This window comes from Podarcis erhardii (genome assembly GCF_964252035.2).
Source record: "Podarcis erhardii genome assembly, chromosome: 3".
In the NCBI taxonomy this organism is placed as follows: Eukaryota; Metazoa; Chordata; class Lepidosauria; order Squamata; family Lacertidae; genus Podarcis; species Podarcis erhardii.
The window spans coordinates 116,756,553-116,828,641 of record NC_138507.1 but is presented as its reverse complement, the minus strand read 5'-3'; the positions used below and the strand labels follow the sequence as shown (position 1 = coordinate 116,828,641).

The following is a 72,089-nucleotide window of genomic DNA, read 5'->3' as shown; positions in this document are numbered from 1 at the left end:
CGAAAGCTCATACCAAGAACTAACTTAGTTGGTCTTTAAGGTGCTACTGGAAGGAATTTTTTTATTTTGTTTTGTATTATTATTGTTATTTTTTAAAAAGTACATCCCTTCAATTTTTACCATAAAAATCAATAATCATAATCATAGATACATATGTATATAACCTGCATTGAATCAGCAAGGGGTCTTGATTTGCTATTGTTTAACGATAGTAAAGAGAAAACTATTTCCACCAAATTAGGCTGCTGAAATAAATCAATCTAACCAGAAGTGCATTCTTTTTGTCCTTCCACCAGCAGTTGAAAATTTTCTTATTCCAACAGGCTTTGGGGGGTTCATTGTTTTCATGAAAGGACTACTACTATGATGTTTTTACTGTAATTATCTCTATGTTTATATATTCTATATTCAGTGATACCTTGGTTTTCGAACACAATCTGTTCTGGAAGAGCATTTAAGTTCTGAAACGTTAAAAAAACCAAAGCATTTACTTATGGAAAACTCGGTACAGAAGCCACGTGGCACTTTCGACTTCCGAAAAGTGTTCGGTGACTGAAGCATTTACTTCCAGGTTTACGGTGTTCGAAAACCAAAACGTTTGTCAATAGAGACGTTTGAAAACCGAGGTACCACTGTATTGTAATTCTATTACAGTTTAATTGCTTCTTAATAATCCCTTCTCAATGTTTTTAGCTGTTTCTATTTCATTTGTAAGCCACCATGAATCCCTGCCATGGAAAATGGTGGGAGAGAGCTAATGATAATAATAATAATAATAATAATAATAGGAGGAGGAGGAGGAGGAGGAGGACTATGAGTTCAGTTCAGTTCTGGTGCTCAAAACACCTTCTGAGCTCAAGATTCTTTAATTCTAAGCGTATGATTTTTCCACCCAGCTCTCATTGGTAGATTATGGTGTTCTAGTAAAAAAAAAAAAAGTACTGCCAAAACTTAAAATCTGCCCACCCTGTCATAATAATAATAAAAAAAATAATTTATTTATACCATATTATTTATGGTGTGCATTCAGGTTCTGTGGGGGACACAGCTGTGGGACTCGTGTCTGTCCCATGAGAAGCACAACAGAGAATACATCCAAAACTATTTTGTGGCTGTTCACATTACATTTATTTATTTTTTTGCTTTTCCCACAGACACAGGAAGGTAACCCCAAGTGGTTCTAGCAACAGGTAAATTGTCTTCCACGGCAACCACTACACCATTACTGAACTCTCTGGGGAATCCCTGAAAAACTTCAGAGTACCACAGTTCAGAAACTATTGCTCTAGGCTTTCCAAAGTTTTCTAAGTTGGATATTAGCTAATGGGCAATGAGAGAGTTGACTCAAATGCATGGATGCTGTCTTCCATACAGTGGCGTAGCGTGGGTTGTCAGCACCCGGGGCAAGGCAAGTAATTTGCACCCCCTAACCCGTGGATTTGCGCCCCCTAACCCTACCCCTAACCCTAACCCCCAGATGTTGCGCCTGGTGTGGCCGGCCCCCCCTGCACCCCCCACGCTACGCCACTGCTTCCATAAATTCACTTGGAGGCAGTCTGCTTTTCACTGGCAAACAGGGGTGCCAAGTTGAATACTGATGGGCACTGAAGGGATCATGACCCTGGCTCCTACGTTTGCAAACATGTGCCTTGTTCTCTTTCAGTCAGAGATCTTTGCTCTCACCTGCAGCAGGCAATCTTTCTAGCACAATTCCCGATGCGCTTGTAGTCACCAGGACATCTGCGCCTCACACATTTTCCATGGGCTTCACGACACTGCTTGGCATTACCGATTTTAGAAAATCCTGCAGACACAAAGAGACACAAAATCAAGTTGGAGCAGAACTGAGCTCTTTGCAGTTTGAGGCTTCGGCATAAACAGACCAGCATTTCCTATTATTTTAGCATTGCCAAGTACGACATAGTCAATTTTATTTATTTAGCTTGTATGGTAAAACTAGGGATGTTAGAGAAGTCTGGTGAAAACAGAAACGGAAGCAGAAATTGCCAATGTTCATTCATTTACCTCATTCTAGAATGGAAACCATTCCAACTTAGGGTTGCCGTATTTCAAAAAGTGAAAATCTGGACACAAAAGTTGTTTCTGAGCTATTTTTAAGGAAATTTGCCAAAATAATAATAATAATAATAATAATTTATTATTTGTACCCCGCCCATCTGGCTGGGTTTCCCCAGCCACTCTGGGCGGCTTCCATAAAAACCAGAAATACACTAAAATATCACGGATTAAAAACTTCCCTGAACAGGGCTGCCTTAAGATGTCTTCTGAATGTCAGGTAGTTATTTATCGCTTTGACATCTGATGGGAGGGCGTTCCGCAAGGCGGGTGCCACTACCGAGAAGGCCCTCTGCCTGGTTCCCTGTAGCTTTGCTTCTCGTAATGAGGGAACCGCCAGAAGGCCCTCGGCGCTGGACCTCAGCGTCCGGGCAGAACGATGGGGGTGGAGATGCTCCTTCAGGTATACTGGGCCGAGGCCGTTTAGGGCTTTAAAGGTCAACACCAGCACTTTGAATTGTGCTCGGAAACGTACTGGGAGCCAATGTAGGTCTTTCAAGACCGGTGTTATGTGGTCTCGGTGGCTGCCCCCAGTCACCAGTCTAGCTGCCGCATTCTGGATTAGTTGTAGTTTCCGAGTCACCTTCAAAGGTAGCCCCACGTAGAGCGCATTGCAGTAGTCCAAGCGGGAGATAACTAGAGCATGCACCACTCTGGCGAGACAGTCCGCGGGCAGGTAGGGTCTCAGCCTGCGTACCAGGTGGAGTTGGTAGACAGCTGCCCTGGATACAGAATTGACCTGCGCCTCCATGGACAGCTGTGAGTCCAAAATGACTCCCAGGCTGCGCACCTGGTCCTTCAGGGGCACAGTTACCCCATTCAGGACCAGGGAGTCCTCCACACCAGCCCGCCCCCTGTCCCCCAAAAACAGTACTTCTGTCTTGTCAGGATTCAACCTCAATCCATTAGCCGCCATCCATCCTCCAACCGCCTCCAGGCACTCACACAGGACCTTCACCGCCTTCACTGGTTCTGATTTGAAAGAGAGGTAGAGCTGGGTATCATCTGCATATTGATGGACACCCAGTCCAAACCCCCTGATGATCTCTCCCAGCGGCTTCATATAGATGTTAAAAAGCAAAACAATAAACACTTCTGACATGGGTTGACAGACGCCCGGGTTTCCCCAGATATTTTTACTGATTTTTGGAAAGTCCACACAGGCACCATTTCTGACGGACAAATCCCGGATATGTCTGGGAAATCCCAGACATATGGCAGCCCTATTCCAACCAATATGATAGATAGATAGAATATTTATTTGCATCGGCTACTAGCCATAGCAATAAAGTAAAATGTACTGAAGATAGAGGTAAAAACCTAACCATAAAAATACATTTTCGGGGTTTACATCAATATTCAAATAATAGATCTTATTCTCATTGCCCCAGCTTGCACTTTTTGCTGTCACCTGATCATCTTGATCTGCTAAAAGAAAGGACACAGTAGCAATGGTTGAGTGACCCGGCTTGGACAATAATAGAGGGCTAATAACCTCACTCCTCAAATCCTTATAAAGAGTGCAAGCCAGAAGCACATGAACCACTGACTCAATACAGTGGTACCTCGGGTTAAGTACTTAATTTGTTCCGGAGGTCCGTTCTTAACCTGAAACTGTTCTTAACCTGAAGCACCACTTTAGCTAATGGGGACCTCTTGCTGCTGCCGCACGATTTCTCTTCTCATCCTGAAGCAAAGTTCTTAACCTGAGGTACTATTTCTGGGTTAGCGGAGTCTGTAACCTGAAGCATCTGTAACCTGAAGAGTATGTAACTCGGGGTACCACTGTACTTCCATCTCCACAGGGACCTAACCGTTTTCCAGTGGAATTTTTGGAAATCGACCCTCAAGTGCAGCCGAAGGCAGTATATTCAATCCTGCGAAAGTGAAAGCACACCTGTATTTTGGAATTGTTAAATTTTGCAAATAGGGTGCCAAAGTGTCAAAATGACTAGGTGGGAAATAATCATACCATGGACGAAATTTCCTTATTGTGGCCAGGTTATTCTGTCGCTCGATATGATATAGGCGCTGTCTGATTAAATTATTTGCTTTACTGAAGCCCTGTGTTAGTAGCTGCTGTGGTGATAAACCAGAAAAGTAAAGCTTTTGATTGACAATTTTAGTCCAAGCACTCTCATGCTTGTTATTTACTGTTGTTGTTGCTTTCAGTCTGTCCACATTAGATAACGGATCACATCCCACCCATCCCATTTGCACTGAGATTCTTTGCATTGAGAAAAAAAATGGGATAGAATAACACAATGGCAACATAACTTACCTAATTTATGCAATTATGGAAATTTGCTCCAACAGGCAGCAAGATGGTGTTGCTGGACTACAACTCCCATCAGCTGCAGACAGTTGTCCAATGGTCATGGCATATGGGAGGTGGAGTGCAGCAACATCTGGAGGACCACAGACTCCCTGCTAAATGACAGAGAAATGTAACAAGTGAAGCTTCCCCCACCATTTAATTTTCACACCAGGAAAAGCTTCAGCTTCTAAATTTCTGCAAGCTAGACTCACTGCATATGTTTGCAAGGACTTGTCCAAGACTGAGCCATGGCTTAGTGGTCAAGGATTTGCCTTGCAAACAGAAGGTGCTGGGTTCAATCTCCAGGTAGGGCTAGGAGAGACTCCTTCCAGATATCCTGGAGAGCCACTACCACTCAGTGTAGACAATAATGAGCTAGATGGACCAATCGTCAGTAGAAGACAGCTTCCTATGTTCCTAAGACAGGAGCTCCTTCCCATTCCACAATCAGAAGCTTCTGGGCTAACAACTGAATCTTACTTCAACACTGGTAGCAAGATAGTGTTCCCAACTGCACCTCAGGCATCAGGATATACTAGGCAGCAGCAGAGGAGAATGACTATGGGCCTCAGGAGGAACACCTGGGAGCTGTTGTTGATGCCTCCAGAATTTGTGAATATCCTCATACAGTCTCATCTTCATCCTGTCCTCTACCAAAAGTTCTTACCTGCTTCTTGTCCACATGGGAGTAAGTCCCATCAAATCACACTTGATTTTCACAGAGTTTATACAGAGACAAGGGTTTTTTTAAAAAAAATATGACATTACCTGGAACCACCAGCATCATCATGCAGAGAAGCCCAAAAACAAGGTGAAGGAGCCTCATGGCTGAAGGTTCAACTGCAATCTACCACCACTGGCAATCTGAGATGGAGAGGGGATGTGATGCGGATATTTAAAGGCTTCTAGAGATGGTGACATACCAGGTTGTTGCAAAAAGGGGAAATCCAGACTTGGTTTTGCAAGCTCTTCATGTCAACAACCTGAGGCCATTTCACAGACCCAGCATTTCACCATGTTAGGGGCAACTCCAATGAACTACTAGTTCACATTAGAGGACTACATTAGAGGTGGAGATCTCCCTTAGCATTCCCATCTTGATATTTTACAATGCATCTTGATATTTTACAACCCATCTTGATCATTTTTTAAAGAGATGTAGGGAATGTCATCAGACTAAATGTTCTATAGAAGTTTAACCAGTCCCAAAGATTTCCAACAAAGTCTCAGCACTACAAAGATGTAGAGATGGCCACCAACTTGGATGGCTTCAGAAGAGGATAAACAAATAATAGTAATAATAATAATAATAATAATAATAATAATAATAATAATAATAATATCATCTTATTATTTCTACCCTGCCCATGTGGCTGGGCCTCCCCAGCCACTCTGGGCAGCTTCCAACAAAATATTAAAATACAGTAATGCATCAAACATTAAAAGTTTCCCTAAACAGGGCTGCCTTCAGATGTCTTCTAAAAGTCTGGTAGTTGTTGTTCTCTTTGACATCTGGTGGGAGGGCGTTCCACAGGGCGGGTGCCACTACCGAGAAGGCCCTCTGCCTGATTCCCTGTAACCTGGCTTCTTGCAGTGAGGGAACCGCCAGAAGGCCCTCGGAGCTGGACCTCAGTGTCCGGGCAGAATGATGGGGGTGGAGACGCTCCTTCAGGTATACTGGACCAAGACCATTTAGAGCTTTAAAGGTCAGCACCAACATTTTGAATTGTGCTTGGAAACATACTGGAAGCCAATGTAGGTCTTTCAAATGATGGGGGATAATGTCTACTGACCCTAAGGACCATGTACTCCCTCCATTTTCAGATACAGTTTGCCTCTGAATACCTATTGTTGGGAATTGCAAGTGGCAAGAGTGCCATTGCTCTCAGGTCCTCCTTACAGGCTTCCCATGGGCATTCAGTTGGTCATTGTGAGAACAAGATCCTGGTCTAGATGGGGCTTTGGCAGGGCTCTTCTTGTGTTCTTATTTTGTTCATAAAATTCCTAACCACCATCGCCGCCACCCCCACCCGCCTTCGCCATAAGGTGCTTGGGTTCTTAATGGAATCAGTAAAAACAGAACGGCAAAGGTCACAGCAAAGGGACCTAACAGGAAACCAGCTGAAAGATGGGGTTATCTCAAAACTTTTTTGCCCTTTTTATGCACTCAATGACCTCCAGGAATGCCCTCAACCTCTGTTTCTATGGCCCAGAGCTACTGCTGGGGATTTGCAATGCAACTTCCAAAGAACTGGTATGCACCAACTGGCTAGAGCAAAACTGTGTTGGAACAGGATGCTGGACTAGATGGGCTAATGGCTCTTCTTATGCTCCTACAGTCTTTGCAAAAGAGTCTGGCAGGCACCTACTGTTGTCATCAAACATGTCTTGGCCCAGATTATTTATTGGACTCCAAAAGCCCAACAAATTACCTTCTAGACAGCCTATTCATTCATTGTTTTTAGGAATAATGAATCAGATCAGTCATATCGCACTGTCCTAGTGCTAAGCTAACCCATATAATGTTACAGATAGGTAGCCGTGTTGGTCTGCCATAGTCAAAACAAAACAAATTCCTTCCAGTAGCACCTTAAAGACCAACTAAGTCAGTTCTTGGTATGAGCTTTCGTGTGCATGCACACTTCTTCAGATACACAGATACACCATATAATGTTGTTGTTGTTGTTTAGTTGTTTAGTCATGTCCGACTCTTCGTGACCCCCTGGACCAGAGCACGCCAGGCACTTCTGTCTTCCACTGCCTCCCGCAGTTTGGTCAAACTCATGCTGGTAGCTTCGAGAACACTGTCCAACCATCTCGTCCTCTGTCGTCCCCTTCTCCTTGTGCCCTCCATCTTTCCCAACGTCAGGTTCTTTTCCAGGGAGTCTTCTCTTCTCATGAGGTGGCCAAAGTATTGGAGCCTCAGCTTCAGGATCTGTCCTTCAAGTGAGCACTCAGGGCTGATTTCCTTAAGAATGGAGAGGTTTGATCTTCTTAACCCATATAATAGTATCTCTAAATTAATTAGAGGAACAATATAAGGTAGGACTTTTAAAATAGCAAAGCCCACCCCTCTGTCATGTTTGCACTAGACCTGCCAAAGCTATGTTTGCCATACAACACATTTAGTCAGAAGGAATTCCCATTGTATTAAATGTGGCCTCAAACCTTTGACCTTCTGTTCTCTAGTTAGGGGATTACCCCATACACCCCCACACATTCACCTGTAATCTAGAAGGTTTTGGTTCCTTCTCAAAAGTTTCATTACCTCATCATCATGCAGGGCACCATTTAAAAAAGATTGTATTGTGTGACTTGATATTCCTGTTCTTCTTCTTTTTTTTACAGGATACTGAGCCCTGATAAATCCCCAAGGGGTAGGAAGAAAAATAACTAGCCATAGATAGCTCCAGGGCATGGTGTATGTGGTATTTGCATGTCACCGAGAGCCTCTGCTATGATGGCAGAAGCAGTGGCGTAGCGTGGGTTATCAGCACCCGGGGCAAGGCAAGTAATTTGCGCCCCCTAACCCGTGGATTTGCGCCCCCTAACTCGTGGATTTCCCTAACCCCCAGATGTTGCGCCCGGTGCGGCCGGCCCCCCCTGCACCCCCCACGCTACGCCACTGGGCAGAAGATAAGCATACGATGGAGGTCTTGTTCCCTGATGAAGAGAGCAAGAAAGCCAGTAGCCCTTTGGACAGAGCTGTGAGCAGTTCAAGTTAGAATTGCTGTAGAGTTCATCCCCACCATTCTGGCACAATCCATTAAGAATTTGACCTCCTTTTCATCCATGTATTTAAAATAGATTTAGGCCCCATCTGCACCCCATCAAAACAATTTATGCAACAATAAAACAGCAATAAAAAACTACACTTAAACAACAACAATAATAATTTTATTAATTATACCCCACCCATCTGTCTGGGTTTCCCCAGCAACTCTGAGTGGCCTTATTGTTGTTGTTTAGTCGTTTATGTCTGACTCTTTGTGACCCCATGGACCAGAGCACGCCAGGCACTCCTGTCTTCCACTGCCTCCCACAGTTTGGTCAAACTCATGCTGGTAGCTTCGAGAACACTGTCCAACCATCTCGTCCTCTGCTGTCCCCTTCTCCTTGTGCCCGCCATCTTTCCTAACATCAGGGTCTTTTCTCTTCTCATGAGGTGGCCAAAGTCTTGGAGTCTCAGCTTCGGGATCTGTCCTTCCAGTGAGCACTCAGGGCTGATTTCCTTCAGAATGGATTAGTTTGATCTTCTTGCAGTCCATGGGACTCTCAAGAGTCGCCTCCAGCATCATAATTCAAAAGCATCAATTCTTCGGCGATCAGCCTGGCTTGAGAGCAGTACATGTGAAAAGGATCTAGGAGTCTTGGTTGACCACAAACTTGACATGAGCCAACAGTGTGACGCGGCAGCTAAAAAGCCAATGCAATTCTGGGCTGCATCAATAGGAGTATAGCATCTAGATCAAGGGAAGTAATAGTGCCACTGTATTCTGCTCTGGTCAGACCTGACCTGGAGTGCTGTGTCCAGTTCTTGGCACCACAGTTCAAGGAGGACACTGACAAACTGGAACGTGTCCAGAGGAGGGCAACCAAAATGGTCAAAGGCCTGGAAACGATGCCTTATGAGAAACGGCTAAGGGAGCTGGGCATGTTTAGTGGCACAAAGCAGGTCCAATCCATCACGCACATTATATATTTTTGCATAAAATGGGCAATGAAATAAAAGTATTTGCCCCCCTTATTGAAGGAAGGGGTCTATGGCACCAACTCTCTCAGGGTGACCTAAGGTAAAGGTAAAGGTACCCCTGACCCTTAGGTCCAGTTGCAGACGACTTTGGGGTTGCAAGCTCATCTTGCTCCATAGGCCAGCGTTTGTCCGCAGAAAGCTTCTGGGTCATGTGATCAGCATGACTAAGTTGCTTCTGGCAAACCAGAGCAGCACACGGAAATGCCGTTTACCTTCCCAGCAGAGTGGTACCTATTTATCTACTTGCACTGGCATGCTTTCGAACTGCTGGGACTGAGCAACGGAGCTGGGACTGAGCAACGGAAGCTCACCCCGTCGTGGGGATTTGAACTGCCGACCTTCCGATCAGAAAGCCCTAGGCGCTGCGGTTCAGACCACAGCGCCACCCGCGTCTGTTGACTAATTGTAGGAATGATGTTGTGGAGAATGTGTAAAGATTTTTGAGTGACGCCATGAAATTGCGTCACCATATGTCCTAAGAGCCACTTTTGTATCTCACGATGTCTGGACAGTTTTATCCTAAACTGCCTCCTTCTATGTTTTCTTATCTGTGCTGGGCTCCAATCTATGTATATGATGGTACTCTTACGATGCCAAAAAAGGAGATTGATTGAATCACTAAGTGAGTGAGAGATGGGCGACAAGGAAGAAAAAAACAGATATTTATTTTGATATTATAGGAATATGGTGACTGTTAATATTCTGTATATTATGGGTGCTTTAAAAGTGTATATTTAGCTATTTGGTGTGATAACTGTATATTGTGTTTTGAAATTTAATAAAGTTCAATACGTTAGTAATAATGTGAGTCTCTCTGAAGCTGAGGATCCAATACTTTGACCACCTCATGAGAAGAGAAGACTCCCTGGAAAAGACCCTGATGTTGGGAAAGATGGAGGGCACAAGGAGAAGGGGACGACAGAGGATGCGATGGTTGGACAGTGTTCTCGAAGCTACGAACATGAGTTTGACCAAACTGCAGGAGGCAGTGGAAGACAGGAGTGCCTGGCGTGCTCTGGTCAATGGGGTCACGAAGAGTCAGACATGACTAAACAACTAAACAACAACAACAATAATGAGAAAAAGGAGGTGGTGAAGAGGAGGTGGAGAATAATAATTAATCATCTCCAGGATGGAGCTTTGTCAAAAGGACAAAATAACACAAACAACCCAGAACCCCTCAACTAAGCACACTTTATAGGGAAGGGCCATAACTCAGTGGCAGAACATCTTCTTTGCTTGCAGAAGGTCTCTGGCACCTTCACTTGGGATTGTGAGAGAAAACGGCCAGAAAGCCTGGAGAGTCTGACCTAAATGGAAAACTGCTGACTAGGCAGACAAGGCTAAGTTGGATGTAACAATGATCTGACTCTGTATCTGTTCCCATGAAACATTTATTCATAGCCAGCATAATTTTGAAGGCATGAAACTGGGCTTTTTATTTCCATTATTTTAATGGTACGCAGCAAGGTGCCTTTTCATAGCAGAGCATCTTTTGCCTGTGGTCCGAAGGACAGTATTCTTCATCGCAGAAACCTCCTATATTTTCACATTTAGCTTCACCTTCCTTTTTGTTATATTGTCCTGCACAAAAGAAGAACAATTGTGAAGGTAATAAATATACCGTATTTTTCGCTCTCTAACATGCACTTTTCCCCCTCCAAAAATTAAGGGGAAATGTGTGTGCGTCTTATGGAGTGAATTCAGGCTTCGGGCAGCTATCCCTGAAGCCAGGAGAGCAAGAGGGGTTGGTGCACACCGATCCCTCTTGCTCTCCTGGCTTCGCTTCACTGGAGAAGCGCTGCACAGCTTTCCCTCTCTGCACAGTGCCCCTTCAGCAAAGCGGAAGGAGAAATGGAAGGGGCTCTGCTTCTCCTGTCACTTCGCTGAAGGGGCACTGCGCAGAGAGGGAGATAATTTTTTTTCTTGTTCTCCCCCTCTAAAACTAGGTGTGTCTTATGGTCGGGTGCGTCCTATAGAGTGAAATATACGGTACATGATTTTATGACCTCAGCTATATCTCTCTCCCCCCCCCCCTCCAAAGGAAACACTATTAGCAATGGATTTCAAAAGGGGTGGGAAAAACAATTCTTATTTGTTGAAATTGTCCAACATTATATAATGCCAGCCGCCCAGAGTGGCTGGGGAAACCCTGCCAAATGGATGGGGTATAAATAATAAAAATATTGTTAAAATTATTATTATTATTGGTGAACAATGGTAGAAAGCAGAGAGATTTCTGACTGCCTTCCTGGAGTTCAGTGATGAGGGAGGTATTCCTTTAATGCAGGAGTGGGGAAAGTTCAGACCCAAGAGCCATGTACAGCCCACCTGGCCTCTCTGTCTGGTCTTTGGGACTCTATACACATCCTTGTCAATCCTGCTGAAATATACCCAGGGTCGAGAGTGGATTTCATGCTCTTTATTCAGCTCACAGTGGTGAGGAGGAATAGAAGTTCCCCCAGAATGTCTGCTTTATATACATTATTTACACAATGGGCCCCACGTGATTGGCTAATTCTGGGATTCTCCTGTAAGCCAATCAGGTTGTGGATTCACTTCCACCTGGAGCTGGATTGGGTAGTTTCTGTGGACCAATCAGACTGCTGCATTCTGAATCCTATGGTTCTAGGACCAACTTGGTACATAACACCTGCCTTGGGCACTTTTGTGTGGCTGGAATGTGTTCATAAACTTGTATGATGGAGGACATGGCGGAGGGGTGTCTGGTGCACAGAGACCACAGCCCTCAAAACATCCTCATCACTCATCAATGGTTCCTCTTCATCCTGGAGAAGAGTGACTAGTGGGGTGCCACAGGGTTCTGTCTTGGGCCCAGTCTTATTCAACATCTTTATCAACGACTTGGATGATGGACTTAAGGGCATCCTGATCAAATTTGCAGATGACACCAAACTGGGAGGGGTGGCTAACACCCCAGAGGACAGGATCACACTTCAAAACGACCTTGACAGATTAGAGAACTGGGCCAAAACAAACAAGATGAATTTTAACAGGGAGAAATGTAAAGTATTGCACTTGGGCAAAAAAATGAGAGGCACAAATACAAGATGGGTGACACCTGGCTTGAGAGCAGTACATGTGAAAAGGATCTAGGAGTCTTGGTTGACATGAGCCAACAATGTGGCGCAGCAGCTAAAGAAGCCAATGCAATTCTGGGCTGCATCAATAGGAGTATAGCATCTAGATCAAGGGAAGTAATAGTGCCACTGTATTCTGCTCTGGTCAGACCTCACCTGGAGTACTGTGTCCAGTTCTGGGCACCACAGTTCAAGAAGGACACTGACAAACTGGAACGTGTCCAGAGGAGGGCAACCAAAATAGTCAAAGGCCTGGAAACGATGCCTTATGAGGAACGGCTAAGGGAGCTGGGCATGTTTAGCCTGGAGAAGAGGAGGTTAAGGGGTGATATGATAGCCATGTTCAAATATATAAAAGGATGTCACATAGAGGAGGGAGAAAGGTTGTTTTCTGCTGCTCCAGAGAAGCGGACACGGAGCAATGGATCCAAACTACAAGAAAGAAGATTCCACCTAAACATTAGGAAGAACTTCCTGACAGTAAGAGCTGTTCGACAGTGGAATTTGCTGCCAAGGAGTGTGGTGGAGTCTCCTTCTTTGGAGGTCTTTAAGCAGAGGCTTGACAACCATATGTCAGGAGTGCTCTGATGGTGTTTCCTGCTTGGCAGGGGGTTGGACTCGATGGCCCTTGTGGTCTCTTCCAACTCTATGATTCTATGATTCTATCCTCAGACTACTCTTGCAGCAGAGGACAGGGCTTAAAACCACTTATGGTCCCTGCTCTTAGACCTCAGAACCCTTGTTCAACATAGGATTTAGGATAGCCTCCTTCTTCTTCTCCCTCCCTGCTACAAACACATTAACTATTCCCAGCCGCTTCCATAGAGATGTCTTTCTGCTTCTCTGTTTCCTCTGTCCTCCATCCACCTTTCTCCTCCTTTGTCTGAGGCTTGAAAAGCAGAAACAACCATTCCCGAGGCTACACCTCTGTTCTTCCAAACAGATGGTTTGGGATGGGAAGGAAACATAGCCAGCATCCCCTCCATCAAACTCAATATCCTGTCCATTAATAATTTGTCAGGCTGCAGGGGGGGCAAAGCCACAGACACAAGCTCCAATTTATTTTTATAAAGTTGCTCAAACCTCCAGATGTCAGTAGACTTTCACTTGTAACTCACTAGGTAACTGGATACAGTTAAGACTACAAGCCATTAGAATGTAACCGTCCATCCAGTCAAAGTTAACTGTTGCAATTCTCCTTTGCTATAAGCAGAGTCTGAGTCCAATTCACAAAAAAGTTCCCTTTGCAGAGCCTGTCGGCAAAGATCGGAAGCTGACTTCCTGTTTTGCTTCCGTTCTGCCAAATTGTAATTTTAGAGTCTAATTCTAAGTTTAAAATGTTTTATTGGCTTTTACCTCTAATTAGGAAGATCTGCTGCTTCTGGTGACGGATTGTAGCTTCGGCATTGTTGCCGAGAGTGATCTCAAGCCTCTTCCCCTTCTATCCCATGCACACAGCAGCAGCCAGGAGGCGATCGGGGTGGGGCAAGATTTCTCACTCTGCTGGACCCCTCAGGTCCCCACTCTCCTGTGGGGTTTTTTTGGGGGGTGCTGAGCTCTAGCACTGCCCTCCAAGCCTCTCTGCCAGCTCTGTGTCGCAGATGACACTCAGCACACTGCCATTGTCCTGCGCAGCAGACCGGAAGTCCCAATGTCTTTGTCTTTGTTTTTTAATTTCAATGCATGTCTTACCTGCAGAAAACAGAAGCATCTCAGAAAACAGAAGGGCAACCACGAAAAGCCAGCTCAAACGCATTGCTGAAGCTTTACTCAGATCTCAAGTTGAGCAGCAAGAGCAGACTACTGAGGCAGAATACTCTGGTGATCGTTCTGTGCCTCCTGGACCGCTTAATAGCCACCTATTTGTAGGGTTTTGTGATATACTGACACGTAAGCTCTGTGCATTGGTAATCCGGATCTGATGCACGTGATGACAAGAACTATTCATCAAGGATACAAAAGAGGAACATAAAGTGAAATTCATGACATTAACCGTGAAATATTTTCAGAGTTCAAGGATTCAATGGCATCTATTGTTTTAACAGTTGCTGCTTCCTGCTTTCAGTATTGTGGTCCATGGTTGTTGCTCCTCAAGGAAACATGGAGTACCAAAGCAAGGAAATACTGAACAGTGTGCATTAACTTAAGGAAGTTTTCTGGAGTCGGTGCATTGTAAATTTGATTTTATAACCCTTTGGATGACAGCTGAGTGGAACACTAAGAGCACTATTGCTATTCTGCTGGCGGCCACCAAGAGTGGCTGGGGAACTAGGGCCAGATGAGCAAGATATACATGATAAAATTATTATTATTATTATTATTATTATTATTATTATTATTATTATCTGAGAAAACTGTTGTGATTGTTGTTGTTGTTTAGTTGTTTAGTCATGTCCGACTCTTCGTGACTCCATGGACCAGAGCACACCAGGCACTCCTGTCTTCCACTGCCTACTGCAGTTTGGTCAAACGCATGCTGGTAGCTTCCAGAACACTATCCAACCATCTCGTCTTCTATCGTCCCCTTCTCCTTGTGCCCTCCATATTTCCCAACATCAGGGTCTTTTCCAGGGAATCTTCTCTTCTCATGAGGTGGCCAAAGTATTGGAATCTCAGCTTCAGGATCTGTCCTTCCAGTGAGCACTCAGGGCTGATTTCACAGGACCAAATGCCTTGAATGCAAAAGTGCTCAGTTTGCATAGGAGACTGTAGGAAAGATGTTGTTTTGGTGCTTTGAAAGCATCCACAATATGGTTGAATACAACTGGGGGAGATTTCATAACAAGAAGAAACTACATTGCATTTAGTTAAATCATTATTTCCTTGCTTTGGTTCACTGTGTCTCCTTGAGGGATAGTAGGCATGGACTGCAGTGCTTGAAGCAGGAAACAACATATAGGCAGAAACTTTTAAAACAATAGATGCTATTGAACTCCAGAACCCTGAATAAATATAATGGAGAATGCCATGGACTTTACTGTCTGCTCCTTGAACATTATGGCTTCCCAATGAATAAAATACAGAATATATGGCGATTAACTCTTTTTTTTGTCTCCTTGATTAAGTTTATGTCATCACGAGCAGTAAATTTGAATCATCCATTCATAGGACTTAGACGTCAGTACGTTAGATAACCCCGCCAATAGATCAGCATTCAGCCTTCCATAAGACACAGAACATTAATCAAAATATTATGCCTCAGTAGTGAACTTCTGCACCCAGGGCATGTGGGCCTGTATATGACAGCAGCCTCCCTAATTATTCCACTCAGTTGCCAAGCAAAGGGTTTGAAATTGAATTTACAGCCCACAGAATGCTGAATATTAATGCACTGATCAGCACTTCCTTGATTTGGTACTGTATACTGTGTCTCCTTGAGCAGTAGTAGACATGGACCACATCACCGATATAATTTTGTTAATATATTTATTAAATTTATGTACCACCATTTTATCTGAAGATAACAGGGTGGTTCACAACATTAAAATACAAATGAAAACACAAAATACATAATAAAACAAAAGCAAAACAAACCAATGACAAATAACAAACAGAAACTAGAAACGTTATTGAATCCAGAACTCTGCATGAATAACGAAATGAATTTTACTCTTGTTTCTTGAAAATTCCCAACAGAAATGCTGAGAGGTGGTTTCTGTCATGGCTAAAGTCTTTGCGGGCAGATACTGGAAAAAGCTGGAAGATTCTAGAAGGTTCATTTCTTTTGGAAATATTGTTTTGACTATCTCAAGGTCATGCTAATAAATTTGTGCACTCAGCAAGCTGGTCTCTCTCTCTCTCTCTCTCTCTCTCTCTCTCTCTCTCTCTCTCTCTCTCTTACTTTCGTTTGTACCTTGCATGTCTGAAGTTCTTTTTCTCTGAAGATTTTTTTGTAACAAAGTCTTTGCATTTAGTAAAAGTTTCTCTTTTACTGATGAACCTCTGACTCTGTGTATTTTACTTACTACACAATGCAGTTCATCAGTTTTAGTTCCTCCCTCGTTACACACCGCCATGGCCTCCTCTTACAGTGTTGGGAACAAGACATGCACGACTTCAGTATTGTGATCCTCTACAAGAACAAAGGTGACCGCTGGACTGTAACAACTACTGTGGGATCTCCCTCCTGAGTACTCTGAGGAAAACCTTCATCCGTGTAGTCCTCAACAGATTACAGTCACTTGCTAAAAGGTTGTTGGACGCGGGTGGCGCTGTGGTTTGAACCATTGAGCCTTGGGCTTGCCAATCAGAAGGTCAGAGGTTCAAATAACCCATAATGGAGTGAGCTCCCGTTGCTCTGTCCCAGCTCCTGCCAACCTAGCAGTTCGAAAGCACGCCAGTGCAAGTAGATAAATAGGTACCGCTCTGGCGGGAAGGTAAACGGTGTTTCCATGTGCTCTGGCTTCCATCACAGTGTCCGTTGTACCAGTAGCAGTTTAGTCCTGCTGGCCACATGACCCGGAAAGCTGTCTGTTGACTGTTAACAGAGAAATCTGAGGGCTCCCTTGGACAAAAAACAAGGACACCAACCAAGGATGCCAGAGCAAAACAGCAGCCTTGATCTTTATTGAAGACTGTTGCGACAGGACTCCCACCTACCACAAGGTGAAACAAGATGGAAGCCCCGAACCAAAGAGAACCCAAACTTTTATTAGCTGCTAATCCCCATGTTACACCCCCCCCCAACTACATCACTGATACATCATGGTTACATCATGAAAGGGGAGTCTGGAGGAAGTAATCTGAGCATCCTGGACCCTGCCCCCTGATTCCCCTTGCCCTCCACCAAACACCCATCAAGTGTAACAAAAGAGATATTTACATTTCCCTGTTTCCCAGCCAAGTTAATCACACCCTTCTGTGAGAGCCAGTGTGGTGTAGTGGTTAAGAGCAGTAGACTCGTAATCTGGTGAACCGGGTTCGATTCCCCGCTCCTCCACATGCAGCTGCTGGGTGACCTTGGGCCAGTCACACTTCTCTGAAGTCTCTCAGCCCCACTCACCTCAGAGTGTTTGTTGTGGGGGAGGAAGGGAAAGGAGAATGTTAGCCGCTTTGAAACTCCTTCGGGCAGTGATAAAGTGGGATATCAAATCCAAACTCTTCTTCTTTTGTCTTCATCTGGGTTTGTTATTTCTGGAATGGCTATCTGTCTGGCACTCAGGTATCAGGATGCCAGGAATTATCACTCAGGCAGAGGGGCTGTTGAGTAGCTGAGCTCACTTGTCTATATGAATTTCTTCCCAGTTTTCCCAGTGAGCCAGTACATAGATACATTTGTCAGTGAATTCTTACATTTGGTATTGTGCAGCAGAGGCCCTTTGAATAGATAGGAAGAAACTATGATGAAATGTTTTGTGGGGACATATCACAAAAGCCACAAAAGTGATTGTGCTGATTTCGGTAGTGGGCTGCATGTGCACGATATCTGCTGGAGGAGCAACCCCCCGCCAACCTATACATAAATTCCTGCAACAGAACAAACACAGGTTCCCTTGGCCTGAAAACAAGATGAGTGCTGCCACAATCCCATAATAATCTTTGACTGGGCTTAACCTTTAGCTTTATTTTACAGTCACTTGCTGAAAGGGTCTATCCCAAGTCACAATGCAGCTTTGGAGCTCAGAGGTCAACAGCCGACATAATTTTCTCACTGCATTTGCTGTGGGAGAAATCTTGAGAACAAGGACGCCCTGGGTACACTGTCTTCATAGACCTGACAGAGGTCTTTCACCTTGTCAGCTGACTCACTACACAGCTCAACAAGATAGGATGCCCACCTAATTACAGTCATACCTCTTGTTACGTTAGCTTCAGGTTACATCTTTTCAGGTTGCGTCCCGCGGCGACCCGTAAGTACTGGAAAGGGTTACTTCCAGGTTTCGCCGCTCGTGCATGCACAGACGCGCAAAATGATGTCACGCGCATGCACAGAAGTGGTGAATCACAACCCGCCCATGCACAGACATGCAGACGTGGTTTGTGTTCCTTTCAGGTTGCGAACGGGGCTCCAGAACAGACGTGCAGAATGACGTCCCGCCCGTGCACAGACATGCAGACATGGGTTGCGTTCCTTTCAGGTTGCGAACAGGGCTCTGGGACAGATCCCGTTCGCAACCAGAGGTACCACTGTATATGAATACGGGAAATGTTAATGTTATGGGTACTTAAAAAGTGTATATAGTTAGTTATTTGGTGTGATTCTTGGGTAATTTTTTAAAAATTTAGTATTGTTAAATACTAATTATTAAAAAAGAGAGTGAGGAAGTAGAGCAAAGGGATGTAGAGAAGAATGACAATGGAGACAAGGCTGAGCTGGAGGGGCCAATGGTCTAACTCAGTATATATTCCCATGACACATTCATTCACAGCCAGCACAATTAGGAAGACATTAAAGTGGACTTTTTATTTCCATTCCATCCTGACTTGCTCTTAAGAGGGTATGCAGCAAGGTACATTGTTGTAGCATAACTTTAATTCCGTGTGACCTGAAGGACAGAATTCTCCAGCGCAATGACCTCCTTCCTTGATACATGCTTCTTTACCTTTAATTATATAATCCTTTCCTATACAAAAGAAGAAGAATTGCATTGCATGAGAGGTGAAGGAAATAAATATAAATCGCTGTATGACTTCAGCCATAACTCCCTCCGAAATGGAAATACTATTAGCCAGTGCTTTTATATATATATATATATATATATATCGAAACGTCGCCTAGACACCCCAACTTTTACACGGGAAGACACCCGAGGACACCAAAACCTGCATTCCTGTACCCGTGAAAATCTACGAAAGCATATATATATATATATATATAAATGTTTGGGGGCACTCTCATTTTGACTCAAGAAAATCACCATTTTATAGCTCAAATCAGGGGAAATAAATACAGTAAATGGACAAAAGTACAAAGATTCACAAAATGTTTAGGGGTACCCCTGCATCCCCCCCCCCCCAGAAAAAAAACACTGCTCTTAGCAATGGATTTCATAAGAGGGGCATAGCTATCAACTTTTCCCTTTTCTTGTGAGGAATGCTATTCGGAATAAGGGAATTTCCCTTAAAAAACAGGAAATGTTGACAGCTATGAAGAGGTGATGGGGAAAATATTAACAAGGGATTCCAACGCATAGTTAGCAGAGTAACAACTTAAACACATTGCAGGATTCCCAAAAAACAGACCAGAGACAATTCTATTTCATCCAGCAGAGCTTTACTGCTACTGAAAGCAAATGAGCATAATGGTCACAAACCTAATAAATTCAGGATTGGCACCATCCATAAGAAATCCAGTTGCAGGAGACTTAAACTTACAATAACTTATAATAAGTCTAAACTATGTATAGAACACCACACCTGAAGGAAAAGAGATCGAAAGAGTGAAACCCAGGCTCCTTTTGGCCTTACTTTTATAGCCAGTTCAAACCAGCTGTACTCAGCTTCTCTGAAGGAATAACCCAAACAACATGAACCTTCTGCTTGTTTCTTTCACACAGAGAAGCTTCCAGAGGTTTCCAGAACCCTCTTGAATTAAGTAGAATAGGAAAGATCTCTACATATCAGATCAATACTTCCTGCACTAAGAAATGCAAACTGACAGTATAGTCCACTGAGCCTCTCTGTCAGGCCCTTGGGATTCTTCCCTATACGCCTCATTGGCTGTTCTTGCTCATAAACTTATGGGCCTGGATGGAGGACATGGGATTGCGTGAGTAGAAAGCAACCTATGGGGCACAGTGATTACAACGCTCAGAGCATTCTCAGATTCCCCTTGCAGCAGAGGACAGGGCTTAGAGCTGCTCATTGTCCCAACCTTTAGACCTAAGGACCCCTGTTCATCATAGGGCAGAATTTAGGACAGTGTCCATTCTTACCCTCTTCCCTAGAGATATCTTTCTGCTCCTCTCTTTCCTTTGCCCTCCATTCACCTCCCTCCTCTTTCTCTGTGGCTTGTAAACAAAGCCAGCATCTCCTTCATCTCCATCACACTCAATACCCTTTCCTTTCATAATTTGTCAGGCCGCAGGGGGGCAAAGTCATAGAACATAACATGGGCATGATGGCACTGGATGACTTCCAGCCCCATTTCATTCTTCTGTCATTTCTGTCTGGATGTTTTTAACTTCAATGCATGTCTTACCTGCAGAAGACAGAAGTATCTCAGAAAACAGAAGGGCAACCATGAACAGCCAGCGCAAACTCATTGTTGAAACTTGACTTGGATCTCAAGTTGAGCAGCAAGAGCAGACTACTGAGGCAGAATACTCTGATGATAGTTCTGTGCCTCCTGGAAGGTTGAATTTCCACCTATTTGTAGGTTTTTGTGATATACTGACAGGTAAGCTCTTTGCATGAGTGATCTGGTTGCGATGCACGTGATGACAGGAACTATTCACCAAGGAAAGGAAAGAGGAAAATAAAGTTAAGTTCTTGATATCAACCATGAAATTTATTCAGAGTTCAAGGTTTTAGTGGCATGGATTACTTTAAACGTTGCAGTCAATATAAAATTTGCAGCTTTCGGTATTGTGGTTCATGGCAGATGCAAATTTATTTATTTTTTAATATAATTTTTATTAAATTTTCTGTATTACAATTCCAGATCAACATTTCACATACTTCAAATATCAATGATTTTCCTTCTTCTCTTTCCATGGTTCATTTTGCATATCTTACATCCCTGCATATTTTACAAAAACTTTACCAATCGGTTTACCATTATTACATCCATCAAAGATTATTTACACTGTTGAATTTATCTTAATACTGCCAGCGATTTCAGCTGTACACAGTTATTTTCCATATACTCAATAAATGTTTTCCAATCTTCTTAAACATATACTCTCCTTGTTCTCTTATTCTATATGTTAAGTCTGCAAGTTGTGCATATTCTGTCAACTTAAGTTGCCAATCTTCTTTGGTTGGGACCTTGTTCATTTTGGGGTTAACAAAACACGAGGCACAGTTGTTACATACATAAATAACCTTTGGCAGATGCAAATTTAGAGGAGCACAACTGGTTTGTCCACACTGGGCGCCAAGCTGAGAAGGCACCACAAGGGGGGCTGCAACAATGACTTAGAGGTGAGAGGCAAGTGGGAGCTGAATTTTGTTATCGCACACGACGAAAGCCCAAAGCCTGCCACTGCCATGGCAGTTTCTCCTCAAGGAGCCACGGAATAACAAAGCAAGGAAATGCTGAACAGTGTGCATTAACATAATGAAGTCTTCAGGATTCGGTGCTTTGTAAATTGGGTTTTATGACCCTTTGGTTTACAACTGAATGGAATGCTTTGACTAAAACAGGGAAGGCTGTTGTGAAACAGGCCCCCATGCCAAGGATGCTCAGGCTGGGAGAAAAATCTGTCTGTCTTCCAGGGGTTTGGGTGTACTACCAATCAGTTTAAGCCATATTCATTATACATTTGAGAGCAACCAACTTCTGAATGCTCCTAGCATACCAGAAGCTCATCTTCCCTGCAGATAGCTATTCACCTGTCCCGGGCTCCTAGTATAGGAGGACTCAAACCATTCTCATTGTCGAGCTCTCCCTGGGGATAATGTACAAATTTCCTTCTCTGCCCCTGCCCCCTCGATATGATGGTGAAAGTGGTGGTGATGATGATACTTGCACCCTCCCAACTGACTGGGCTGCCTCAGTCACTCTGGGTGGCTTCCAAGAGAATATATTTTTTTTTCTTTAAATAATTTTTATTAATTTTCGACAAACAAAAGTACAAACAAAAACATATAAACTGACTTCCCCAAACCTCCCCTTCGCTGCATCCTTATTTTATCAATTTTTTTAGCATTCTTTCATCCAATTCTTAAATATCTTTCTTATTAAAGTTTATCAAATTCAAATTTTACAACTGTAATTCCTTGTGTCTAATCCCTTGACATCTTAGCATTCCATAATATTACAAACGTCCTTAAGATAAATTTTAAATTTTTCCCAGTCCTCTTCCACCGACTTTCTCCTCTGGTCTCGAATTCTGCCGGTCATCTCCGCCAACCCCATAAATTCAGTCACCTTGGTCTGCCATTCTTCCAGAGTAGGTAGTTCTTGCGTCTTCCAATACTTTGCCAGGAGGATTCTTGCTGCTGTAGTTGCATACATAAAAAAGGTTCTATCTTTCTTTGGAATTGTTTGGCCAACCATGCCCAAGAGAAAGGCCTCCGGTTTCTTTACAAAAGTCCATTTAAGGATTTTCTTAATTTCATTATAGATCATTTCCCAGTAAGCCTTAATCTTAGGGCAGGTCCACCAAAGATGATAAAAAGTTCCTTCACATTCATTACATTTCCAACACTTGTTATTGGGCAAATGATATATCTTTGCAAGCTTGACTGGGGTCATGTACCACCTATAGATCATTTTCATTATATTCTCTTTTAGGGCCGTACATGCCGTAAACTTAATGCCTGTGGTCCATAACTGCTCCCAATCAGCAAACATAATATCATGTCCAATATCCTGTGCCCACTTAATCATTGCTGATTTAACCGTTTCATCCTGTGTATTCCATTTTAGCAGCAGATTATACATTCTAGACAAGTTCTTAGTATTGGGCTCTAGCAATTCTGTTGGCTTCCAAGAGAATATAAAACACACGCAATACATCAGAGATTAAAAGCTTCCTGATACAGGGCTGCCTCATAAGAAATCGCCTGCCTTCCACTGGGTTGTAATCCAATAAAAGTTCCCTGACTGTTCCTGTTGCATCTCCAACACTGAGGGAATGCTTCATTTCACTGAGGCAAAGATCTACATTGGCTCCCAGTATGTTTCCAAGCACAATTCAAAGTGTTGGTGCTGACCTTTAAAGCCCTAAATGGCTTTGGTCCAGTATACCTGAAGGAGCGTCTCCACTCCCATAGTTCTACCCAGACACTGAGGTCCAGCGCCAAGGGCCTTCTGGTGGTTCTCTCACTGCGAGAAGCCAAGTTACAGGGAACCAGGCAGGGGGCCTTCTCAGTAGTGGCAGCAACCCTGTGGAACACCCTCCCACCAGATGTCAAAGAGAACAACAACTACCAGAGTTTTAGAAGACATCTGAAGGCAGCCCTGTTTAGGGAAGCTTTTAATGTTTAACAGACCACTGTATTTTAATACTTTGTTGGAAGCCACCCAGAATGGCTGGGAAAACCCAGCCAGATGGGCGGGGTATAAATAAATAATTATTATTACTATTATTATTATTATTATTATTATTATTATTATTATTATTATTCTAAGAAAGAGGTCTGTGTTGCTACTGCCAAGGCCACTGTCTCACCCTCTTTATAGAAGTGGTTTTCCTGTGTTTTTTTAGGATCCCTGGTGTTGTTATAATATCTTTCATAACCCGGTTGCCTGGGGGAAGCAGGGAATGTATGTAATTGTATGGAGTGAGGGGGAAGTGTTCTTGGCAGCCTCGGGAACTGTTGCTAAGGGAATTGGAACCTTGGGCAGGTGACCCTTGTAGGGCAGTTAGGCCAGCGAGGAAGGGGAGGATTGTTGAGCTAGTGAGATAGAGAAAAGAGCCATTGGGGGCTTTTGAATGACACAGCACTCAGAGCCTTGGAGTGGCTGTGGTGGAGGCCAAACAAAACATCAAGGTGGAACAGAAATGGCTGCAGCTGTAGACTTTGGGCTTTCAAACTGCAGGCGGCACACTTTGTGAGGCCAAAATTTGGTGCTTCCTCACCTTTCACCTTCTGTTCTGCTCAATTCACTATGCCATAGTTGCAAAGCCTGGGGCACCCCTGGACTCAGCACCCAGTGTCACACAGCCCTAACTCTGCTTCTGACAGCTCTGGGGGCAACCAGGAGCCCACAACACCCAGGAGTAGCATGGGGGCATCACCTCATGGGGGCACCCAGGCAACTCTGCAGCATCAGGTGGGTCTTGACATGAAAAAGAGACTCATAATTAACTTCTTATTTTTTTTAGGGATTTGCAGTGGCACCAGATTTCTACTTCATATTTAAATTTTGAATATGAAGGAGATTTCATACCAAGAAGAAACTACATTATATTAAGTCTGATCTTTATTCCATCTAGCTCAATATTATATCATTTTCATTTATTATCCACCCTTCATCCAGGGTGGGTTTCCAATGATTAGAAATGCAGTTCTAAATGAGATCACAAAAACAGGGTTGGTCTGAAAAGATACATCTCCGTCATCTAAGGCCAGAGTAAACAGGTTTGTGGAATGTTGGCTGCAGCTGCATAGAGTGCCCTTTAACTCATCTCCTGCAATCAGTATCTTTAGTGGAAGAACGCATGCTATCATCACCTGAGGCATGACTGGGCCAAGCAGTGCCACCACTCTCCTCTTGCCACCCACAAATCAATCTTGACCCTGGGGTGGAGCTGCAGATGGTGGCATTGGGCCATCGGTGAAAAAGCTGTCTCAGCAGCTCCCTTGCACCAGAGCCAGGCTGGTTGCACCCCCTAAAAACACACACACACAAAACGCCCAGTGCCATGGCCTCCCAGCCCCACTACGATATGCCACTGACTGTCTTCACTTCAGTGTGATAGTAGGGATAACACTCTTTGTAGTACACCTGAGCATTAAAATATAACAAATCCTTGTACAGAAGAAGACAATTATGAGCTTCAATGACATCATTCCTTTTAACTTCTGATTCCATGTCTTGTTATAGCCACATTTGCAGACTGAAACAGTTCTAAGAGTGTGGGGGGTATTGTGTTGCGGACTATAAAATTAGTCTCTGCTAGGCTCTGGAATGTCAGGTTTCACCGAGAGCTAATATTGTTAGAATTCCTGCTCCATGATTGCAATCATGGGATTTTTGTCTGTTAAAGGTAAAGGTACCCCTGCCCGTACGGGCCAGTCGTGACCGACTCTAGGGTTGCGTGCTCATCTCGCTCAAGAGGCTGGGAGCCGGCGCTGTCCGAAGACACTTCCGGGTCACATGGCCAGTGTGACGAAGCTGCATCTGGTGAGCCAGCACCAGCACAGCACACGGAAACACCATTTACCTTCCTGCTATAAAGCGGTCCCTATTTATCTACTTGCACTTAGGGGTGCTTTCGAACTGCTAGGTTGGCAGGAGCTGGGACCAAACGACGGGAGCTCACCCCGTCATGGGGATTCAAACCGCCGACCTTACGATCAGCAAGTCCTAGGCACTGAGGTTTTACCCACAGCGCCACCCGCATCCCTTTTTGTCTATTACATGACGGTATATATTTTGACTCCACAGAGTGGGAAGTGACAGAGGCAGGGTGTTTGTGTTACTGTGTTCTGTGAAGTGGGACTATTGCTCTTTTTGTTCTTTTTCTCTTTGCTGTCTGATGCTAGAGAGAGAGGGAGCCATGTTGCAGTGCTCCATGTGTGTTTATATGTAAATAAAGTAGATTAGCCAAAATGCTGAGTTGCTGAGGTCTGTTACACACACTGCAAACACTCTGCGGATCCCTATGTGTGCCAATGTCTGTTGGCATTGGTCTCTGTGATGTTCGGGCTGAAGAAAGCTTCTGAAGCTCCTGAATGATCAACCAGGAGGGAGAGAACATGCTAGTCGGGCATGTGTCTCTGCCAGGGTCCTACTCAAGTGTAGGACAAGCTCCTGACAAATAAATGGCTGATCTATATTTGTATGTGCATATGTGTATGTTTGATTGGAAGCTCACAAGCAGGAACCAAGTGTACCAGCTTGTGCCCTCCCTACTTATGATTCCACAGCAACAGGGTACTCGCCAGCCTACTGGCTCCAATCTTGAACTAATGATCACTGCTATTCTCAGCACCACCCAGCTCATGAGTTTGTGTCACTCTATTTTAAAGCCATCCAAACTGGCAGACATCATTATATATTGTGGTAGCAGGTGTTATTCTTTCACAATGTGCTGTTTGAGAAAATACTTTTTCCCCCCCATGCCCTGAATCTCCCAATAATCTGCTTAACTGGATGAATCTTATGAGAGAAGAAGGGACAACACATCTGGCTTTTCTATGCCACACACCATTTCATGCACATCTATCATGATTTCCCTGTTCCTTTCAGACCCATCATCCCAACATTTCTGAAGATAAGGCTCGCCTGTGGTCTGCAGAGACACGAGACTGAGATCAGAACATTCAGCTTTTAAAGTGGGCTCTAAAAAATGAGATTGAGGGACTGCGGCACATTGGGTTCCTCCCTATCACCTGCAAATGAAGAAACCCAAATAAGGAGTTGGTGCAGAGAAGCAAAACAGTTCAGATTATTCCATTTAAGGAACATTTCAGTCCATGTCCACCAGAAGGAACAAGATTTCCCTTTGATCTGCCGAGAAGCGACTGGATATATGCAGAAGCACCATCAAGAGAACACTTCGTACAAAAATGCCCCCTTTAAGAACCTTTGCCAGCTTCGTGAACTGTTGCAAACATCCCATGGAGAACTGCAGTGCCAACCTGCTTTTAAAGGCTTGCTGAGTTCTCATCTCTCAGTTTTGCTTATCCTCCCCAGCGACAGAGTCTTCCCACCTGTCTTCTTCCAAACATGAAGATCTTTTGCATCAGTTTATTTCTGGTCTCGGTGGTTCTCCTGGATGCATCTGGTGAGGAGCTATTCAAGGTGGACTTGGGGAAGAGCATTTGTCAAGGTTAAGGTTTCACCAAACACTCAGTGGCTGCAGGGTGTGTTGGTGGAAGAGACGGGCATAAATATTCTCCACTGACTTAAACTGAGCTAACAATTGTTTTCTCTCTCCCTTAGCAACTGCTCTACAACTCTCAGGATTATTTGGGGGAGAAATCTGATGGGAACTTAAAAAACAATAATGCTATTCACGTCTTCAGGTTGAGAGAAAATGGGCTCCCAACATTCCATATCTTACTTTTTAGGGGTGTTCACAGACCACAAAATGCAACTTGTATCTGTAGCTTTGGGGATATTTTCTGCACCTCTCCAAAAATCTGTCTTTAATAGAGGGTTTCCTTTCTGTAGGCTATATTGTTCCAGCACTAAAGCGATGTATGGATGCTGACGGCTATTGCGCTAATGAGTTATGTCATCCAGGTGATACATTTATTCAGCGATGCTACAGAAGGAGGCCTTGTTGTCGAAGGTGAGAATATGGGGGCGGAGGGACAAAATGGGATATAAATAAAAAGTCTAGTATGTTGCCTTGACACTTTCCCCCTGAAAACCCACTCTTTCAGCAATTGGTGGAAAACCTAAATTGCTGTTGGTTTTGATTCAGTGTTAAATATCAGGTTTTCCCTGGGGGAAGCTGTGGGAACAAAAGGAAAGCACTCAGATATGGATGAGAAAAGCACAAACCAGAGCAAGGACATCTGAGCTGGAGCAAGGACATCTGAAGTTATTTTCAGTGCCTTGGTGATTCAGATGTAAAGGGGGGAAATCCTGCAGATACGTGTCTGATCAAAACTATGCTTCTAAGTCAGACTTACAGGTAGGTAGCCATGTTGGTCTGCCGTAGTCGAAACAAACAAACAAATTTCCTTCCAGTAGCACCTTAGAGACCAACTAAGTTTGCTATTGGTATGAGTTTTCATGTGCAAGTATCTGAAGAAGTGTGCATGCACACAAAAGCTCATACCAATAACAAAGTTAGTTGGTCTCTAAGGTGCTACTGGAAGGATTTTTTTATTTTTATATAAGTCAGAGGTTTTCAACCTTTTTGAGTCCATGGCTCCCTTGACCAACTACATTCTTTCTGCCGCACCCCTGTGGGGCTGAGGAGCCCAGTTGTGTCACCTGTTGCCTGCAGAGCCGGTAGTCTCTCACCCTTTTTCGAACACCCTCCCTTGTGGAGGCTTCCCTCAGCCTCCTCTCCTCTCCCCTCTCCTTGGGAGTCCTCTGGGCAGCAGCTGCTACTGCCCCTGGTCTCTGAGCTCTCCCCACCCCACACCAAAGAGAGGTGCCTCCTCACACTACCCCACAGGGGCCTGGGACTTGTCTGTCCATTCCCAACAACAAGGACTGGCAGACTGGCTGGCTGTGCTCCCTTGCCCACTGGTTGCTTACTCTGAGGCAACCTCAACTCCTGGCAAGCGCTCCAGAGGCACCATTCGCCTGGAGAACTTGCAGCCAGGGCTGCTGCAACAAACAGCTGTGTAAGCCTTTGGGAGGCAGAGGTGCTAGAGGGCATCGGAGGAGGGAGGAGAGTAAAGAGGGACAGAGGCCAGTGCTGCCCACGGCACCCCTAGGGTACCATGGCACACTGGTTGAAAACCACTGCTATAAGGAAACACCAGGATGAGGAGAAATGGGACAGGACAGCTCCTTCAAAACTGACAAGTGCAGCGTGCAATGAGAGGGCATGGTTTTACAAGTGCTATCCAATCAGCATGTTTTGAGTGAGGGAAATAAAATACAGTGGTACCTCTGGTTAAGGACTTAATTCGTTCTGGAGGTCTGTTCTTAACCTGAAACTGTTCGTAGCCTGAAGCACCACTTTACCTAATGGGGCCTCCAGCTGCTGCTGCGCCGCTGCACAATTTCTGTTCTCATCCTGAAGCAAAGTTCTTAACCCGAGGTAATATTTCTGGGTTAGTGGAGTCTGTAAACTGAAGTATATCTAACCTGAAGCGTATGTAACCTGAGGTACCACTGTAGTGATATAATACATACCCTCCAACTTTTCTCTGATGGAAATAGGGATGTCCTATTCTTTATTATTATTATTATTATTATTATTATTATTACTACTACTACTACCACCCCACCCATCTGACTGAATTATCCCAGCCACTCTGGGCAGCTCCCAACATGTATAAAAACATAATAAAACATTAAATGTTTTAAAAAAAATTCCCTGTGCAGTCAGCTTTCAGATGCCTTTTAAAGATTGTATAGTTACTTATCTCCTTGGCTTGAGGGCAGCGGCAGAGCAAGCCGATCGGGCGCCTGGGGTGGCGCACATGCCCTGCGCCTGGGGGCAGGGCCAGCCGGGGCAGGATGCTCCATGGGGCCTCTGAGGAGTCCACCTGCCTCTGCCCACTCAGCTGCCTTACAGCTGAGGGGGAGGCAGTGGGCGGACCATTTTGGCAGCATGGAGCCTGCGCACGCCCAAGCCAGATGCATGTCTCGGGCACACTGCAGGCCCCACGATGAGTGTCGCCCCACATTTTGTCACCCCCCTCAGTTGTTACACCCGGGATGGACCGCCCTCACCACATCCCCCTTCCTCCATCCCTGCTTGAGGATCGCATATCTCCATTCTCTCCAACATTTATCCAGTGAAAAGAGGGACATCATAAGGAAATGCAGGACATTCCAGGATCAAATCAGAAACTGTAAATCCAGGACTGTCCCTGGAAAATAGAGACACTTGGAGGGTCTGGTAATATAATTGCTTTGCTTTCCAGCACTTCTTGCTCTTTGCATATGAGAATCTCCATTGTAATGGTAGTACTCTGTGACCGTTCACATTTATTTCCATGACTTTTGTGCAGTTGAGGTTCTCAGCACTGTGTGCTGGCCTCTCTAAAGAGTTAATAAGTCTGTGTTCTTAATACTCACCTGTTTATAAGGGTACCCCTCCTTTCCCTGAAACACTTGCTGTGTGTTATGCTTATCTTCTTCCATCTCAGCAGGTCCCCACGCTGTCATTGCAAAACATGTCCCTGGGAACAATTTGTGCCGTGGGGATTTTACTGAAGTTGGCTTAACGTAAAAATAAGCAGAATGGGCACGAGAGGAAACTTTTTAGAAGGAAGTAAAATGTCCTTGATACCAGGGGAAAGGGGAGACATATCCAGCCCAGGGAACCGAAAGTGGGAGTCTAAGCATAGTTTGGGGTGGCCTAGTGAGAAGATCCAGAATGCTGCTAGACGCAAGAGAAGAGTACAGTAAATCTGGTCCAATTTCTTAATGAGATAATGACTTGGATGTCTAAAAGTTAATCCATATTTTTTTAAGGTCAGTAACTAATCAGGTCTAATCTCTAGGGTTTGGCACATCTCTGATGGCACCAAGAAGTAAGTCCCATTAAATGTAAATACCTGGGAAAGTAGGCAAATCATAGCACTGCTGGCCTCCTGCTTTGGAGGCAGAAGGTGAAAAGAAGGTAAAAAGGAGACAAAGCCATCTATTTTCCATGAGGTCCATCACCACCCTTCTCCCCAATTCTGAAGCAAGCCTTTTCTTGTTGTCTCCATCTGGTCTCACTATTTCTCCCTGTCTTTTTCTTCTTCTAGAAAAGATGACATCGAAGTCAAAATCATTCCAGGTATAATGAATCTGTGTATACATGTAGTGGGAATGGCAATGATCCTAAACTGAACTTAGGGTAGAATCTGATTGAGAGCAGTTTGCTATAAGGCAAATCCAGATGCATAGCCGGAATACATAAGTGTACATTCAACACAGTTTCAAATTGTTTACAAGCAGAAAGTTCCAAACAAGCAGAAAGAGAGAGAGAGAGAGAGAGAGAGAGAGAGAGGGAGGGAGGGAGGAGTGGAGGATGGGGATAGACACTAGGCAGCATGATACAAACTCCCAAATGAAAATAAAATGCACTGTTAACACAATCACTTCCACAGTATCACCCTCACCATCCATTCACACAATCACAACTATTAAGCACCTCATGCAATATTTTGACCAACCAACCACTCATGCTTAAATGAAGGACATTCAAGAACATGACAACCAGCAGGAAGTTATGACTTCAAAGTATTTGACAATGGCAGCAACAAAAACGGCTCTCTGCTGAAATGAGGTTTCTGGGCTTAGGACAGGGGTTGGCAACCTAAGGCTCTTGGGCCAGAAGCAGCCCACGGAGGCCATTTAACTGGCCCCTGAGCCGCCCCCGAACCGAGCTGCCAACTCGGCAAGTCCCCCCACACCACACTGTGCCAATTTAGTGCAATGCAGTGCAGGGACTCTCTTCTGCGGCTCTGGAAATTGCTTCTGCACATGCCCAGACTCTGAAAATCATGCCTGCGCAGTCACGGTTTTTGGAGTCTGGGTATGTGCAGAAGCAATTTCCGGTGCCGCGGACATGCGCAGATGCAATTTCTGGCATTGTGCTGCGCCAGTCCGGCCCACGGAGGATCTCCACGGGAGTGATCCAGCCCATGCCCAGTAAGCCTTGCCGACCCCTGGCTTAGGATCTTTAAACTCTCAAGAGTGTGTCCTTGGCATCTGACTCTGGTTTGTGGATCGTGGGGTTCTAATAAAAATGAAAGCAGTTCCCGTAAGCCTGATTTCTTCCCAAACCTGCTTTAATGGCTTTAGGGGGTGGGAACGTGCTTCCGTTTTGTTCTTTTGCCTTTTCTGAGGAGTGGGAAATGGGAAGAGCTTGCCACTAATGCTCAGGCAGAGGGTCCCATCCACAGCAAGTGATGGAATGGGGGGTGGGTGCTGCATCTACAACCATGCCCCACAGAGAGTGCATATTACTACATTGTAGTTGCCTGACAATGAACATCCCTGACACAAGCCTTGTCTGTAATCCTCCAGAGATCTGGTAGGTAGGGAATCAAGAGTGCTCTAAAGATCATTATATTCAAAGCTAATGTCTCAGCTGTACCAGCAGGGGACATCATAGGGGTCTGTTAAATGGATAGAGCATTTTTATATTCTGAACCAGGGAGAGCTTGAAGGTAATGTTTGTTTCAGGATTGGAAAGGTTAGTTTATGGCAGCCTTCCTCGCCAACCTGGTGTCTTCCAAATATTTGGGACTAACAATTCCCATCAGACCCAGCCAGCCAGCAAAGACTGGTTTATTGATCCATGCAAGAAGTTATTTTCCCAGGCTGATGCATCTGCAAACAAATAAGTGAAGGGAGATAAAGCAGTCCAGATCTCCGAGTCCCTCTGCCTGTACAGCTTAGAAATGTTACTGAGTATTGTGCTTTTCAGTGCTCAGGGTGCTTTAATGGTTGTTAACAGACTCAGCTTTCACAACAGCTGTTGCAGGTAGACTAGGTCATATTTAGATCTCTCCATCTGTCAGTATGAAGCTAAGATATTGCCAGCACAAGCTTTGTTCAAAATAGCCTGCAGCCGACCACAGGTCTGAAACCAGTGAAAAGCACCTCCTACACAGGAACCTAAGGAATTCCAAATGTAGGAAATTAGAGTTAGATTAGCTGGTACTGGATTTACAGATGCAAGACCTGTGCTCAGTTTCCACGCCTGTGTACTGAAATATTTCTGAAAGGTTCTGAAATATTTAATAGTGAAGACGAATGTGACATTGTTGGAGGGGTCTGCCATTTCAACACCTACAACCCTGGGAAGTGCTGGAGTCTTCGTTATATACCACTCGGATACTGCATCCCAAGAGGTGTTTGCTGTAAAAGGTGAGTACAAAGGCTCACTCCCCACAAAATAAAAATTAATTGAGTTGAAGGTGGAATGATTCACATACTCTTGCCTGGAGTTAAGGATGGGGTGAATTTAATTCAGTTCGCATTTAAAAGTGAGCTTACCTAAATCGTGATTTCCATATGCGAAAACTATGAACACATTTCTGCTCAGCAAAATGTGGGGATCCTGCTGATACCTATCTCCTGTGGGGGGGGGGTTGCTGCTGTTTTGTCAACTTAGTGATCTGAGAAAGAATTTGCTACTTGTATTACCGATACCTACACAATGACTGAGAGTTTTGAAATTAGGACGGGGTGGGTGAATTGTACATGTGGATGTTAACTCGGAATGTCAAAACCTCTAACTTTTAGGCCAGACAGCTCCTTGCCAGAAAACCTTCACCTTATATATTAAGGCCAGCCGGACTGCCTCAAGGACTTTTCACCATCTGAAGGAAGTATTTGCAAAGTAATAAATGCAATGTAGTTGTGCTAGTGAAAATCACTCTCTCTTTTTATTTGAAAGAGGTGGGTAGAAAATATCGTACTTTTATTCGGAAAACCAGTTCGAACGAAAATGTCTAATGCACAGGTGAGGAATATTTGGCCCACCAGTTGTTGATGCCATCCAGTTTTGTCTAGGGGGGTTACAACTTCCTACCCCTCTGGGGTCTCATTGAGAGTTGCCCTGATTTAGGCCTTATTTTTGCAAGTAGCGGGGGGCCTAAACCTTTCCCCAAAGTTGCCCCGAGAAAACAGCTACCATCACAATAACAGCAGTGGTCAAGTTATCACAGTCTAGAAACAACAATTGCCATTTGCTAACTGGACCAAAGACACTCCTAACAACTAAGATCACCTACATGTCTGTCATATATATATATAACAACTAAGATCACCTACGTGTCTGTCATATATATATATATATATATTTGCTTTCGTAGATTTTCACAGAACGCCAACACCAATCAACCACACCAGACCCAAACCCAGACCCTCTCCACAGATGAATTACAGACACCATCCAGTAGCCAATCCATGGTGGCACCTCCGGATGCTGCACCCCCCTGCAATCCCTACACAGATCTGGCTGACACAAGCCACAAAACCACAGCTCGCCCCTATACACGAAGCCAAGCCAGAGCACAACTAAGTACAGTACAGCCATCTTCTCATGAAAACTCTTCACAAAGTTCAAGAGGTCAAGACACAAAGACTTTAGCAACTAATCCACACCTAATGACCCACCTAAGTGGTACTCAGGATATCACTCAAGAAATCACTCAAGATATCTCTCAAGTAATTAAGGAACAAAAGAAGAAAAGGCACACTAGCCTGGGAACTTCCTCTCTGCCCAGAACATTGGAGGCTATACACCACACCCCCTCTACAGTATTTATAGGAACTCAAACACTGAGATCCTGCTCTGTTCCAGTAACAAGAAGCCGAAAGCACCAGCCTGAAGATGACGAGTGAGACCTCGTCGAAACGTCGCCTAGACACCCCAACTTTTACACGGGAAGACACCCGAGGACACCAAAACCTGCATATATATATATATATATATATTTATTTATTAAAGTTTTGAAAGTTACAGAAAGAAAAAAGAAAAAGAATTAAACATAACAAAACCATACCATACAACCCAAAAACAAAAATATTACATATACATAACAAAAATAAAACAAAAACAGTTAAAAAAAAGAAAGAAAAAAGAAACACAACCAATACTTTCAATATTATTAACTTTCTTTTGCTTGTTTCAGCGACCTCCTCACACCTCCCTTTTTTGTATTCCACTTCGATTATTTGTTTCAGCAAATCCTTTCCATCTTCCTCAAACTTCTGTCCTATCATTTAACTTAACAAATTCTAACATTATTTTTTCCTTTAATCCAATTACAATCTATTATACTTAATTCTTTATAACATTTCTGCTAAAACCATGTAACTTCATTCCAACATCTTTCTAACATTCCTTAATTTTACAATATTTCTGTAGATAATCTTTAAATTTCTTCCAATCTTCTTCCACCGACTCTTCTCCCTGGTCTCGGATTCTGCCAGTCATTTCCGCCAGTTCCATGTAGTCCATCACCTTCATCTGCCATTCTTCCCGGGTGGGTAGATCTTGTGTCTTCCACGTGTCTGTCATATAACCAAGAGAATCCACAACAGATGAACAAATGACGTTATACAGATGTTACTGGAACTGTTCTGTAAACATTGCAAAATATTTCGAAGCATGAATCACCCAACAATTCAAGTACCAATTCCTTATAACGAAGTGACTTTTTGACATACACCCCTCTTTTTAAAAAAGGCAGATAAACTAGTCTTAAGTGTGCACACTCTCACCCCTCAGGGTTCCATATGTTTGCATTATGGCCTGAGCAATGGAAGTCACCGACATTGTTTTGAACCGTAGCACGTTCACATCTTGAAACTGGATTTACAATGTATTCTGAATTATAGGCTGTCCTAAGCCAAACGGAACCTTGCTTGTGTGAAGCCCTTTAACTGGGTAAATTGTGTTTATTTGTCCAGGTGTCTGATCTGAAGGTGATCTGGGAAGGGGAATAAGAGTAATGACTGCATGGGTCATCTCCATGCCTACCTGTGGCATACAGCAAAAATGGCTGCATGGAAAGGGTTACTCATATTCTTAATCAGGGCAGAGTATAGTGAAAGGACTAGTCAAAGGCGATTCAGAGCAAAGGCCCATTGTTATCCATGGAACTTCTTGTCTTGTGTAATACCTATATTACTTCAGCAAGCAAAATAGTACAGTCTCAGAGGTGTCATTTCTGGGCCTCATTTCCTTCCACCAGATGTAGTATGAGCTGTTTTGTCATACTCCACAACAGCCACTCCACAATCCTGAGCATGGTCACCTCACCTTATTATCAGCTGTCCTCCAAAAACTAGCAGCAACAGTTTTTCAGTAGTCCAACATTGATCCTCATCTACCCTGATTCTGGCTTAACTGCCCTCCAAGGGTAACTCTCCCTACATTCTGACCCCCTTGGCAATGGTTGCCAAGGCTGCCCAAGACTCCTTCCCTATACTCGCTACAATATTATTCATTCCCTGTTTTCCCCAGGCAAAACAACATGAATAGATAACCTCATCTGCCACACACTATCCCTTCTCAGATGGAGAATGGTTAGAGGAGGAGCCTTTTCTGGATTACAACCCACTAGCAAGCCAGACAACTCGTTTTGTGAAAAATTACTGAGGGGCAGGGAGATAGAGATGTGCACATTATTCCCAGAGGGGTGAGAAGAATGGGTTTTCCTGGGGAAAGCAGGGGGCAAGGGCAAAACTGCTCAGACACATGCTTTCTAGGCACAGGAGAAATGCAAGTCTGGGTGAGCCCTAATATTACTACAACTCTATACTGCCTTAGTCAAGCCCTGGCTGTGTCCAGTTTGGGGCACCACAGTTTAAGAAGGATATTGACACAATGGGACATGTAGAGAGGGCATCAACCAAGATGGTCAAGGGCCCGGAAACCAAGCCTTATGGGGGAGTTGGCTATGTTTAGAGTGAAGGGCAGAAGACTGAGAGGTGATACGTAAGGTAAAGGTAAAGGTAAAGGGACTCCTGACCATTAGGTCCAGTCGTGACTGACTCTGGGGCTGTGGCGCTCATCTCGCTTTATTGGCCGAGGGAGCCGGCGTACAGCTTCCGGGTCATGTGGCCAGCATGACTAAGCCACTTCTGGCGAACCAGAGCAGCACACGGAAATGCCGTTTACCTTCTGCCGGAGCGGTACCTATTTATCTACTTGCACTTTGAGGTGCTTTCAAACTGCTAGGTTGGCAGGAGCAGGGACCGAGCAATGGGAGCTCACCCCGTCGTGGGGATTCGAACCACCGACCTTCTGATCGGCAAGTCCTAGGCTCTGTGATTTAACCCACAGCGCCACCTGCGTCCCTAGAGGTGATACGTAGCCGTCTTCAAATATCTGAACTGCTGTCATATGGGAAAGGGAGTAGGCTTGTTTTCCTCTGTTCCAGAGGGTAGAACCAATGAATTCAAATTCACAAGGAATGAGATTCCAGCTAAACATTAGGAAGAACTTTCTGACAGAGCTGTTCAACAGTGGAACAGACTTCCTCATTTCTCAGGAATTCCTCCATTGCAGGAGGATGGGTATAATAACCCTTGCCATCCCTTCCAAGTCTACGGTTCTACGATTCTTTGACTGTATTTTTCCACTCAGTTGTTAACCAGCTTTCCAATCTGCTGAACCTTCAGTCATTCAGCAGCTCAATGGACTGTTCAGTATTTCCTTGCTTTGGTACGCCTTGTCTTCATGAGGGATAGCAGTTGTGTATCTCAGCACCTAAAGCAGGAAATAAAATATAGATAGAGAGTTCTAAAAACAATTATTTTGTTCCTGAACTAAGAATAAATATCAGGGGTAATGTCAGGAAGTTTATGTTCCTTGAAGATTATGTCTTCCTGAGTAATAACATGCAACATATAAGATAATAATCTCTCTTTTTTTTACTACTTCTGTCATCACATGCATTGCATAAAGATCATTACGTTTCTGTATATCAAGAACCCTATAAATAGGCAAGCATTCAGCCTTCAAGAAGACATTCTCCCTCAGTTGACTTCTCTTGCCGTTCAAGTTGAGATCCATCTGAGTCAAGCTTCAACAATGCATTTGCACTGGCTTTTCATGGTTACCCTTCTGTTTTCTGAGATGCTTCTGTTTTCTGCAGGTAAGATTTACATTGAAATTAAAAACATTCGGACATAAATAACAGAAGAATAAAATGGGGTTGGAAGTCATCTGTTATCAGCATGGCCAGCTTGTGTTCTATGAGAGTGTAGTGGTTGCGTGTTGAGTCCCACAATTGCCACCCCCAAAAAAATTCACACTTCACACATCAATTTTTGTTTGGGTTTTTGGCATAATTTTGGCCACAACTTTATTCAAATACAAAAAATGTGAGTGGTTGCTTAGGCATTGGTTATGACTATCTGTCCATGCCCTCAGGGACAGAGCTGGCATTCCGGACACCAACGGAAGCCAGTGTGGGGAAACAAGTATTGGGTGAGAAAATGAAGCTGGGCAACAGTCCCTCACTTCTCACCCTCATGTTCCTGTGGGGCTTGCACGGCCCAAGTCCAACGCCATGAACAAGGACGAAAAGAATGGCAAGCCCCTGGATTCCTTTAACGGAATTCCCTCCGCATCATTTGGAGGGGTAGGCACTTACCCCTCCAAGCACCACTTTAACCAATGCCTAACTGCCAACCTTACAAGTTGTGACGATTTGCTACGCAGTAGGCAAAAACCAAATGGCACCAGCCAATCAACCAGATGGCAAAATTCCTACCAGGCCCCCGCTCAAAGGCAGACGACCCCATGACAGGCATAGCAAGGTCAAGCAAACTAGAAAACCACCCTATTAAAGGGAGGGATGGCGGGTGATCCGATGCAAAACGGCCAAGAGGAAGGCCAAAGTCCGGCCCCTGTATTTAAAGACTCTGACCCCTCCCCCAAATTGGCAACAATCAAAATCCCCAGCAACCCAATCTTAACCCCTTAAGAGGCTTGGGATTTTCCAAATCTGCCTAGTCATGGCAAGGTGGCTTGTTCCCCCAACCGCAACACGTGCTCTCTGTTAGGGAGAACATGCTTTAACAGCAGTGGACTCGTAATCTGGTGAACAGAGTTTGCTTCCCCGCTCCTCCACATGCAGCTGCTGGGTGACCTTGGGCTAGTCACACTTCTCTGAAGTCTCTCAGCCTCACTCACCTCACAGAGTGTTTGTTGTGGGCGAGGAAGGGAAAGGAGATTGTTAGCCACTTTGAGACTCCTTAGGGTAGTGATAAAGCGGGATATCAAATCCAAATTCTTCTTCTCTTCTCCTTCTATGGCTTTGACCCCCTGTTTAAAAGTTATTGAGTTGGAACCAAACCCATGTGTACTGCCCAGCTGTACTACAGGAGGGTAGAGGTGGAAGAAAAATAGGGAAGCATCCTTCTGCAATAGTTATTTGATCTCTGATTATGAATATGGTTAATATGTTTTTATTTGTAGACAGAAATGCACAAGTACTCAGGATCTGAAAATATAGATTTTTAGTAATACAAGCCAAAACAGAGATTAAGGACATAAAGGAACAGCTGTCACCTATGGGCTAAAAGAGTGTATTTCCTTCAAATTGGGAAAGTACGCACATGGTGAGGGAATTCCACAGTGGGGGTTTCAGCAACATCAACTAACCATTACTACAAATTTGCAAGCTATCTAGTTAAGCAAAAGCAACTCAGCAGATATGTTAAGCAGAAATAACTAGTATCATATCTTGATACACCACAGTTTTCCTCTATGGTGGAATCTAGACACATATTTAAAAACACACTGTGAAAATGCTTTTTTAAAAAAAAAAAAAAAAAGTTTTGAAAAACATATTTAATTTGCCATAGTTCACCATTGCCATCTACCGTCACATTTGTATAATGCACTTTACAACATACTTAAAACGTTTTATTTGCAGCTGTATAGTTGAGTCCTATATCTATCTATTTATCTGTCATCTAGTACCTGACCCTTGTTGTTTGCCATCTGCCATGCATATAATCTATCATCTGTCACCTAGCAATCATCTATCGTCATCTATCTTTGGGATGAGCAAAACCTTGCCCTACCACAATGTTCTCCAAGCTATTTGTGGATGGCAAAATGAGAGGGTTCTTTTTATCAAATATTCAGTGTGGTGGGCAGAGTAAAATTGTCCTATAGTTTCCCCATCAGCCTCTTCCAACATGGCCAATCTGGGATAATAGGAGATATTATCCAACAACATCTGGAGGATGCCAGGTTGTGGACATCTGCATGAAAGACTAACATGAGTTATGTGGGAAGCGTCAGCCAACGAGAGGTGGGGTTCACATGATGGTGAACGTAATAAGCATAGACAGGTAAAAAACTGTTGAGGAAGCAGCTGAATGTATACATATTTAAGATGGTGACATGTAAGTATCATGGAACACATCTGTTTCTCATACATTGTTGGGCAATCTCAACAAATGAGAATGGTTATTAATCCCACCTCTTACTGCACATCTAGCTAGGCCTCCCGAGCCACTCTGGGTGGCTCCCAACAGAATATTAAAAACACAATAAAACATCAAACATTAAAAACTTCCTTAAACAGGGCTGCCTTCAGATGTCTTCTAAGAGTCAGATAGTTGTTTATTTCCTTGACATCTGGTGGGGGGAGTTCCACAGGGTGGCTGCCACTACCGAGAAGGCCCTCTGCCTGGTTCCCTGTAAGCTCACTTCTCGCTGTGAGGCAACTGCCAGAAGGCCCTTGGAGCTGAACCTCAGTGTCCAGGCAGAACTAGAGCATGCACCACTCTGGCAAGAGAGTCTGCAGGCAGGTAGGGTCTCAGCCTGTGTACTAGATGGAGCTGGTAGACAACTGCCCTGGACACAGAAATGACCTGCGCCTCCATGGACAGCTGTGAGTCCAAAATGACTCCCAGAATGCGCACCTGCTCCTTCAAGGACACAGTTGCCCCATTCAGGACCAGGGAGTCCTCCACACCTGCCTGTCCACTGTCCCCTCAAAACAGTTTGTCTTGTCAGGATTCAGCCTCAATCTGTTAGCCACCATCCATCCATATGAGTCAAATGCATTACTAAGAGTGTTTCTTTTTTTGCAGAAGATATGGCTGAAGTAGGATGACTGATTTATACTTGTTTTGTCCTCCACTCATGGAATCCATCATCAGTAGAATGCTTCTTTTGTGGAGGATAATCTCCAAATAAAACTTTAGTCACGACATCAGGAGGAGCCGGGGCAGAGCTGAATGCAGCAGCAGCACAGCTTCAGTGGCTGGCAGTTCCTCCTCTCTGGCAGTCAGCCTCCTCCTCTCCATCTTCCTTTCTGCTGCCACCATCAGCCAGAGGCTGCTTCCTTCCCCTCCATGGCAGCAGCAGAGGGAGAGAGAGCCAGCCAATAAAGCCAGGGCATGCTTTGGTTCCATGCTTGGTCTACTCTGTCTGGTGATTTTTTTTTTTGGAACATAGTGGGGGACCAGGCTTCCCCCAAAAAATTATTGGGAAGCCAAAAGGGCTGGGCTCCTAGGATATAGTGCCCCTGGACATCACCCTCCTGCATATCCTCCTAATAGCAAGACAAAATGTGATGGAAAGCCCAGTTTTATGTTATCATCTTTACAATGGCTGTGAATGAATGTTGGCTACCCCACCCTTCCCAATTCTACTGGGAGGGAGGGAACAAAATGTTAGTTGCTATTAACAATACTACACTTACCACTACTGAACTAAAGATTTCAATTATTGGACAAGTCCACCAAATTTGTTTCATATATGTCCTAGAGTGCCCACATCTCCAGCACTTCTCACTGCAGCTAGCATATATATATTTACAGTGGTACCTCGGGTTACAGACACTTTAGGTTACAGACTCCGCTAACCCAGAAATAGTACCTCAGGTTAAGAAATTTGCTTCAGGATGAGAGCAGAAATCACGTGGGGGCGGCAGCGGGAGGCCCCATTAGCTAAAGTGGTACCTCAGGTTAAGAACAGTTTCAGGATAAGAACGGACCTTCAGAACGAATTAAGTTCTTAACCCAAGGTACCACTGTGTCTGTGTGTATGTGTATTACTGAGTCTGTATGGAGTCCTATACCTTTGGTTAATGTGCTTCCTTTGTGCAGGAGAAACTGAGAATGAAAAGTTGAGAGGCATACAAGCATGTGAGGCTAAAGGAGGGCGCTGTGCTGACACCCGCTGTCCTGAGGGATCCGTGGAAATAAAAGTTTGCTATTACCTGTCACCTTGCTGCGAACCCACCAAATAGCAAGACACAATGAAATGGAAATAAAAACACCCAGTTTAATGTCTTCATAATTATGCTGGCTGCTTGTGAATGTTCTGTTTTGCACAGAAACTCCAAGGTTCCAATCAAAGGACTCCCCCAATCCTGAATCTGGTGCCTTCTGAATGCCGACTATGTGTCCTGCCCTTGAAGAGGACACAGAAACTTCAATTGGTCGAAAATGCAGTGATCAGATTACTTGCTGGGGTTCATCCAGATCTCATATAAATCCTGTTTTAAAAAAGCTTTGCTATTTGACGGTTCATTTCTGGGTCCAATTCAAGGTGCTCACATTACTGTTTAAAGCCCTAGATGTCTCAGGCCCCATATACATAAAAGACTGCCGCCTGCCCTACAGACCCTCGCAGGTGATATATAATAATTTATTATTTATACCTCGCCCATCTGGCTGGGTTTCCTCAGCCGCTCTGGGTGGCTTCCAACAAAACACTAAAATGCAATAACCTATTAAACATTAAAAGCTTCCCTAAACAGGGCTGCCTTCAGATGTCTTCTAAAAGTTTGGTAGTTATTTTTCTCTTTGACATCTGGTTGGAGAGCGTTCCACAGGGCGGGTGCCACTACTGAGAAGGCCCTCTGCCTGGTTCCCTGTAACTTGGCTTCTCGCAGGGAGGGAACTGCCAGAAGGCCCTCAGCACTGGACCTCAATGATAAGTAAGATTGTCCGAGGGAGTTTTACCACTGTCATCAGAATCTCAAAGGAAAGGGCAATCTCAGCAGCAGCCACTAAGCTGTGAAATTCTCTTCTCATGGAGATGTGTCTAGGACCTTCATTATAGAGCTCTGATGGGCTGGCCAAGTTGGGATGATGCAGATGGAGGACCTGAGAGAGGGCTCCTATGGGATGTAGCAACCCCTACTGTGAGTGAAGGAATCTGCCAGTGAAGATCCTGGGAGGGCGCTTCCTCAACTTGCTCTATCGCCTTATCCATCCCTGCCATGGCAGCTGCAAGATCCACCCCTCTCTTTGTCTCTGCCTTGCTCTCTAGGCTTGGAAGAGCTGTTCTTTGACACACCTGCTCTGGCATCATTGGATATACGGAGTAGCTCTTTCAGTCTAGAAGGGAAGTTCCACGGGTTCCAGCCACCTTGCAAGAGCCAGAGACTCCTTCCCCCATTACCTAGGTCTAAGAGGAGTTGAAAGGGAAGGGAACAGAGGGCTCAGCCCACCAGGAGGAACAAGTGGCTGCAGAAATGCTTACAGCCTTTATAAAAGTGCCCCAGAACTGTGTCAGTGTCAGATCATCATCTATGGTTCGGGCCAGTTAGAGCACTTGCCTTTGTGTAGCTGCACATAGGATTAGCTTGTCTATTGCCTGAATTGCCTGCATTTGCATAAGTCCCACGGTATACAAAACATTAAAGCCTTGTATTGTGTTTCATGGAACCAGGTGGAAAGCTTTCAGAGAATCCTGAAAATTACTTCTGTATCCTGGCTTTTGACACTTGAGATGCATATCTTTTTCAGGATACCTGTATTATTTCTGTAATTTCAAGCAGTTTTAAACTGTTTTTTAAATATTGCTTTAATTGCTGTTGCCCACCCTGTGACCTTAGAATGACGTGCAGGAAATACATTGTAGTTATCATCATCAAAGTTACTGTGACATTAGTCCATACTAGAAATTGTGATGGTAGTGACCCGTAGTAAAATAAGGTTACACACTTTTTGAATTTAGTTAGGCACCAACTGCAATGCTTTGGTGTCTACAGCTTCACAAGGAAGGAGGATGGGAAGAAAACCAGAACAGCTTGGTCTCACCTATGTGACCTCCTTGGTCCACAAGGCCATGGAATAGAGCATTAGCCTGAGTCCCATATTGTTCACCACCACCATGTAAACAAGAGGAAGGGAAGGGTGAATGAGTGACTGGTGGCAACAACAGTAGTGCCAGACCACAACATTGACGGTGGTAGAAGTCCCAGTGGTGATGTTAGTGCTGGGGTCCCAGGGGCCCAAAGGGTGTCTGTCCATGTCAATCCCTGGAAGCATGTTGTGATATGTTTGCTAATTATTTCAAGGATGAAATAAGCAATGTTGTAGAATAATCATTGTGCTGGAGGAGAATAATCCATGGTAGAATAATGGTGCTGGAGGAGAATAATCCATGGTGCTGGAGGAGACTCTTGAGAGTCCCATGGACTGCAAGAAGATCAAACTGATACATTCTGAAGGAAATCAGCCCTGAGTGCTCACTGGAAGGACAGATCCTGAAGTTGAGGCTCCAATACTTTGGCCACCTCATGAGAAGAGAAGACTCCCTGGAAAAGACCCTGATGCTGGGAAAGATGGAGGGCACAAGGAGAAGGGGACGACAAAGGACAAGATGGTTGGACAGTGTTCTCGAAACTACAAACATGAGCCTGACCAAACTGCAGGAGGCAGTGGAAGACAGGAGTGGTATAGTGGTTAACAGCAGTAGACTCGTAATCTGGTGAACCGGGTTCACGTCTCTGCTTCTCTACATGCAGCTGCTGGGTGACCTTGGGCTAGTCACACTTCTCTGAAGTCTCTCAGCCTCACTCACCTCACAGAGTGTTTGTTGTGGGGAAAGAAGGGAAAGGAGAATGTTAGCTGTTTTGAGACTCCTTCAGGTAGTGATAAAGTGGGATATCAAATCCAAACTCTCCTCCTCCTCCTCCTCCTCCTCCTCCTCCTTCTTCATGTGAAGACAGAAACAATTCATGAAGGAAGCAAAAATGATATGCTTGAGGAAGCCATAGTTTTCAAGGAACATAAATAAAGTTCAGCATGATCTTAACCAGGAGTTGAAGGGTTCAATAGCATCTATTGTTTTAAATGTTTCAATAAATTATTATCTGTTTCAGGTATTGTGGTCCACGGCTGCTACTACTTAGAATCATAGAATCATAGAATCATAGAATCATAGAGTTGGAAGAGACCACAAGGGCCATCGAGTCCAACCCCCTGCCAAGCAGGAAACACCATCAGAGCACTCCTGACATATGGTTGTCAAGCCTCTGCTTAAAGACCTCCAAAGAAGGAGACTCCACCACACTCCTTGGCAGCAAATTCCACTGTTGAACAGCTCTTACTGTCAGGAAGTTCTTCCTAATGTTTAGGTGGAATCTTTTTTCTTGTAGTTTGGAACCATTGCTCCGTGTCCGCTTCTCCTTCTACTTAAGGAGATGCAGTGTTCCAAAACAAGGGAATACTGTACTGCATATTAACTTGATAAACATCTCAGTTATGAAAGGTCAAGGTAAAGAGTTATGCCTACAGCATTGCCAAAAAATTTAGAACATAATATATTATATAATGAATATGGCTTTAAATTATTGGCACTGCCCCCTGCCCCAGGATTACAGACAGGAGTATATCCCCAAAATTCCCAGATACATTGAAGTATATTGAGAGTCAAGTGTGAATTTCATGCTCTTTATTCAGCTCATAGTAGCAATGAATGAAAATTTCCCCAAAATATCTAGCTATAGACCGGTATACATTATTTACACAATGGGCCCCGCGTGGTTGGCTAATTTTGTGCTACTCCTGCAGGCCAATCAGGTTGCTGATTCATTTCATCCAGGAGCCTGATTGGCTGCTTCTGCAGGCCAATCAGGTCACTGATTCACTTCCACCTGGAGCTGGATTGGGTGGCTCCGGCGGACCAATCAGACTGCTGCATTCTGGATCCTATTGTTCTAGGATTCAGCTCAGTACATAACATACATCCTGGCCACTTCTGCACCCAAGGCATGTAGGCTTGTGTTATGTACTGAGTTGAATAGGATCCAAACTGCAGCAGTCTGATTGGTCCTAGAACAATAGGATCCAACATGCAGCAGTCTGATTGGTCCTAGAACAATAGGATTCAGAATGCAGCAGTCTGATTGGTCCTAGAACAATGCAGCAGTATGATTGGTTGGCAGGAACCACCCAATCATGCTCCAGATAGAAGTGAATCCCATTCGCCCTGAAACCCCGTATAGACGAGGAATTGGACCGGCTCGTGGAGCAAGGAGTGCTGGAGCCAGTGCCTAATGCCCCCTGGGAAACCCCAATCGTCACACCCGTCAAGCCTAATGGTTCGGTCCGCATCTGCGCAGACTACAAATGTACCATAAACAAGGCCCTCACGGCCCATGCATACCCAGTGCCAGTGGTCAGCCATGTCCTTGCCACCCTGGCTGGGTTGAAAATTTTTGGCAAGCTGGACTTGGCCCAAGCATATCAACAGCTGCCAGTAGATGAGGCCACAGCAGAGGCACAGACGATTGTGACGCACAGAGGAGCGTTCAGGGTAAAGCGGCTGCAATTCGGTATCAGTGTAGCACCAGGCATATTCCAGAACCTAATGGACTCTCTCCTTAAAGGGATTCCTGGCGTCACCCCCTTCTTTGATGATGTGTTGATTGCCGGACCCACACCAGAGGAGTTTGAGGACCGCCTCCGCACCGTTCTGCACCGTTTCCAGATGGTGGGTCTCAAGGTGAAGCGGGAAAATTGTCTACTAGGAGTGCCTCAGGTGGACTTTCTGGGATTTATGGTGGACGCAGAAGGGGTCCACCCGACTGGGGAAAAGGTACGGGCCATTTGTGATGCCCCAGCGCCCAAGAGCAAGACTGAACTCCAGGCCTTCTTGGGACTATTGAACTTTTACCATTCCTTCCTTCCCCACAAGGCGGTGGTAGCGGAGCCCCTACACAGACTCCTGGACAAGCGGGCCCCTTGGGTGTGGGGCCAGCGCCAGGAGGCCGCATTCCAGGCAGTCAAGGACTTGCTTGTCTCAAACTCGGTCTTGGCACACTTCGACGAGAGGCTGCCGGTGGTGCTAGCATGCGACGCCTCGCCCTATGGCATTGGCGCTGTCCTGGGACACCAACTCCCGGATGGAAGAGAGTGTCCCGGTGGCATACTTTCCCCAGACACTCAACGCAACCGAGCGGAACTACTCGCAAATCGACAAGGAGGGTCTGGCAATCGTGAAGGGAGTAAAAAAATTCCATGATTTCTTGTACGGGCGGCCCTTCACCGTGGTGACTGACCACAAGCCGTTGCTTGGCTTGTTTGCCCCCGAAAAGCAGACCCCCCAAGTGCTGTCTCCTCACGTCCTCAGGTGGTCAATTTTTCTTGCCAGCTACCAGTATGCACTGATTCACCACCCTGGGAAGGCGATCGGCAATGCAGACGCCCTCAGCAGGCTACCACTACCGGAAACAGGCCGCGACCCAGCACCTGCACAAGAGGTTATGAGCCTGGAGCTGCTTCCCGACCGCTCCATTCAGGCACAAGAAGTTGCACACCATTCCAAGAAAGATAGGGTCATCTCCCGGGTCCTGGACTGGGTGTGGAGGGGATGGCCCAGCAGCAGCCCTGGGCCAGAATTCGCCGGCTACACAACCCGCAAACATGAACTGTTGGCCCACAAGGGGTGCCTGTTATGGGGAATCAGGGTCGTTGTTCCCCAGCCCCTCTGCAAAAGGGTCCTCACAGCCCTACACGAGACACACCCAGGGGTAGTAAGAATGAAGGCCCTTGCCAGGAGTTATGTGTGGTGGCCGGGGATCGACGGAGAGATAGAGGCCTGGGTCAAACACTGTCAGGCCTGCCAAGAATCCCGCCCAGATCACCCAAGGGCCCCAGTCCAGTCCTGGGAGTCCGCCCGAGCACAATGGTCACGCCTGCATGTGGACTTCGCTGGCCCCTTTCAGGGGAAAACATTCTTCATAATGGTGGACTCCTACATCAAATGGCTGGAAGTCGTACTGGTACCGTCCACTTCTATGTCCGCAGCCATCCGGGTACTACGCTGGCTGTTTGCAACCCACGGGCTCCCTGACACTCTCATCTCAGACAACGGGACTGCATTTACGTCAGGAGAATTCCAAACCTTCACAGCGCAGAACGCCATCCGCCACATCCGTTCAGCGCCATTCCACCCTGCCACCAATGGCCAAGCAGAACGCATGGTGCGGACCGCCAAAGACACCCTTCGCCGCATGACGCAAGGGGATTGGGAGTACCGCCTTGCCACATTCCTTCTAGCACAGCACAGCACCCCCAGCTCAACGACTGGCCGGAGCCCCACTGAACTACTAATGGGTCAGCGCCTTGCAATCAGATTGGACAGCCTTCACCCCGATAGAGCTCAGGATGAGGTAGGGGTGGGGGAAGGCAGGAACCCCCAGACCTTCGAGGCCCAGGACCCAGTGTACGCAAATAATTTTGGGGCAGGCCCAGCATGGGTACCCGCCACAGTCACCAGGGTCACTGGCCCCGTGTCGTACGAGGTGCTAACGGATGGGGGGCAATGCTGGCACCACCACTGCAACCAGATACGGCGACGATTCCCAGGAGACAACCAGGAGGAGGACAGGTTAGAGGAGTCCCAAGGGAACAGTGGGGCAGTGAGGCCCATAGAGCAGGAGGGGCCAGCAGGAGAGGCAGAATCAGTAAATACAGAGAGGACCTGCGAGGCCAAAAGGACACCGGAACCGGAACCACGACTGAGCGAGCCGGTTGCGCCAGACCAAACAGCCCCATCACAGCCAGCATCCTTGGAACACGAGCCAGAACCTGAACCCCGGACCAGGGAATACCCCAGGCCGCAATGTACACGTAGGCCACCGGCGTACCTTGAGGACTATGAATGTGACCTCCCGGGCAGGACTGGAACTTAGAGGGGAGGGGTGTTATGTACTGAGCTGAATAGGATCCAAACGGCAGCAGTCTGATTGGTCCTAGAACAATAGGATCCAAAATGCAGCAGTCTGATTGGTCCTAGAACAATAGGATTCAGAATGCAGCAGTCTGATTGGTTGGCAGGAACCACCCAATCATGCTCCAGATAGAAGTGAATCCACAACCTGATTGGCTTACAGTAGAATTCCGGAATTAGCCAATCATGTACAGCCCATTGTGTAAATAATGTATATAAAGCAGATACTTTGAGGGGACTTTCATTCCTCCTCACCCCTATGAGCTGAATAAAGAGCATGAAATCATTTTGCGACTCTGAGTATATTTCAGCTTGTATATGACAGTAGCCTTCATAGTTGTGGTCATTTTATTCCACTCAATTGCTAACCAAAGACTTTGAAATTGAATTTGCAACCTACTGAATTTTGAAGATTTCTTTAAGTTAATGCACTGTTCAGTATTCCTTGGCTTTAGTATACTGTGTCTCCTTGAGTGGTAAATATTGTGCTTAATGTCATGAACTTTACTTTCTGTTCATTTACTACTATGGCTTCCTAAAGATTATCATGCAACATGTATGCTAATAATCTTTTCATCTCCTTGATGAATAGCTCCTGAAATCACAGGCATTGCATCAGAAGCATTCATGAAAAGGGCTTATGTGCCAAAGTATCATGGACTCCTATAAATAGATGGGCATTTAGCATTCTTGGAAACACAGAACTGCCATCAGAGCATTCTGCCTTCCTAGACCACTCTGGTCAAGTTGGGATCCGAGTCAAGCTTCAAAAATGCGTTTGTGGTGGTTTTTCATGGTTGCCATTCTGTTTTCTGAAATGCTTTTGTTTTCTGCAGGTAAGGCATGTTGTTGTTGTTTAGTCGTTTAGTCGTGTCCGTCTATTCCAACTCTACACTTTTATGACTCTATGATTCTACTCTGGAACAAGCACAATCTTTTCATGTTAATATTTGTTGTTTAGTTGTTTAGTCATGTCTGACTCTTTGTGACCCCATGGACCAGAGCACGCCTGGCACTCCTGTCTTTCGCTGCCTCCCGCAGTTTGGTCAGACTCATGTTTGTGGCATCGAGCACACTGTCCAACCATCTCGTCCTCTGTCGTCCCCTTCTTTTCCAGGGAGCCTTCTCTTCTCATGAGGTGGCCAAAGTATTGGAGCCTCAGCTTCAGGATCTGTCCTTCCAGTGAGCACTGATTTCCTTAAGAATGGATAGGTTTGATCTTCTTGCAGTCCATGGGACTCTCAAGAGTCTCCTCCAGCACACTGGCTCTCATTCATTGAATCTGGCTCATTCATACACAAGGTTACATGTCAGTATATCACAAATCCTTTTATCCAGAGGATATAGAATGATTATCATGGCATTCTGCCTCAGTAGTCCGCTCTTGTGGTTCAACATGAGATCCAAGTCAAGTTTCAACAATGCCTTTGCACTTTGGGTTTTCATGCTTGCTTTTTCTGTGCTGATTATCTTTTCTGCAGGTAAGACACACACTGAAATGAAACACCTTTGGACATACATGACAGAAAATTGAAATGGGGTTATAAGGCATCTAGTACCACCTTATGTTCTATGGGCTTCACAATAGGCAAAGTATATACAACAGTAGCAAGGAAGCAGAAAGCAATGTTGAGGAGGTGAGATGTAAGAAGCATGTAATTCACCTGGTACTTATCGGTTGTTTGACAATCTCAACAAATGAGAATGGCTATTTCCTCTCATGAAACCATTGCTGTTTCCTTTTTGTGAGTGATTTGGCTGACGTACTGTATTTTTTGCTCCATAAGACACACTTTGTTCTTCCTAAAAAGTAAGGGGAAATGTCTGTGCGTCTTATGGAGCGAATGCATGGGCCCTGGAGCTGAATTGCCCAGGGAGAAAAGCAGATCAGGGAAGCCGCTAATCATTTGCCGATCGGGGGAGAGATAAGGGATGCTAGAGATAAAGGAGGCTGCCCAGGAGGGGGGAGGTAAAGAAAGCAAACTTGCAAAGGGGGAAAACAGGAAGACTAAAGCAATAAGGACAGAAATTAGAAGAAAAGGAGGAGCAAAAAACTGCTCCAGCTAAGGAAAAGACACTAAGGCAAACAAGAGGGAAGGGAGTGTTGAAAGGAAGCAGCTGATCGGTGGGAATGGGAGAGAGATAAGGTACACTAGTGGAGGCTGCCTTGGAGGGGGGAGGTAAAAGCCCATGGATCCTCATGATTTTTACATTGGGTCACCCCAAATTCACCATCAGATCACATAGCATGTCCATGGCTACAGCCGGCACCGAAAAAAATCACGCATCCACTGTTTCCTGGTGCTGCAATGGTGCAAAAATGTGGTTACAAAGCACAGATCCACATGGGTCCTCAGGATTTTTGCATTGGGTCACCCCAAATTCACCATCAGATCACATGTCCTTGGCCACAGCATGAACCACAGGTGTGTCTTATGGAGTGGAAAATACGGTAATACAATGATGTGTATTTATCTCCTCCACCTCTCATACAGACTAAAATTAATCAAGTGCTTCCTTTTCTGCAGGAAAAGTACAGTGGTACCTTGGTACTCAAGAGCCTTGGTTCCCAAACACCGAAAACCCAGAAGTAAGTGTTCCGATTTTCAAATATTTTTCGGACGCCGAATATCTGATGCAGCTGTCAGCTATTGTTTCCAGGGTGCTTGCACCAATCAGAAGCCACACCTTGGTTTTTGAACATTTCGGAAGTCAAATGGACTTTTGGAATGGATGCAGTTTGGCCCTTTTGTTTTTACTTATTGTTTTGCATTTTTGTTTTTGAGGCTTATTTGGTTAATTTGTTTTTGTGATTGATTGGTTGGTTGGTTGATTGATTGTGTAACTGTGGAAATGGATAAAGCCCCCATCCAAACAATGACTATCATCAGTGCAGGTAAGAAAAGAATTTAAATTTATTTTTTATCATCTACAGTACTGTCTTATTTATTTTATAATACAGTACATTGATTGTTGCTTTCATTTTATGGATCAATGGTCTCGTTAGATAGTACAATTTGTGTTAAATTGATGTTTTAGGGTTGTTTTTAAAAGTCTGGAACAGATTAATCCATTTTGCATTACTTTCTATGGGAAAGCACGCCTTGTTACAAAAAGAAATGTGCAGGTATACCTCTGAGCAGCTCCGTCTTAAGCATATCCGGCGCCGTGGGGCAAAGATCCCTCCATCCCCCAACCCCATTTCCCATAGCTGCCGACCTTTTTTAGGGAGGACGGCACTGCCGGCGACGTGCCCAGCTTTGCGGGGCTGGAGGAGGGAGGCAGCGGCTGGAGGGCAGCTCCTCCAGCGGGGAAGAGGTGGAGGCTGGACGCAGTGGCTCCCAGCTCAGCTGGCTGCTTCGTGCCATGGTGGCCACGACAGCCAGAGTCTCCGGGTGCAGTGCTGCTTCAGCGTGGCATGGCGGGCGAGGGCAAGGGCAAGGGCAGCGAGCTGATGCCAGGAGGTGCCCTCCAGAACTTGGCACCCTGGCGCCCTGCACCACTAGCCTCTATGGGTAAGACGCCCCTACCTCAGCCTGGCTTTTCATGTCTTTCTGTGTTCCCACCCAGTGAATGAAATAAATGTTGCCATTGACTCAATCGTTGCTTGGCAGAGAGACAGGAGCTTGGTCACAGAGAGTGCCCGTGATCTGCAAATAAGTTTCAAATCTGTATTTTTTGACATACATTTTAATGAGTGGAATAAAGTGTTTTATCTGTGTTGACACGATAACAGAGTAGCTTTCTTGGCTTCCCCAGCTGAAGAGCCATCACTTTTTTCAGGAAGTTGGCATTATGAAATATGCGCTGACATGGAGCTGAACCTCATTTTACCTGGCAGCACACTTCATGCTTGCCACAGTCAGATTCATGGTGTATTCCCTTGCATTTTTTCTTAGGCATGCATTCACCTCCGATTATCTTACAACCTGTTCCTTTAGCAGTTTCTGTAAAGGGGGGGGGGGAATGACCACATATTTAGAAGAGATGAATAAGAAGGGTAAAATTCTTATTTGACTGACAGGCTGATCAACATTGTCACAAACATGGCTGAACCTCAGGTTATAATTCTTTCCCTTCGACTCCAAAAATTCCATACAATAAAAAACCCCAAGTTAAGAAGCTACCTTATGACATGTTAGAGCAAGTGAGAAAGGACCATTTGTTTCCAGGAACTGTGAGAAGATTCTTGAAGATTCTCCAAGCATTCAGGTGCAAGATTGTTTAGTCTACAGCAGCTATAAATAGCTATGGGGCACTGTGGTGTTTGCCCTCCTAGGTGTGTTACATCATACTGGGTTCATAAGGAAAGGGTTAACTAATTGTAAAATGACTAACCAATGGGAACCCAAGGGGAGTTAGAGTTAGAGTTAGGGTGGTTGAGAAGTCAGTCTGGAGTTAGAGAAGAGACGGAGAGGATAAGTCTGTGGGTTGGGCTAGTCTGATGTGAGAGAGTGAGAGAATCTGTTAAGAGGAGTCAGTCAAACAGTTGAAATAATCAGTCAGAAGGTATTAGGAAGGTATAGGCCGGTAAAGAAGTTAAGAAACTGACAGGAATATTATCTGAGAAACCATAAAATTGTTAAGGCTTATAAAATAAACTTGTTTATTTGGTTCAGCTTTAACAACGGTCTGGACTCAGTGTTTTACCCAAGAGTAATGGGTTGGTGGCAGCGGGGAAGCGAGCACAATGGTGGCACAGGGGTAAATAGACTGTTAAATGTCCAGGGACCCTGTATGATCGCCACAGGCACTTATCTATGGACATGTGTGATTCCCACAAGGGAGAGACTGCTGAGCTGTGTGCAAGCAGCATTTAGGACTGAAGTGTGCCTTACTATCAGTGCGGTAGTAAAGTTGTAAATAGTCTTCTACCAACAAGATGGTGATTGCCTTTCAAGGAAGCAGTGCTTGACTGAGCTTTATTGCTTCCACGAGTGTTTGACTGCCATCACCTGTGTGCAATTTGAACCTTCAACGCTTAAGCTGCGCAGTCGTTACTCTGCCACGCAAGGGAGCTAGCATCCACACAAGGAAATGTTGCTGGACCACTCTCAAAATTTACAGTTGCAGATCATGAAATCTTCTTCATGACAGCTCACACTGCCTAATTGTCCAGCACGGGGGGGGGGGAGGGAGTGACAGAAGGAACTGAGAGAAGGGAAAGGGGGTGGCAGAAAGAGGAGGAACAGACCAAGGAAAAATGGGTGACTGGAAGAGAATGGGTGACTGACCATGGAAGAATAAGAGAAGGGTGAATGAAAGAGAGAAGGAAAAGATGGAAGGAAAAGAGAGAAGGAATGCTCTCTCTCAAAGAGAGCAAAAGAAAAGAATGAGGCACCATAGATTTAGCGCTGTAAATTAGGTAAAGGTAAAGGGACCCCTGACCATTAGGTCCAGTCGTGACCAACTCTGGGGTTGCGGCACTCATCTCGCTTTTTTGGCCAAGGGAGCCGGCATTCAGCTTCTGGGTCATGTGGCCAGCAGGACTAAGCCGCTTCTGGCGAACCAGAGCAGTGCACGGAAATGCTGTTTACCTTCCCGCTGGAGCAGTACCTATTTATCTACTTGCACTTTGAGGTGCTTTCGAACTGCTATGTGGGCAGGAGCAGGGACCGAGCAACGGGAGCTCACCCCGTCGCGGGGATTCGAACCGCTGACCTTCTGATCAGCAAGTCCTAGGCTCTGTGGTTTAACCCATGGCGTTACGGGTGTCACCCAATTAAAACAAATTTACTGCATGACTTTTAGAGAATGAATTGATTGATTATATTTTGAGAAACCTTCATAAGCGTGGAACAATAGTTCAAAAGCCAGAAGCGCAAGCTGGCAGTACATGATGCACTAGTGTGTAGCATTTCTGTAGAGACATCCCACAAGGGGGAAAATGGGATTCATCCCACCTACAGTTTTTTAAACGATGTTATACTAAATTATATATATATATTAAAAAATGCTGCCTGTGGAAGTGCAGTCATCTATCTTTAACTGATTAAAACCATTGAACTGATTGGTCTAGTTTAGGGCTAGAGAATCTGGGTTCTGGGTCCAGATGTTGCTGTCAGCCTCAACCAGCATAGCCAGTGGTTAGGGATGATGAGAATAAAGAGATAAATAGAAAGGACTGTGAACTTTTTTCAATATGCAGTAACAGCGGCAAGAATATTACTCGCCCAGAAATGGAAACAGGAACAATTACCAACATTGGAGGAGTGGAGAATGAAGCTGATGGACTATGCAGAACTTGGCAAACTGACAGGGAAGATTAGATATCGACGAGATCAAAAATTCATTGAGGACTAGGGAAAGTTTGTTGAGTATTGGGAAGGTATAAGTGATAAAGAAATAACGCTAGTGGCATTTAAAGAAGCTCTGCAAAGGTCTAAGAAATATTGTAAAAAAGGAAAATAGATATGGTAGGGTGTGTTAAAAGGCAATAGCAAATTTAGGAAATGTGTAAACAGGGAAAAATTCGGATGATTGTCAGAGAGGCTGAAGGAAGTCTAAAAATGTGGAAATTTTGAAAGTTGTAATGTGGTGAGATATGAATTGTTTTATTGATGGAAAATTAATAAAAATATTATATATAAAAAAGAGAATCATAGTTAACTGTTCTTATTTGTATTACCTTTTTTCCCTTTCTTCGGTGTGTTACCTTGAAACCCTGCCAATGAAAAAGAAGGGATATAAATAGAATAATAATAATAATAATAATAATAATAATAATAATAATAATATGTCAGGGGCTGGCAAGAGTTGGCTGGTGAAGGGGTGAGGAGAGAGGGAACCCAGGAGGACTCTCCTGCTGAAAGCCTGAGGACCCAGTCCTGACAGGCCTCATAAGGACTGCTGCTGCGGCTGCTGCCCAGCAAGGACTGGTGTATTTGGGGAAAAGTTTTGTTGGGAGTTTTTGCTGTTGTTACTGATATTAACTGATACTAACTAAATGGCCTCGGCCCAGTATATCTGAAGGAGCGTCTCCACCCCCATTGTTCAGCCCGGACACTGAGGTCCAGCTCCAAGGGCCTTCTGGCAGTTCCCTTACTGCGAGAAGCAAAGCTACAGGGAACCAGGCAGAGGGCCTTCTCGGTAGTGGCACCCGCCCTGTGGAAAGCCCTCCCACCAGATGTCAAAGAGATAAACAACTACTTGACATTTAGAAGACATCTGAAGGCAGATGTTTTAAATGTGTGACATTTTAATGTATTTTTAATCTTTGTTGGAAGCCACCCAGAGTGGCTGGGGAAACCCAGCCAGACGGGCAGGGTACAAAAAATATAGTAGTAGTAGTAATAGTAGTAGTAGTAGTATATTACTGATATTAACTTTGTAAGCCACCTTGAGCATTGTTTTAACTGTGGAAAGGCGGCAAGTTGTGGGGTAACAACAACAACAACAACTTATTATTTATACCCCGCCCATCTGGCTGGGTTTTCCCAGCCACTCAGGGAGGCTTCCAACAAAATTTTAAAAATACAATAAAACATCAAACATTAAAAACTTCCCTGAACTGGACTGTCTTCAGACTGCCTTCCATGTCACACATGAGGAGAAACCTTCCCTCTTCCACAATTCTTTCACCAGTGCCAGAAGTAACTCCGAGGCAGCTGCTGGAAGACTCTGAATCGGAGTCTTGGCTCAATCCCAAAGAGTCTCCACCCTCACCTCCCTCAATAACCTTTCCATTTAAACTTTCTTGGGGTGCAGGGGGACAAAGCCACAGTGCACAAGCTGGCCACACTGGTAGCAGACGCCTTCTAACCTCATTTTATTCTTCTGTCATTTACGTTGGAATGTTGTTTATTTTTCTATTTCAGGGTAGATGTCTTACCTCCAGAAAAGAAAAGCATCATAGAAATGGCAAGCATGAGAAGCCAGCGCAAAGGCATTGTTGAAGCTTGAACGGCAAGAGCAGACTATACAGGCAGAATGCTCTGTGTCTTCTGGAAGGCTGAAGGTCCACTATTTATAGTAGTTTCTGAGACATTGACCTGTAAACCTTGTGCATGAATGATTCTGATGCATGCGATAGCAGAAAATATTCCTCAAGTTAATTACAGTGTACATTGCACGTTATTCTTCGGGAAGCTATTATGTTCTAAGAGCATAAAGTAAACCTCATGAAATTAGGCACAAGGTTTAATAATCATTATAGGGTTCAGTAACATTGGTTGTTTTAAAACAGGTAGGCAAACTAAGGCCTGGGGGTTGGATCTGGCCCAATCGCCTTTTAACCTCGGCCAGCGGATGGTCCGGGAATCAGCGTGTTTTTACATGAGTAGAATGTGTCTTTTTATTTAAAATGCATCTCTGGGTTATTTGTGGGGCCTGCCTGGTGTTTTTACATGAGTAGAATGTGAAGAAAATGAAATTGACCAATTCTATGAAGACTTACAACACCTGATAGAAATGACACCGAAGAAGGATGTTCTTCTCATTATAGGGGAATTGAATGCTAAAGTAGGGAGTCAAGAGATAAAAGGAACAACTGGCAAGTTTGGCCTTGGAGTTCAAAACGAAGCAGGGCAAAGGCTAATAGAGTTCTGCCAAGAGAACAAGCTGGTCATCACAAACATTCTTTTCCAACAACACAAGAGACGACTCTACACATGGACATCACCAGATGGGCAGCATCAAAATCAGATTGATTATATTCTCTGCAGCCAAAGATGGAGAAGCTCAATACAGCCAGCAAAAACAAGACCTGGAGCTGACTGTGGCTCAGATCATCAGCTTCTTATAGCAAAATTCAAGCTTAAACTGAAGAAAGTAGGAAAAACCACTGGGCCGGTAAGATACAATCTAAGTTAAATCCCTTATGAATACACAGTGGAAGTGAGGAACAGGTTTAAGGATTTAGATTTGGTAGACAGAGTGCCTGAAGAACTATGAATGGAGGCTCGTAACATTATACAGGAGGCAGCAACTAAAACCATCCCATTGAAAAGGAAATGCAAGAAAGCAAAGTGGCTGTCCAATGAGGCCTTACAAATAGCGGGGGAGAGAAGGCAAGCAAAATGCGAGGGATAGAGTGAAAGATACAGGAAATTGAATGCAGATTTTCAAAAAATAGCAAGGAGAGACAAGAAGACCTTCTTAAACGAGCAATGCAAAGAAATAGAGGAAAACAATAGAATGGGAAAAACCAGAGATCTGTTCAAGAAAATCTGAGATATGAAAGGAACATTTCATACAAAGACTACCATAATAAAAGACAAAAGTGGAAAGGACCTAACAGAAGCAGAAGATATCAAGAAGAGGTGGCAAGAATACACAAAGGAACTATACCAGAAAGATATGGATATCTCATACACCCCAGGTAGTGTGGTTGCTGACCTTGAGCCAGACATCCTGGAGAGTGAAGTCAAATGGGCCTTAGAAAGCATTGCTAATAACAAGGCCAGTGGAAGTGATGATATTCCAACTGAACTATTTAAAATTTTAAATGATGATGCTGTTAAGGTGCTACACTCAATATGCCAGCAAATTTGGAAAACTCAGCAGTGGCCAGAGGATTGGAGAAGATCAGTCTACATCCCAATCCCAAAGAAGGGCAGTGCCAAAGAATGCTCCAACTACCGCACAATTTCACTCATTTCACACGCTAGCAAGGTTATGCTTAAAATTCTACAAGGAAGGCTCAAGCAGTATGTGGACCGAGAATTCCCAGAAGTGCAAGCTGGATTTAGAAGAGGCAGAGGAACCAGAGACCAAATTGCAAACATGCGCTGGATTATGGAGAAAGATAGAGAGTTCCAGAAAGACATCTACTTCTGGTTCAAAATTGGGAAAGGAGTACGACAAGGCTGTATATTGTCTCCCTGCTTATTTAACTTATATGCAGAATTCATCATGCGAAAGGCTGAGCTGGATGAATCCCAAGCGGGAATTAAGATTGCCGGAAGAAATATCAACAACCTCAGATATGCAGATGACACAACCTTGATGGCAGAAAGTGAGGAGGAATTAAAGAACCTTTTATTGAGGGTGAAAGAGGAGAGCGCAAAATATGGTCTGAAGCTCAAGATAAAAAAAAACGAAGATCATGGCCACTGGGCCCATCACCTCCAGGCAAATAGAAGGGGAAGAAATGCAGGCAGTGAGAGATTTTACTTTCTTGGGCTCCATGATCACTGAAGATGGTGACAGCACTCACGAAATTAAAAGACGCCTGCTCCTTGGGAGAAAGGCGATGGCAAACCTAGACAGCATCTTAAAAAGCAGACACATCAGCTTGCCAACAAAGGTCCATATAGTTAAAGCCATGGTTTTCCCAGTAGTGATGTATGGAAGTGAGAGCTAGACCATCAAGAAGTCTGATCACCGAAAAATTGATGCTTTTGAATTATGGTGCTGGAGGAGACTCTTGAGAGTCCCATGGCCTGCAAGAAGATCAAACGCATCCATTCTTAAGGAAATTAGCCCTTAGTGCTCACTGGAAGGACAGATCCTGAAGCTGAGGCTCCAATACTTTGGCCACCTCATGAGAAGAGAAGACTCCCTGGAAAAGACCCTGATGTTAGGAAAGATTGAGGCACAAGGAGAAGGGAATGACAGAAGACGAGATGGTTGGACAGTGTTCTCGAAGCTACAAACATGAGTCTGACCAAACTGCGGGAGGCAGTGAAAGACAGGAGTGCCTGGCGTGCTCTGGTCCATGGGGTCATGAAGAGTTGGACACGACTAAACGACTAAACAACAACAACAACAAAGAATGTAGCTGTTTTACTACAAAGGAATTTCAGAAATAGACTGGAAAGAGAAGCTGCTGAATTACAACTTATCACCAAACTTAAAACCATGGAGAAACCTGGTCTGAACAAAGACCTTGGATTCTTATCTCATTATACATGACAAAGCCATTTTTCACCTTTTCACCCCTTGCTTTTTCCTGTAAGACCTATTGCAGTCGTTAAGAGTCGTCAACAGGCTCATCACAGCTATCTGCCAATCACCCATTCCCACCACCCTTCTGAGTAATACCCCTCCCCACCTTCTCACTATATAGAAGGGTCTGGAAATTTCTGTTTCAGTGTATCTGAAGAAGTGTGCATGCACACGAAAGCTCATACCAAGACCTGACTTAGTTGGTCTTTAAGGTGCTACTGGAAGGAATTTGTTTTGTTTTGACTATGGCAGACCAACACGGCTACCTATCTGTAACAACAAAGAATGTGTCTTTTTATTTAAAATGCATCTCTGGGTTATTTGTGGGGCCTCCCTTGTGTTTTTACATGAGTACAATGTGTGCTTTTACTTAAAATGCATCTCTAGGTTATTTTGGGGGCATAGGAATGCGTTCATATATTTTTTCTTCAAAATACAGCCCAGCCCCCCACAAGGTCTGAGGGACAGTGGACTGACCCCCTGCTGAAAAAAGCTTGCTAACCCCTGTTTTAAAAGGTCATTCATACTGTAAAAAATATTTCCTGCTTTGGTTTGTTATGCTCCATGGCTGCTACCCCACAAGGAGACACAGTGTACCAAAGCAAGGAAATGCTGAACAGCACATTAACCTGATGAAATCTACAGGATCCAGTTGATGGTAAATTTGGTTTCATGCATTTTGGATGGAAATTGAGTGGGAAGCTCAGAAGCCTGAGGAGGCTGCTGTCATATACAGGCCCACATGCCTTGGGTGTAGAAGTGTCCAGGATGCCTCCAGACAGAGAACCAGTGTGGTGTAATGGTTAAGAGCGGTGGACTCGTAATCTGGTGAACTGGGTTCGATTCCCTGCTCCTCCACATGCAGCTGCTGGGTGACCGTGGGCTAGTCACACTTCTTTGAAGTCTCTCAGCCCCACTCACCTCACAGAGTGTTTGTTGTGGGGGAGGAAGGGAAAGGAGAATGTTAGCCACTTTGAGACTCCTTTGGGTAGTGATAAAGCGGGATATCAAATACAAACTCTTCTTCTGTCTAGAGTTCTGTCTAGTCAAGTTGAGTGGGATCAATTCCAATCTGTTACCTCCGAGGATGTGGACAGGCTGCTTGGATGAGTGAAACCAACCACCTGTCTCCTGGATCCTTGCCCATCCTGGCTTATAAAAGCTAGCCGGGAAGGACTGGGCGATGGGCTTCGTGGGGTGGTGAATGCTTCCCTCCATGAGGGAGCCTTCCCAGACCCTCTGAAAGAGGCGGTTATTAAACCGCTTCTTAAAAAACCATCTTTAGATGCGGCCACGATGGCCAACTATCGCCCAGTCTCAAATCTTCCATTCTTGGGCAAGGTGATTGAGCGAGTGGTTGCCGAACAACTCCAGGCACGCCTGGAAGAAGCGGACCATTTGGATCCCTTCCAGTCGGGATTCAGGCCTCATCATGGGACTGAAACTGCCTTGGTCGCGCTGGTTGATGATCTCCGGCGGGCTAGGGACAAAGGTGAGAGCTGTTTCCTAGTTATGCTGCATCTCTCAGCGGCATTTGATACCATCGACCATAACATCCTTCTGGACCGTCTAGAGGGGCTGGGAGCTGGGGGCACTGTCATACAGTGGTTCCGCTCCTTCCTCCTGGGCCGTGTTCAGAAAGTGGTGGTGGGGGATGAGTGTTCAGACCCCTGGGCTCTCACTTGTGGGGTGCCTCAGGGTTCTGTCCTCTCCCCCATGCTTTTCAACATTTACATGCAGCCGCTGGGAGAGATCATCAGGAGGTTTGGGCTGGGTGTTCATCAGTATGCGGATGATACCCAGCTCTACCTCTCTTTTAAATCAGAACCAGTGAAGGCAGTGAAGGTCCTGTGTGAGTGTCTGGAGGCGGTTGGAGGATGGATGGCGGCTAACAGATTGAGGTTGAATCCTGACAAGACAGAAGTACTGTTTTTGGGGGACAGGAGGCGGGCAGGTGTGGAGGATTGCCTGGTCCTGAATAGGGTAACTGTGCCCCTGAAGGACCAGGTGCACAGCCTGGGAGTTATTTTGGACTCACAGCTGTCCATGGAAGCACAGGTCAAATCTGTGTCCAGGGTAGCTGTTTACCAGCTCCATCTGGTACGTAGGCTGAGACCCTATCTGCCTGCGGACTGTCTTGCCAGAGTGGTGCATGCTCTGGTTATCTCCTGCTTGGACTACTGCAATGCACTCTACGTGGTGCTACCTTTGAAGGTGACTCGGAAACTACAAATAATCCAGAATGCGGCAGCTAGACTGGTGACTGGGAGCGGCCGCCGAGACCATATAACACCGGTCTTGAAAGACCTACATTGGCTCCCAGTACGTTTCCGAGCACAATTCAAAGTGTTGGTGCTGACCTTTAAAGCCCTAAACGGCCTCGGCCCAGTATACCTGAAGGAGCGTCTCCACCCCCATCATTCTGCCCGGACACTGAGGTCCAGCGCCGAGGGCCTTCTGGCGGTTCCCTCATTGCGAGAAGCAAAGCTACAGGGAACCAGGCAGAGGGCCTTCTCGGTAGTGGCGCCCGCCCTGTGGAATGCCCTCCCATCAGATGTCAAAGCGATAAATAACTACCTGACATTCAGAAGACATCTTAAGGCAGCCCTGTTCAGGCAAGTTTTTAATCTGTGATATTTTAGTGTATTTTTGGTTTTTATGTAAGCCGCCCAGAGTGGCTGGGGAAACCCAGCCAGATGGGCGGGGTACAAATAATAAATTATTATTATTATTATTATTATTATTATTATTAGTTTTTTGTATGGGTTGTATTTTGCTTTTAAAGGGCGGGGTCAGGGCTGCCTGGGAGTGGGACCCAGCCAACAGAATGGCTGGGGCAGGTTCCATGGGGGGGGGATGCACTGGGACACCCGATCTCAGTGATCATGGGTAGGAGGAGGAGTTACGCTAAGACCAGACCATGTCATTACCGAGGAAGCATTATTTAGTCGCTCTTTGAGGACTATCCCTGCCTCCGGGTCTGGTCTTGACAGGATGGATACTGGAATCAGCAAGGGAGACCCACATGACCTGAAGGTGCTGAAGTGCAATGCCAGGTCAATTACTCATAAGATCACTGCCATCCATGACTTGATCATGGATGGAGGACTTGACCTGGCATGTGTAACAGAGACTTAGTTGGATGAAGCAGATGGGCATGTCCAAGGCTGCTTCTTGTCCACCAGGTTTCTCTTACGCACAGCAACCCAGACCTTGTGGGCAGGGGAGGGGGGGTTGCAGTGATTTTTAGGAAGTCATTAGCTTGCACCAGGCATCCTATTGGGAAGACACAGTTTTCTGAGTGCATGTTCTGGAAGTTGGGTAATAGGGGCAGTACAGGATTCCTTTTGGTGTAACGACCTCCCCGCTGCACCAAGGATTCCCTGCCCGAGCTACTTCAGTTAGTGGCGGATGCATAAGAAGGTCTGAAGGCACCTGGACATGTGCTAAGGACTCTGATTAAGGTTAAAACTTCACCAGTGGAACCCCTGAGTCTGGACCCACCCTGGAGTGGGTCAGGACACGTGCAACGAGACGACATCCCAACCACACCAGAAGCTAGTTGTTCTATGCAGAAGGGGAAGCTTGAGGAGTCGTCAGGTGTTGAGTTTTGTCAACAAATGAACCAATCTGAATATTAATATGCTTATACAATGTAAATGAAATGTAGCTAAATAAGTTCTGGCTAATGACAGCTTGTATACTTCCTGGAATGAGCTAATGATGCATATGAATGGAGGGAATCTTAATGCATTGTGGAATAAACATGTAAGCAACCCCCCCCCCGGCTCTGGGTGTTGGAACCTGGGATGGAAAGCCAGCTGGTTTGGCCCCAGCTGTAGCGTCTCCCTTCTCAGCTTTGCCGCTGCAGAGATGCATCAGTCATCCTCCTCCGACATGCGCCTGCGACTCAGGCTGCTGTGCATGCAAGAGCACTCATTACTCAGCAGAGTAAACACACAACAGATCAGGCTCGAGGCATGGATGCTATACTAAACTACGCATTTATTATACATAAATCAGGACAAAGAAAACATGGCCGCTCTCTTAGTCATTCTTCTCGGAGAGAGAGAAAAGAAAAGCAATACAGAACGGATGTTCCGCTCACAGGACTCCAGCAATCCGTGCTGGAATGTAAACAGACATGTGACATGTAACAATCCCACCTATCTGCAGCAAGGGGTGGAATGGAATTCCCAACACTGGGGTGGGGTTACAGCCTTTGTGGAGCAATCCCGCTGAAACACTTTACTACAGTGAATAAACTTTCTGGATTCCTTCTTCAACCCGACTCACAAGTAGTTAATGGTACTAGTGACAGAGCAGATCTGCATTGCAGCAAAAGAGGAGCAACACAAATGTGGGGGGGGCATGTTTTAAGGGGATGAATGTTCCAAGAAGTCATAAGTATAACCAGAGCTACATTGGGGTACAGTGGGCGATTGTCCCAAATAACTGGATTGAGTTGTAGGAGTATTTGGCTGCAATGGAGCTTAGGGAATTTGGTCATGCTATTCAGTGATCTTTGTTGGGCTAGGCAAAAGCTGTTGTGCCATGCCACAACTAACCGAGGTCCCAACTGCTATTATTGAGACTCCAAGGGCTGCCTGACCATGTGAAGCTCTGGAAGAATGTTGTGATATATTTTCCAATTATTTCAAGGATTTAAAGGGTTCATGTCTTCCACAACATGGATTCAGTACATTTAGATGTCCAGTCTGGACAGGGCATCACCTGGCCTTCTCAACAAGAAGCTTCTGGTGAAGGTTGCCCATACCCTGACAACGCTCATTGCAACTGAGGAGAAATAGTGAATGTGCTATGCTGGTGCCTTGAATTGTGAATGAACTGGATAAGGGTTTAAATTGGAACTCAGTCTGGTGAAGAGGGAGACATTGAGCAGCAGGAGGGGAGAAGATAGGATGGATCTACTGGATCTGGATGCTTTGCAGGAGATTGACCAGGGATTCGGACTCCTAAGTGATACTGGTGCAATAAATATATTTGACTTGTTTGATTAAACAGGAGTGGTTTTGTGTGCATGGAAGGACCATGAGTTCCATGCAATTCTGGTGCTCAGAAGTTTTTGATCCTTTTTTGCACTTCTCTCAGTATTCATCTAGCCAAGAACGTGGAGTTCATCTTTGGATATGGTTGAACCCTTTCAGACCAGCTCAAGGGGTCTCTTGGATCCAGCTGTGTCACTGTAGATATAAGTGACATCAGGTGGTTGGGGACAATCTTTCAGCCATGATCCTGTCTCAAACAAAACACTGGCCATGATCATTCACACTCTCATATTCTCCAAATTGGACTACAGTAGTGTGTTGCTCAGAGGTGCCTTTGAAAATTATTTTGCTAAAACAGCTAATCCAAAATGCAGTTGGAAGCCTCTCGAGCACAACTGTCACCTGCATTTTGAGAAAGCTCAAACCTGAGCAGCAAACTTCTGGAATATTCTATATTGTAATTGGGATGCAGTCAAATCTTGCAACACATATTTTAAAAATGAATTTCACACCTGCATTTTGACATGTTTTTAATGAGTAGAATATGCTGCTTCATCTGTGTTGAGCAGAAATAAGATTTCTTGGCTTCCCCGCCTCCTTCGACCAAGCAGTAAAAATGATCCGCAAATTTGGGCAAGGGGCACTCCTTGCCAAATGTGACATTGAGTCAGCGTGTCGCCTTCTTCCTGTCCATCCAGCGGACTTCTGTTGGTTGGGCTTTAGATTTGAGGGGGCGTATTTCATTGACAAAGCAATGCCTATGGGCTGCTCCGTGGCTTGCTCAGCTTTTGAGTCGTTTAGTACCTTTCTGGATTGGGCCCTACGCCTTAGGACAGGGTCGTTGGGCGTATCGCATTACCTCGATGATTTTATTTTGGTAGCAGATAACAGGCAGTGATGCTCCGCCCTCTTGGAGGCTTTCACGGCCCTGGCAGGTGAGCTGGGGGTGCCACTGGCCGCAGAGAAAACGGAGGGTCCATCTACTTCATTGGTCTATCTAGGCATTGAGTTAGACACCGTGGCCCAAACGTCCAGAGTGCCTCGGGACAAACTGTTAGCCATTAAGGAATTGATACAACAGCTACTGCCTCTAAAGAAGGTTACTCTAAGGCAAATTCAATCCCTGCTAGGTCAGCTAAATTTCGCTTGTAGGGTAGTGGCACCGGGTCGACCTTTTTGTGGCCGTCTGGCCAGACTGTCGGCAGGTCTCAGGGCACAGCAGCATAGGGTTCGCCTCTCTAAGGAAGTCAAGGCAGATTTGGAAGTCTGGCTGCAATTCCTCGATAAATACAATAGTATATCCCTGTGGCAGGACTCCATGGCTCTCAATGCTGACTTCCAAGTCCAGTCAGATGCAGCAGGGTCCTTGGGTTTCGGAGTTTATTTCAGGGGTCAGTGGTGTGCAAAAAGGTGGCCAGAGGACTGGCAGGGCCAGCCCATTTCTTGGGACCTTACATTTTTGGAATTTTTCCCTATCCTAGTGGCAGTACATCTCTGGACAGAGCAGTTTTGCAATCATAGGGTTTGTTTCAACACAGATAACCAGGCAGTGGTAGCGGTTCTTTCCAGACAGTCCGCGCGCTCCTCTAGAGTGGGAAACTTGTTGCGGTCCTTCATCCTCCTGTGTCTCGAGAACAATATATATTTCTCAGCCAAATTCGTTCCTGGCATTAATAATAACATTGCAGATGCTCTGTCTCGCTTTCAGATGGAGCGCTTCCGCTCATTAGCGCCGGGTGCGGAACAATCATTGATGCCTTTCCTGGAGCATCTCTGGAGTCTTGAGAGGAAGAAGTGATGAAGGGAGTATTCGGTGCAGTCGCCCCTTCCACAATGAGATCTTAGAAGAAAGCGTGGGCCGACTTCCTAAAGTTCCGCAATAAATTTCCCAGCGCGAAACGGAACTCTGTTCCCTCAATGAGGGAGGTCCTCCACTATTTAGCCCACCTGAAGGAACTGGGCAGGGCACCTAAGACTCTCAATATTCAGTCCGCAGGGATTTCATATTTTTCTAAAACCCTTTTCGCCACCGACCCATGTGCTAAATTTATAGTGCATAAGACTTTAGAAGGGTGGCACCGCCTTCAACCACCCTCAGCTCTGACAGGATCATGCTCTTCTGAAGTTTACTATGCAGTGGAAAGGAGCAGCCAAGCATACTAGGACTCAATTTCTTGACTTTAAGAAAGCCGACTTCATAAAACTTAGGGAAGTGCTGGGTGAGATCAAATATATAAAAGGATGTCACATAGAGGAGGGAGAAAGGTTGTTTTCTGCTGCTCCAGAGAAGTGGACACGGAGCAATGGTTCCAAACTACAAGAAAAAAGATTCCACCTAAACATAAGGAGGAACTTCCTGACAGTAAGAGCTGTTCGACAGTGCAATTTGCTGCCAAGGAGTGTGGTGGAGTCTCCTTCTTTGGAGGTCTTTAAGCAGAGGCTTGACAACCATATGTCAGGAGTGCTCTGATGGTGTTTCCTGCTTGGCAGGGGGTTGGACACGATGGCCCTTGTGGTCTCTTCCAACTCTATGATTCTAGGAGGAGGCCCATAACTTTTGACATTCTGACCCAGATACACAAAAAATTACGTGCAATATGCTGGTCAAAATACGAAGCTCGCCTATTTTCGGCCACTTATTCCATAGCCTTCTTTGGGGCCCTTCACAAAGGGCCTTTGTGAGGGAGGGGCTCTCCACGCCCAGAGGGGTATCCTCTTAAGTGATCTGACCCTGTCAACAAACAAGCTTATAGTCCAGGTTCGGAGTTCCAAGACTGATCAGCAGGGCAGGGGGGCCCTTCTACGGTTACCAGCTGCGCAAGGTAGTGGCCCCTGCCCGGTTAGGGATACGAGGCATTTCCTCTACCTAAGACCCAGTAGCCCAGACCCCCTGTTAATTCATGCCAACGGATCGCCTTTGGCTAGGCACCAATTTACACGGGTGATGCGCAGGGCTTTGGCTGCATGCGGGCTGCCCGTGGCCAAATTTGCGGCTCACTCCTTTCGGATCGGTGCTGCAACCACTGCTGTGCACCTCGGGCTCTCCATGGAGAGGATAAAGAATATGGGCCGGTGGAAATCTAATGCATACAGAGCTTACGTAAGAAAGAATCTGTGACTAGTGGGCGCGCGCCTGAGCTCGGTTTCTCCGTCTATTTGCTTTTCAGAATTCCGAAAGGTACGCATTTGGTTGGTGGGCCATAGCATCGTGCATTGGGCCAGGCATCGAGCAATGAGTACCGGGCTGGGGCAAAACTTGAACTTACCTGCAGGTGTGGAGCTGACGTGCATGGCAAGAAGAGGCATGCGATGGTGCGTATTTAAGCCAACCGTGATGACGAGAGCCACCTCTGAGGGCCCTCCTGATGCTTTGGTTATCCAGTTGGGGGAGAACGACCTGGTGTACCACAAAGCGACTGACTTGAGATGGAACATTTTTGACGATTTTGCTGATCTGTTGGCGGTTTACCCAAACATTACTATATTGTGGTCCTCGTTGCTTGAAAGGAGGATATGGAAGGATTGTTCGAGCCCAGTTGGAATCAATAAAGCAAGAAAAGTCTGACAGTGGGCTGTGGAGCGTAGAGTGGCGGCTCTGGGCGGGTGAGTCATCGGCCACCCGGGCATCCAATACAGCAACGAGGCCCTCTACAGATGGGATGGCGTGCATCTTTCAGATGCTGGAAACGATATTTGGTTAGGGGACATCATAGCAGGGATTAGGAATTGGTTACAGGTTTGAAGGTATTGGCGGCGAGCTTTGCTCGGGTGGCGGTTTGGTATTGGCAGGGGTTAATTGTTATGCAAATGAATGGGGGGAGGAAGCGCCATCACCTTCCCCCCAATGAAAGGGGTAGTCCAGTAGAGGACTCTGGGGGGCGTTGCCTTGTCCGAAACCTAGGGAGGTAAGGGCCTCCGGCACGCCCCCGAGCGGTGACACCCGTGGGATCCTAGTTGGCGTACTTCAACAAGACTCCCACGGCTTGTGGACAACCCTTCCCGGTCCCCATGCCGGGTAGTCGATAGGAGCCAATGCCTAAAGCCAATACCTTTCAATTCTGTAATCAATAAAGTTGTGGCCTTTTATGCCCATTAACCTTAAATAATGTGTCCAGTGTCTTCATTTCACATGGGGGAGGGGACTTGCCACGCAAAGCTCAAACCTGAGCAGCAAACTTCTGGAATATTCTATATTGTAATTGGGATGCAGTCAAATCTTGCAACACATATTTTAAAAATGAATTTCACACCTGCATTTTGACATGTTTTTAATGAGTAGAATATGCTGTGTTCATCTGTGTTGAGCAGAAATAAGATTTCTTGGCTTCCCCGACTGAAGATCCATCTCTTTTTTCAGGTAGTCGAGGATAAGAAACATGCACTGGCCTGGAGCTGCACATCATTTTTACTTGCAGCACAGTTTTTGAACGGCACAGTCATTATATGTATGGCTTTTTGGGAGGCAAATTTTTAATGAGAAGGCGGGGTTAATGCAAATGCCTCCCAGTTGTTTACAATTCTTTCCAAAAGCGCCTGTAAGAGGGGGAAATGGCAAGAAATTTAGACAAATAAGGAGAATGAGATACTGACTTGCAAGGCAGTCTGATCAGCAAAGAGAGAAGGGTGATTTAAAGAGAAAATGTACAGAGTGCAATAGCATGGAGAGATTTATTGATGTAAATCATTTTCCTGTTTTTTCACATTTATTTTAAATTGAGCTGTCACCAAAAATGGACCCTGATACCTGGTGCACAGGAGTCGCTTATTCTTAGTTGACTAAAGTATTTTCCTTATTTTTCATATTTATTTTAATTATGATTGTCACCCAATTGAAGAAATTAATTCACTGTGTGATTTTTAGAAGAATAACTGATTGAATTTCAATAAATTTGCTTGTAAGCAAATTCAGAGTCAGCATGCATGCACTAACTGTATATGATGTACTAATATGTATCATCTTAGAGGAAACATCCTCAAGGGTGGAAACATGGTTCTTCCATCCACAGAAGGGCTACTTGAATTATGCCACCTGAGACACCTTCCTCAGTCCGCCTCATGGATGGGACCGGTGGTACTACATGACTTCCAACCCCATTTTTTTGTTTGGTCGTTTATGTCCAGGTGTTTTTAATTACAATGTATGTTTTACTTTCAGAAAACATGATCATCACAGAAAACAGAAGGGCAACCATGAAGAGCCAGCGCAATTGCATTGTTGAAGCTTGACTCGACCTCAAGTTGAGCAGCAAAAGCACATTAGTGAAGCACAATGCCCTGGTGAGAGTTCTGGAAGGCTGAATGCCCAACTATTTACAGGGATTCATGATGGAATCTTCAGGATTCAGTGGGTTGTAAAATCTATTTGGTTGATGTGCTGCCAAATGCGGCAGTTCTTTCCAAGAATATCAGAACAAAAGGAATGAGGAGGTGGAAGGGGAACCAAAACAGTTTTATTAACAAACAAACAAACATACAAAGCACAACACAAAACATACCCGACAAGGGCCACCCAGTCTCCCCTTCAGCTGCCCGGATCCCCAGGTAGAGCAGCAGGAGAAAGACCCTGACCGTAGGTCTCCAAGCATCAGGTCCTTTGATCTGGGCAGAAGCTCACCAGGCCCTTCCCACCTATGGCTTTTATAGCCTGCATTGATGTAATTATGTGCACCTGGCATTACTCATGATTAATACAGAGTGGCTGAGTGTCTCCCACTACCTGCATCTGGCATCCAGCCAGCACTTGCAACACAGAAGAACCCAATAAACTCCCGACAGGTGTGTAAAACACAAGTATCCAACTGGGGATGTTAAAGGGTGAAATATACTCGGAGTCAAGAGTGGATTTCATGCTCTTTATTCAGCTCATAGTGGTGAGGAGGAATGAATCTTCTCCCAAAGTATCTGCTTTATATACACTATTTACACAATGGGCTGCACGTGATTGGCTAATTCCGGAATTCTCCTGTAGGCCAATCAGGTTGTTGATACACTTCCATCTGGAGCTGGGTTGGGTGGCTCCTGCAGACCAATCATACTGCTGCATTGTTCTAGGACCAATCAGACTGCTGCATTCTGAATCCTATTGTTCTAAGACCAATCAGACTGCTGCATTTTGGATCCTATTGCTCTAGGACCAATCAGACTGCTGCATTTTGGATCCTATTCAACTCAGTACATAACAAAGGGAAAGGGACATGCCACCTAACTCCTCGAAATACAATTGTCTCCCGCATTTTCACTACAGTTGAGTGGAATAATATGACCACAACTAGGAAGGCTGACAGGCCCACATCAGAGGCACCAAGTTGCCCCCAAGATTGAGGGGGCCTGGCATGCGACTTATGCATGAGACATCACACTGTGTGGTAGGAGGTCAAGGGCTCTGGAGGAGCTGGTCACTGAAGTTGACCCATGCTCGGCTCCATGCTTGCCTTCCCCCATCCCTCAACACTGAGGGGCCCCAGCCTCCTTCCCACAAATATTGTAAACCCTCCAAGTGTCCCTATTTTCCAGGGACAGTTCCAGATTTTCAGAATCTGTCCCAATTTCTTATTTGATACCAGAATGTCCCATTTTTCCTTAGAATGTCTCTACTGTATTTTCATCAGAGAAATGCTGTAGGGCATGGGAGTCAACTCCTAGGGGCAGATGGGACTTTGGCCCCCACAATAAAATATTTGAGGGGGTGACCCCCCAAAGTTGATGAGCATTCCCATTCAAATGTTCTGTGTGCACTGTATCATATGATCGATTATGTGGGGCAGAGTTTATCTGGGTCCCCACAATATTTTATTCAACTTGCCACCCCTGTTGGAGGGTATGGAGTTATCCAAACCTCAGGTCATCTGATGGCAGCCCTGTATAGGGAAGCTTTTCAATATTTAATGTTTTATTATGTTTTCATATATTTTGGAATCTGCCCAGAGTGGCTGGGGCAACCCAGCCAGATGGGTGGGTTATATATAGCTATACCGACCACTACCTCCATTCCCCAGCAGTTGTTCCTGCAAGGAATTGCCTGGTTCACACAGGGTTGAAAGCATGGGACTGATAATGTATCTATTCATGCACAATCTATTTGTTATGTTCTTTTAATATTCTTGCTATTGTTCTGTTTCTAGTTACTTGGGGGAAATGGGGGAAATACAGTTGTAAGCAGTGAAAGTAATAAATCCCAGGCACACAAGGCAATTTGGTGGTTTTTCCCAAACTTGAGAGAGAGCAATGAAAGACAGAAACCACCTCTTCCTTCCTGTTTGCATTTATGAAAAATGCCACAGTAAATCATTGGCACTACAGTATTATTATTATTATTATTATTATTATTATTATTATTAAAACTTGAAGGTCAAAGCACTGAAAGAAACTGGAGATTTCCTTTACAGAAAGTTATTGAGTTTCAGCAAAGGCTTGGCTAATCTTCTGAATGTTAGGCCCATCAGATTGGTTAGCAAGTAGGGTATCTTTTCCAAAAGGTCTGCTGAGATATAAAGATTCTCCTGGATATCATCTGGGATATCTTTCTGTAGGTCATCCCTGAAAAGCAGAAGAGAACAGAATGAGACTCACAGGCCTTACAATGTCATCTACTTTGTGCTGTAAGCTCTAGAGACAATGCAGGAAGTCAAACCAGGAAGTCAAAGCAGTAGCAAGAAGGGGAGGTTTTCCCCGCAGAAAATGCTTGAGGTGCAACAAAGGCTTGGCTAAACTACTGAACCAAAATGTTATGCACATCAGAAAAAGGAAGCCATCTTTTACCAAAGCTTTGGTGATATACACTGGAACCTCGGGTTACAGTAGAGAAGCTTTCCAGAGGCCCCACTTTAACCTGAAAACAACATGACTCAAAGTGTCACATCTGTGCACACATGCGGTGCGATTTAGCGCTTCTGTGCATGCACACATGGAATTTAATGCTTCTACGCATGTGCACGGAATTTAATGCTTCTACGGCGCGCAGCCGGAAGTAACACATTCTGGTACTTCTGGGTTTGCGTTGGTTTCAAGCTGATGGTGACATAAGCTGGAGGCAACATTACCCGAGACTCCGGTGTATAAGGATGGTATGGAAAA

At 45.1% G+C, this 72,089-nt stretch overlaps 1 protein-coding gene and 2 long non-coding RNA genes across 4 annotated transcripts in view; 1 reads left to right on the top strand and 2 right to left on the bottom strand.

Moving 5' to 3' along the window:
* LOC309338138 overlaps positions 1-5,249 on the bottom strand; it is a 6,517-nt gene extending 1,268 nt beyond the window's left edge. Inside the window, exons 1-2 of the long non-coding RNA XR_014154752.1 lie at positions 5,162-5,249; positions 1,684-1,804 (exon numbers count right to left, since the gene is read on the bottom strand). This is a non-coding gene — a long non-coding RNA (uncharacterized lncRNA). The remainder of the gene's footprint in view (positions 1-1,683; positions 1,805-5,161) is intronic.
* A 13,382-nt stretch (positions 5,250-18,631) lies between these two features.
* Positions 18,632-23,659, bottom strand: LOC309338026. The gene is made up of 3 exons (XR_014154589.1): positions 23,527-23,659; positions 20,388-20,635; positions 18,632-18,810 (listed from the first exon to the last, which is right to left on the bottom strand). It is a non-coding gene; the product is annotated as an uncharacterized lncRNA (long non-coding RNA).
* Positions 23,660-23,792: 133 nt separating this feature from the next.
* On the top strand, positions 23,793-33,039 carry LOC309338004 (uncharacterized protein). 2 transcript variants are annotated; one of them, XM_081855108.1, is made up of 5 exons: positions 23,793-23,848; positions 27,201-27,321; positions 30,419-30,450; positions 32,390-32,531; positions 32,910-33,039. In XM_081855108.1, the coding sequence occupies exons 2-5, from the start codon at positions 27,234-27,236 to the stop codon at positions 33,008-33,010; spliced, it is 363 nt and encodes a 120-aa protein (XP_081711234.1). In that variant the 5' UTR covers positions 23,793-23,848; positions 27,201-27,233; the 3' UTR covers positions 33,011-33,039. The 2 variants fall into 2 exon arrangements, with proteins under 2 accessions (XP_081711234.1, XP_081711235.1); XM_081855109.1 differs by lacking the exon at positions 23,793-23,848 and adding an exon at positions 23,855-24,131.
* The last annotated feature ends 39,050 nt before the right edge of the window (positions 33,040-72,089 follow it).

What these genes read in the sequence shown, in the direction of transcription:
- LOC309338004 (XM_081855108.1), top strand. Translation starts at nt 27,234, where the DNA reads ATGCTGACGGCTATTGCGCTAATGAGTTATGTCATCCAGGTGATACAT. An exon ending in AGGAGGCCTTGTTGTCGAAG is followed by an intron (nt 27,322 to 30,418) that starts GTGAGAATATGG and finishes TTCTTCTTCTAG; the next exon opens with AAAAGATGACATCGAAGTCA. An exon ending in CGAAGTCAAAATCATTCCAG is followed by an intron (nt 30,451 to 32,389) that starts GTATAATGAATC and finishes TATTTCTGAAAG; the next exon opens with GTTCTGAAATATTTAATAGT.